Here is a 72,089-nt window from a genome sequence, read left to right as displayed (position 1 = left end):
AGACTCTTCACCATCTTTGTAGCTCTACATATGCACATATCCCATGCCCACCAGTGCCTTTCTTTCCTGGAAGCTGTATCATCTATCTCTGCTAAGCTGAGCACACAGCTCTGTCTCCACCCTACTATTACCCAGGCAGTAATCCCTGATGGCACTTTGTCTCCTGCATCTCACAGCCCATGTGACTCAGAGAATAGAGAAAATAAAGGACATGCCTCCCTATATATACTCATAACAACAGGATCTATAGCAGAAATAGCCACTAAAATAGGAAGACTTTCCCATTTGCAACCTACCAGAACAAAACAATGTTTAGCTCCCTTCACTAATGCACAGAATTGCAATAAACATATCTGCTAGAAAAATATCCTCTTCACTAGCCTTGCTTTCTGGAAGAAATAAGAACACTTTCACTGAAAAGGCTGCCAGGTCAAGAACAGTTATTTGTTTCTTGAAGTATCTGTCAAAACCAGAGTTCCTGCTGAGGTATACACAGCCAGTATTTCTGGAGAGAGAGATCAATTATTATTTAGGAGATTTCAGAAGTGGAGTATGTTGCAGTAAAAGGGGATGCTGAAGGATTAAATGGTATTGAATGATTGTACATATGTTATAATTTTGCAAGAAATAGAAAGTAGGTATGCTCACCAAAGAACATGTCTTGTAGACCTTCTAATTGACAAAGATATTTAGGAAAAACTATGAAGAGAGAAAATGAATGACTGCTCCACCTATGCATTGCTACCAAACTGAATTATTTAAATCAGAATCCTTCTTGATGCAGTGACTGCTGGTAGCAGCCGTTTGCTGCTCAGCTTGCTGAAGTTCTTTAGAGGGCTCAGAGGTTCAGAAGTGCCTCCAGACCTGGCACCTGGAGTAACACCACTGAGAGGCTGTGCAGCCACAGCGCAGCTTAGAGCCAGCAGCTAGAGATGCAGCAGTTGCTGCTGTGTCACCTGGCATTCAAAGCAAAGCATATTGCAGTCCTGCTCTGGATACTGTGTATGAACTAACATTACTGGTATACTAAAAGAAACATTTGATCTCAGAGTACAGCTTTGGTTTCCAAGTTTGCCATGACAGGCAAAATTAGGGATCTTTGATTTTTATTTTTCTTTCTAAGCAACGCTTTTTTCATATTGTCTCAGTACATTCCAGGTTTGGAAGGTCTGAGAGCTAAAAAGCTATCTTTAACCCTATTCTACATAAAATAAACAAGGGGCTTGCTTAAGAATGGGAAATTCATGGAAGAAATTGAAATTTACAGGATTCCAAAAGAGCTGACCTAGCACAGAGCCAATTTTTCTCCACCTCGATATCTTAACAGCCCTGAGAAAAAGGACTTGGGGGTAACAGTGGATGAGAGGCTGGATATGAGCCAGAAATGTTCCCACACAGCCCAGGATGCCAACTGTATCCTAGGCTGCATGAAAAGAAGAATGGCCAGCAGGTCAAGAGAGGTGATCCTGCCCTTCTATTCTATGCTGGTGAGACCTCACCTGGAGTACTCCATTGAGATATGAACCTTTTGGAGTGTGTCAAGAAGAGGGCCACCAATGATCCAAGGGATGAAACACCTCCCTGTGAGGACAGGCTGAGAGAGCCAGGTTGTTCAGCCTGGAGAAAAGGCACTGGGGAGACCTGATAGCAGACTTCCAGTATCTAAAGGGGAGCTATAAGAAAGAAGGAGACAGACACTTTAGCAGAGTCTGTTGTAACAGGACAGGGGGAAAGGGTTTAAAACTAAGAAATGGTAAATTTAGATAGATAGGATATAAAGAAGAAGTTTTTACAACAAAGATGGTGAGGTACTGGGACAGGTTGCACTATAGTGGTGGATGCCCCGTCCCTAGAGACACTCACGGTCAGGCTGGACCGGGCTCTGATCAACCTGATTGAGCCATGGGTGTCCCTGTTCATTGCAAGGGAGTTGGATATGATGACCTTAAATGGTCCCTTCCAACTGACATGATTCTATGAGTCTACAAACCCACATTTTTATGCAAGAAGAATTAAGTACATCAGTAAAAAATGGGGATGTCATAAGCTTTGTGAGCAGTTCTCATCACTGGGACACCAGAGCTCTGCTCTTGGCTTAGCTTTGAACTGCTTTTGAGCAGGGCTGGAAAGCTCTGGTTTCTTATCATGGGATGGTACATTTGTCCCAGACTGTTATTAATCTTGCGGTTCAAACAGTACAGCACATCTAGAAAAGCAATTTTTTGCATTCTACTTTTGATGTATGAAAATTTGGATGCTAGAGAGGAGAAATGAAGACCACAAGTGTGTATACAATTGTGGGCCAAAACCACCACCTCTTGTTCTCTGCTGTCTTATGGGTCAGCCCCTTGTTTGTCTTGGCACATGGCTGCTTGTAAATTCAATAATAAAGTATGGTACACAGAGGTCTATAATTCTGTTTTGTACTATTTTTCACCTTTCCCCTTGGTCACAATAATTTTCTTTGACTAACAGAGTAGGCAATGACTCATACCCTGCAAATGAATAATACACTGTGCTGTCAGCATTTTGGTATGTCTGACAGAGAAAAAAGTCATCTTTTCTTTACCCTTTGCAAGTAAAGGAGCCTAAATAGTTTTATATCCACACACATGTGGTATCTCCAGAGTAGGAGAAAAAGAAATATAAGCAGTTTGCTGCTTTCCCCCCAAGGCACTTTAATTTAATTTTCCTTATTTTTCAACTTCTCTTCAAGAATTCTCTCTTCTTATTTACTAGACTCCAGGATGCACCACATATATCTCTGTGAATGATTTGAGCCAGTAAGAGAAATTAAATTTAAACATGGAAAACCAACCTTTGGGTGATACCTACCAAATGTGTTTACCTGATGCCTCCTGTGTGTTGCAAAGGGATGTCTGATGGATTCTTCCTTTACAGGGACTGCTGCTAGTCACAACAGGAGGGTGCATATTATTTCTTATTAAGAATTTCACATAAAATCAGAGATTTAAGAAATCCCTTTATCACAAACCTTCACAGAGGTTAATAACCACCTAGCTGGTGGTTTGCTTTTGTTTATAGCTCAATTTGAAGTGTTTCCATTCAACATTTTTATTTTGCCAAATTCAAGAGTAAGAAACATTTCATCACAGTTTTTCCAGCCAATTCTATTCCCTAGTGATGTGTTTCTGCTCTTTCAGGAGCGATATTAGGTGAGCATCGAAATTCATTGCACAGGATGGCACCATTGATAAGCATGGTAATTTGTGTGAAGGAGGTGATCTGAGGATGCTTTGAGTTTGAAAACCCTAACTGCCTCATCCATTCTAGTGTTGTAGAACTAAATTATGGGCACACTCTCTATCATTTCTAAAAACAGCATCCCTAATGGGTTGATGTCCCAGACATTTCTGTCTGTAAGCATTGATGACATGGACAGTCAGAAGTAGTTTGTAACAGCAGAGGATTTGGGTCCTGTCCTCAGTCCATAAACCTTTGGTTATCTGCCACTTGTCAGTAGAGTTCAATTAATTTAGTCTGCTCTTAGTAAAGTGTCTATGGCTTTTTCTCATTTTTCACAGGTAGTTTGAGTGCCTAGTACAGAAGAAAAACACTCTGTCTTGTAACTTCATAGCTGCTCATTTTGGAAAAGACTGGGGAAAGTTAAGCTAACCATGGTGCCAGATTTGAGAGCTGTAGATTGGCTCAGATGTTATTTTTGCACGATGAGATCCATCTCATACCACTCTTAAAAGACATCTTCAAGCATGAAAATTTGCTGCAACAGTGTTTAGCCTGTAGCCAGAATAGGCTTACACTTTCACAGTCCTAATTTAATTTTGCACTAACATGCTTATCCTTTTCTTACTTTCTCAATAAATTCCTAGCTGCTTTAAGTATGCAAATTTCTCTTTACTGATGGACACAGGACAGAACTGCCATGGGGATTAATAACTTTTAACTATGGAGGTGGCCTGGGGAAAGTAAGAATCTGCCTGAATTTTTGCTCAAGTAATTTTACTCCAAATATTTAATCCTAATCTTACCTTTAGGACTCTGGTTCCTTTGATACCCATGTTTTACACTCAGTCTTGAACAATATCATGAATCACTTCTGCACTGCCATTTTACTTCCCCAACTCTGAATCCATTTGTACCCTTACGTCTCTCTGTCTGATCCATAACTCTCTCCTTTAAGTTTCCATGTAATTGACAGCCTTCTCTTTGATCTCAGGTATGTACCTCATTTTATTGGTGGTGGTGGTTTAGGATTTAAGAAAGATCTAAATCTGTTGGCTCAGCTCAGATGAGCTATTATGTTGACATCTGTCCTGAAATGTTTAACTGTACTTTGGGCATTTTTAGTGTTCCATAAATATTTACCTATGTGAGGAAATAAATTATTGAGCTTATTGATAGAATCACTGCTAAGGTTGCCAGTCAATGGATGGCATCACTTTAGATGACTGTATGACTATCCAGGAGAATTCTGTAGAAACATTATGTCACTGTTGTCAATTCCCTCATGATGTGTGCAATATATAAACTGCATCTCCCAAGTCCCCTGCCCTGCTCAATGAATGGCTGGACTACACTCAGGCAATTAGGCAGGACCATCTACTGAAAATAATTAGTACCTGTAAGATGCCTGCTGATGTATGGCAGATGGTGGTATTTTGTGAGAGAGGCTCAGACTACAATTATGTAGCTTTCAGTGCTCTCTTGCAAGACGAGAGTCTACTGGGGACTCTGATGTGGTGCAAATCATGCCAAACTTTCCACAACTGTCTGAAAAGTGGAACCCTAACTCTTCATGCAGTCAGTGAAGAGGGGTAGTGATTGACAGCTCTAAAAACAGATATCTGAAAGTATGAATAATTCTCGGTATGTATTTCTCACTTCCTGGGTGCACAAATTTAGCCTCTGAGATTATTCTTGGCCCCAGCTAACTTTTGAGAGTTATTAACAGAATGCATAATGTGCTACATAACGCTAAATCCTGTGAATAATCAGACTTCAGCATTTCAAACGTAATTCAAAATCAGCAGAGACAATTCCACATCAGAACAGTTCTACACCCATCTCCTTACCTTTCCTGGAGGGCTACAGAGATAAAAGAATTGCTACTCACATGTGGCAGATACCAGTTCCACAGAAAACTTTATGCTGAAGTACCCATGCCTCTAATCAGAAGAACTAAGTAGCATGCAGTAAATGAATAATAGCACCATGTACTGAATGATACAAAGTAAAAAAGGAATATTGATTATTTGCTATAAAGGAAGCCATGTGGTAAGGGTGTGCAGTGGTGATGGAGTTCATGAGCTAAGAAGACCGTGGACAGAGACATTCTGAAGGCTTGAAGGGATGCAGGCAGGAAAGAAGTCTGTAGATCAGGGAAGTGATTATCCCTCCTCACTCAACACTCATTACACTACACTTAGAGTACAGTGTCCATTTCTGGGCCCCCAAGACATTTATAAACTGTAATGAATTTGGTAGGTCAGCAGGAGAGTTGAGCACTTGCCCTATGAGAAGCTGCTAAGGGATCATGAGGAGGCTTCCAACAGGCCAGTGCCAGCCTGTGCACATAAGAGTGGAAGGACAAGAGCCAATGGGAATATGCTGAAACAGGAGAGGTTTAGATTGAATCTATGGAAAAAGTTTTCATAAAGAGGGGTAACAGGCAGTGGAACAGGTTACTCAGAGAGACTGTTCTTTGAGTTGAACCACAGAACTTCTAAGGTCCTGCCCAGTCTGAATTATCCTATTGTTTGTGACATTATGTCAAGGATGCCGGAGAACAAAGCAGCACTGAATAGCATGTATGTAAGTAAATAAAACAAATCTCACTGACATACCAAAATACTGAAGAGATCCTCAAATACTGAGCACCATTGATTCTTTTCTCTGATCAAGGTCTGGGTCCTACACAAAGATACAACTTATAATGAGTATTACTGAAAGAACAGAATTTTGGTTTCACAGGCAGTCTGAATTTCAATACTTACTGACTTTGAGGATCTTGACTTTTCAGCTTTAATGTCCCTTTAATATAATTCTCCTGTAGTACTCTATAAACAGCTACACAAGAGGTTTCACATTGAAAATATGTTTAGAAGCTTGTTTTGTTATTGTACAAAAGGTTGGTCTCCTTGACAGATTGTAATACCAATACAGCTTGCTTTCTTACCTCTTAATCATGCATGAAGCATAAACAGGGTGAAGGGTGTTTCATTTCAAAGTCTCTGAATGGAAAATGTTGCTGGCTGCTGACCTGGCCAAGTACATTAGGATGTTATGCAGCCTTGTTGGTTCAAGTGGCAGGCATATAAGTTCCAGGAGATAAATGTCCATGTTCTTGTATCCTCATGTTGGTCTCTGCCAGTTAGACCTGTGTCAGGCTGCTTTTTGATACTATCATCAACAGATCAATGAATCTGTATTCATACTCACATCAATCATATTTTCTACTATGAGCTAAGCCCCAAAATCTCTGTCTATCCAAAACTCTCACTAACTCTCATCCAAAGATCTCTGGACTGCAGTATTTGATAAAACTGTAACTGTTAAAAACAGGGATCATTGCATTAAAACATAAAATACTGTTCTGTCATTAAACAGATATGATCTTAAATACACCAGTAATCCCTATCTAAATAAATATATACCAGCATGTTATATACCTCATCTATTACTTCTCCTCAGTCTGGTAACACTGGTCATCCAGACCACCGTCCATGCATGGAAACAGCACAATGCACTCTTCCGACTATGGTAGATGTACAGCACAGGTGTGATTGTTGTAGTTGATAAAACTACTTTTTCATACAGAGGTTATTTGTTATTTTCAAATAGGGATTTTTTGTGTCTATATACACAAATATGTAGAATTTAAAAGAAGAAAATTTTAACTTTCAAAAGGGAAGTTTGAAGAAGAATATGCACCTTGTTTTCAAGTGCACAACACACTCTTGCCCTACAAGATAGGTCTGCTAAACTGGAACTACTGCATCTTTGCTGTCATTTCACGTACTGCTTATTCGTCTGCTATCAAAGAACAAGAACAACAACGACAGGAGCAAGGTTTGCAGAGTTGATTACTACAAATTATCTTCATCTTAGGTGGCAGAGTGTCCTACTTATAAAAAAAATAAGTGCACCACAAAACATTATTTGCATCATGTCCTTTCATCTATCTTCTTTCTTTATGGCACCAGAGATCCACCTATCACAATAAAATATCTTTCTTTCTTTTTTTTTAATAAGATTTCTAATAATGAATGCATTAGTCTTTAGCCATCATCTGCTACCAATAGTTTGGGGCATGAACATCATCAGGGAACCAACTTGTGCTTGGAGGACCTAAAGCAGCTGAGTGTGTTCGAGGTCACTTAAACATAGGATATTCTGTTTAAAATGATATCTAAAAATAGTATAAAGAAAGGCTTTGCTATTTATTTGTTTTTATTTCATTTCTAAGATTTCTGAAGTCATAGTGTCATGAAATTGTAGTAGGTTCATCTTATCCAATCACTGAGTTGAATACCTAAGACCTAGTAGTTCATGGCAGGAGACTCCCAACACTAGAGAGGGTTGGTGCACTAGTTATTCAGTATCAGTAATAACCATTCGCTCTCACTTTAGTCTACTACATTTTCAAATCTGATCAATGCTTCTGACAGCTGTAACCAGTGGTTAAAGAGGCTGTTGTGGTATGACCATACAGTTCACTGGTTTTAGACATACATGCATGTTGCAGCGACTACCATCTTAACTGTTAGAAAGAAGTGAAGACATTTCCAGTCCTTAAAATATAAGTCTTGTCAGCTTGATGACATCTAGGAGATGGAAAATGTACTAGTCATAAAATCCAGAAACTAGGAAGAGAAAGACTTAAAAATCCAATATACAACAGATAACATACGGTCACTTAATTAGTCTTGTTTAAAATGAGGAAATTTAATTGTATGGACAATTTATTATAAAAAAACACCAATGTGGTAGCTGAATTCCAAATTTCTAGAATTAAACATTTTAACTGATTTGTTCTGAACAAAAAACACACTATTTGTTTGGTTTTCTCACTTGTATAGTTGTTTTACTGCTTATCTCTATTGAATAGCGTATCTCAATACCTAAAGAGCCTACCTGTATGTAAAACTGAAAACTACAACTGAGTGTATAAGCAGCTTGGAATGCAAATATATGTATTTCTTCTAGTTCAAATGCCAACTGGAACCCAAAAAGAAGCCTTTTATACATGACAGGTGCACGCATTCAAATTTTACGCCTTAGTTCTCACTCTTTCAACAATTTGGCATCTCTTCTGTAGATACAACATATCCAAGCTATCAAATATCGCAGGGCACTGAAATGCCATCTCGTAGTTTCCAGTGCTGAAAATACTCTCTTGAGGTACATGTATATCCTGTAAAGAAGTTGTTTGCCTCTACATTACTTCAGCTGACACATCCAATTTAGTTGAAAGGTGGGACTATACAAAGCTATTTCTTCTGTTTATTCTTTTAATGATTTTTAAATTTACTAGGACTGTTAAGAAATTTACAGAACTCTAATATACATAGCACAGTCTTCTGTAATGAACAAGAATGCTTATATTAAAGTATTAGATCTAAAAGAGCTTTCTGAGCTTCACAGTGATCACTTATTCTACTGCTAGTTTATCTAGATATTTGTGTGTCATGAGGGATTCATGTCTCAGGAAAAAAGGAAAAACACTTCTGATGACAGCAGACAGTTTTTCTTCAGCAATGGGAAATCTTGGTTGAATCCCAGGCTGTGCAATACTCCCAGCACCATCCTAGAGCTCTTGGACAGGTCAGACTGCAGCAGGAATCATTTGAGTTGGAAAGGATCTTTAGAGGACATCTAGTCCAACCCCCCTGCAGTGAGCAGGGACACATCAGGTTGCCCAGAGCCCCATTCAGTCTGACCTTGAGTGTCTCCAGGGACAGGGCACCCACCACCTCTCTGGGCAACCTGTCTCAGTGCCTCACCACTCTTACAGTAAGAAAACTTCTTATATCCTATCTAAATCCCTCCTCCTTTAGTTTGAAGCCATTTCTCCCTATCTTATCACAACAGACCTTGTTGAAGTGTCTGTCCCTTTCTTTCCTGTAGCTCCCCCCTAGATACTGAAAGGCTGCTATCATGTCTACCCAAAATATCTCTCTGGCTCTCTCCCTGATTGTCTCTGGTTCATTGAATGGCAAAGATAGGGATGGAGTGGGGATGACCAATGAAAACAGGAGTGGAACTGTGTAACTGTGGAACTGTGTAAGGGATGCTCCATTTTGTAATCCCCACTAGACAAAGCTGTAGCAACATTTGTAGCCTACTAATTGTGTGGCTTATTTAGGTGAACTGGTGGAACATGAAAGCCTCATGTTTGCCTGTTTCACTTCACAGTTCTCTGAGACGGCATGCTGTGCAGAGCTGCATGCAGGTTTTTTATTCCTTAGGGTTATTGCTTCATGTTCTCTGCACGCTCAGGTGAATGGCTGTATTTCAGTGCATTAGTCACATTTTCTAACTCTGCTATTTTCTCTTTTTCAGACAGAAATGTGGACTATTAGATCAATCTAGATCATATTTATATCACACTAGAGTCTTGCTGTAGGTGTTAAATTCTGCTTGCTCCATCTAGCACAACTCACATACACTGCCCCAGAAGAAATGAGTCTTAAATATATTGTGGTTTTTTCATTACTAGTCAGAAAAAGGAAGGATTTTTATGATTGACAGAGTCAAATTCAGAAGTTCTGTGAAAATGTGTCAGACTCTAAACGTGATACCTGAATACATCTGGGCCAGAAATATGAAATTCACTCTTATTATTATACATCATGAATGGAACTTGCAGATTTCAGCTCCTTCACTATTTCAGGCCTTTTTTAAAAAACTTTAAAAGAAAAAAGGGAAAAAAAAAAAGTTAAGGTCTTCTTAAGCTAAGTAAAATGCAACTGAGTTTATTGGAGAATTTGCTGGGCAAAATCCACTGCTGCACAAGAGGTCAAGCCAGATTAATGCAATGGTTCTTTTTGGCTCCAAAATCAATAACTCTTAGGAATTATTGCAAAGCCTTGTTGTATTACTGCCAGTTCCTCAGAAGAAAAAAAAATCTATTTTCACTGTCCTTATACTCACCCTGGCCACTTTGAAATTATACTCTCATTGGCAGAATTAATGTAAGTGCATTTGCCAATTTAATTGAAGTAGCATTTTTTTTTCATGCTTAGAAAATACAGTTCTTTTAGTAACTGATCTTTTACAAGTAAAAAGTGTAATTATGTAGTCTTCTTTTCCTTATATTACACAACCCATTTAAGCTTCTGCTCTACAGATGTTTAAGTCTATACAGATGCTTGAGAGCAGACAGAGATCATATTTACTGCATACCTGCAGCTAGCAGGGACCAAAGTCACTAAATCTACAAAATGTGGTAAGATATCACACAGATTTTCTATCTGGTGTCCAGTGTTGCACAGATGCTATGCAATGAAATTGCAAAGTTACTTAGTCCTGCCTGTGAAGGCATAAATCAGCCAACTGAGAGTAATCCGCAGATGCAGATAGTCTTGCTTTCAGATTCAAGCTGTGTCTGCAGCTTGTCTGTGTGCCTCAGAGTTGTAGTTTCCTGCAATTTCAATTTGGAGGCCAGTCTTTCTTTTAAATATGTCAACTGTTTGAAGTGTAGATTTATAAAAGAAAGCAACCAAAGTAAAAGAAAATGCATGCTTTAAAATGCCCAGTTTTACCTGTGTTAAAAGTGAGTCCATGTACAATGAACTGTAAAAATAAGGCAAGCAATGACAAGGTCTCAGCTGATATTTTCGATGTGAAATAAAACCCAGCAGAATCTCATATGGCTGTCAGAAACAGCCCAAACATTATACACATGGCTGTTGCAGCTAAGAACCTGGAACCAAAGTATGCTGAAGTGCTAAATGGGCTTTTGACATAACTGGCCTCTTTCAGGGCAGAGAGAGTGATTTTTTTCATTCCACTGCATTTCTTTGGTTCCATTATTTAATTCAAACCTGGAAAGCCAGATAAGAATTGAAAATGCAGAGAGGCTGATGTTCCTCCTCAGATTTCTCAAAAACTGGGAGGAGAAGAGAAGGAGCCCTGCTCTGTCCCCTGAATACTTGGCCAAATTGTGACCGCAAAGAACTACTGCCCTCCAATTCACCAGTAAATATGATTTCCCTTATTTAAAAAGTCAGATAGTTTGAAATGTGAAAATCTATTTATTTTCCCACTGGGGAGGGAAAAAAATGTTCTAAGTACATTTCAGGTATTTTTTCTTCCTTCCTGTGACTTTTAATTGGGTTCAAGTTGTTCTCCATATAAAGCTTGGTTCAAGTCATAAATAAGAAAGGAACTAGCATCTGGTAAATAAAGAAATGAAGTGTTTTCACAGCTTGTAACATGATAGAAAATACTGGAGAGAAAGCATAAGAGTAAATACTAAGCAGCATTATTGTTTCAATTGGGAGGGATTCGGCTTGTGATCTGCAGAGTTTGTGCAGACTGCCAAGACAGCTCCTCTGGCTCACGGCCCATCACTCACTGCTGCCTTTCCTGGTGATTTCTCAAGAGAAACCTGCGAGACAGATGAAATAAGTGTTCTTTTGGCAGATGCCTCATTCAAGCTGCCCTCTCCTAAGGTTGCTGCCCCTGGGTGGGTGTGCGACTAGGTGTGTCACAGGGTAGGGACTGAATGGGCTTGGGAAAAGCTGGCAGCTGGAGGTGTATGCATTGTACAACATATGAAGTTCACGGTCCAACAGGACACAGGTCTCAGGAGCCCCAGGGAACCTTTAATCAACATACTAGCAGATAACTATGTGAGTGCTCATCTATTCCCTCATGTTTAGGTCAGCAAACCACACATTTCTAAGTAGAGTACAAAATAATGTAGAATAATTGATTTCCTTCAGGGTTTTTTTGTTTCTCTCTGTCTTTCTCTTTCTTTCTCTGTGTGAAAGGGTTCATTAGGAGGTTGTATTACTTTTAGCATATTTTAATGAAAATTTAGATTCTTGCAGCAGAGGTGCCAGCCATGAGGTAGAATGAGACATGTTGATTAAAAGGACTCAGGAAAAGGAAAAAAAGAATATTGCTTTTTCAGAGGTGCAAATTGCAAGTCAGATCACAGCAAAAAGCTGCTTGTCTGCACTGTTTATTTCATAAGCTCCAAGCATGAAAGTTCACTGTGTAAAACTGGCATATTACTTTGGACTTTGCAGCTTTTATTCATTTCAAGCTGTTTCTCCTCACTATTATAAAGGTTTTCTAGACAACGAGAGCATAGCAATAGTAAGACTACACTGAACACTCTTCTTATGCAACAGACAGTACAGTATTTCCATAGAAAAAGACAGTCTTCCAATGTTTAACAGATCCAAAATGGGCTTTACTCTGTACGAGGCTTTCGAGAATGTCTTGAAAAAACCTTTGCTTGGGGATGTGTTTTTTAGAAAATGTTTGATCTATAAGAACAAATATATAACACTGATTATATTGAAATGTATTTTCTCATATTTGTATGCGAGTTTCCCTTACAATGTATGCAAAGGGTCATTTTTGTAAGTTGGTAAAGCTTGTTAAAAATCGTGGTTTTATATTCTCAAATTTTCTTAGGCATACAAATTGTAGTATTTAATTAGGCTTTTTTGATGAAGGAAGATGAACATCTCACTGTTTGGTAGAAGAAGCTAGTTAATGGTAAGGCAGAATAGTGATTTACAACTGTAGACATTTTCTATTCCCTAATAACAAACTAGAGCCAAGCGAGAGAAATTGATGGAAAATATTAAGCATTCATTGAGTATTCATGACTAGATTTTTCTAAACTGTTGAACACATCTTATAGATTTTAAATATTTTGTAGAGAAAGTAGTTTAGTTATATGGTTCTGTCATTAAAACAATCCTCATAATATAATCAAGAAAAATAACACCTGATAACTTTGGAGCAACAAAATATGTGCAAATTCCTCACTGATTTCCTCAGTTGTTGTGAGAGGATTAGAAAGGGAGATTTCAGAGCCTGTGCCATTCTGCTTTTGGCTTCCTGGAGTGTTTGTCTGAAGTACTTATTTTCCTGATCTAACACCTCCATCTTGGAGAAAGAGGAAGCATGTCTCTTTGTTATTAGAAAATGTAACCTGTCCCAGCACCATCTAGGGCAGTGGTCTCCACAATGGGGTGTGTATACAGCTCAGGAGGTATGGAAGACAATCCACTGGGGTGAAGTAATAACATATTTCTTTTAAAAGTATGTGAATATTTCTAAATAAAATATTTTAAAATAGCATTTATTTCATCTGTCCCATCACTTTTATTATTTGTTTATATGTGATACTGTACATAATGTATTAGTTCAGCAGTAAGTGTAAGTAAATGTTTGTAATTTATTAACAAATCTACACATATTGAGGTACACGGTCAAACATTTGTTAATGTGTTGTGGTTTAACCTGTGAGGCAGCTAAGCACTACAGTCATTTGTTCACTCCCTTCCCTCACTGGGATGGAGGAGAGAACCAAAAATAAATAAATAAATAAATAAATAAATAAATAGAAAACAAGTAGAACTTGTGGGTTGAGATAACAGCAATTTTCTAAGACAGAAAGAAAAAGTATAATAATAGTGATGATAATAATATCATCTATATTTATGAAACAAGTGATGAAATAGCTTACCACCTGCTGGCCAATGCCCAGCCAGTCCCTGAACAGTGGCTGTCCCCCTTGACTAACTCTTCTCAGTTTTATAGTTTTTTTTCACATGATGTCATATGGTATGGAATATCCCTTTGGCCAGTTTAGGTCAGCTGTCCTAATTCTGCTCCCTCACATCTCCTTGTATGCAGTCGAAAACAGCAAAGATTTACCTCACAGTATTCCTTCCAGGTCAGGAAGTCTTCTTGGGACTTCCCCTGAAGTCTTCCCCTGACCAAAGAGTCATTGCTTTCCCTAGCACATACTAACTTTCACAACCCAACATTTGGAGCAGGGTCTGAACCATTTAGAGGAGGATATAACTGTATTGTTGATAGCTACAGAACTGCCTGTTCCAGGCTGGTAAATACAGAGTGCGGTGCTCCGCTTCAGCTGTTGAAGGGTTGTCAGCTTACAGTTGAATCACCAAAGTAGTGTGTATTCTGCCTCACTAATTGTACTGCTCCATATTAATATCCAAACTATTTGGTGAGTTTTGTGGACATGGCTGAGGTTTTATATTTCAGTGTAAATAGGTTTTGTATTTGTTTGTTTTCTTTAATTGAAAAGACATATTGTATTCCTTTGTTGAGTAGGGTATCGTTATCTGAAAAGGATGCAAAACAATATAAAACAGACAGAAAGAGATAAAGACATGATCCGAAATTTCAGCTGAGGGTATAAGAAGATGTGACTCCCAGAAATAATCTGACAGAAGCAGTACTGCTGTGTACAAATCCATAAGTATAAAACACAGAAAAGGACTTGGGAGCAGGGATAATGCCAACATGTAAAAAAAGGAAAAGTAAAGTGACTTGATACATCTAAGCAATTTCTGTATGTTTAGGAAGACAGATATTTAGGTTTTTTATTTCTAATTTCAGACAAATATGAATGTTTGTATTTCCTGCCTTATGTTTTTGCTCTGCTGTTATTTTGTTTTTCTTGATCATCATTCAGTAGCACTGTAAAAATTACACCACTCATCTGTCATTATTTTGACCTCATTTTATCTATAGTATCCTGAATTGTTTTTATGCCTAATTTAACACTTATTTAATTGGCATCTCTTAATATATAATTTCAACTGCTCATTGTAAACACAGAAAAGGTGTCAAGTGAGTCATGGATTGCATCAGCGGATGACTTGATGTTGCCATTTTTAAGAAAAAATACCAATTAAAAATAATATTTAAAAAAAAAATGAGCATCACAGAATCACAGAATTATAGGGGTTGGAAGGGACCTCACAGAGATCATTGAGTCCAACCCCCCTTCCAAAGCAGGTTCCTTTAGGAACCAGACCCAGACCCAGTTCACTCAGCCTTTCTTCATAGGGGAGATGCTCCAGGTCCTTCACCATCTTTGCGGCCCTCTGCTGGACTCTTTCCAAGAGATCCCTGTCTTTTTTTGTACTGGGGAGCCCAGAACTGGACACAGTACTCCAGATGAAGCCTCACCAGGGCAGAGTAGAGGGGGAGGATCACCTCCCTCAACCTGCTGGCCATGCTCTTTTTAATGCACCCCAGAAAAATAATCCATATTCAATACTTCAAAATTAGAGTATAAAACCTGAACTTAAATGAAGGGATTTGTGATCAGGTAAGTAACAAGCAATAGAAGGGGCTTCAGCATGGAAAATTTTGCCTGGCTATTTCTAACCAAATAATAGAATAACAAGGACAATCACTGTCCAAGGCATTTAGATCAACAAAGCCATCACTGGGCACGTATAACATCACTTGAATTAAACACAATGCTGCAAATGGAAAACCCTAAAGAGAAGCATTAGCAGATCTTTTTTCTTTGCCTCAGCAAAGTCCTTTAAAGTGACCAGTATTGCTTATCTGAGTACAAAATGGTAAGAATGCAGTTCTTACGAACTCATGGCTATACCAAAGCTGAGAACAGGTAAGAGGAATTACCACACTGCTCTGCAGCTCAGATCTGTAACAGATGATGGGATGAGGGTTTTACTCCAGAAGATGCAGGATAAAACCCTGCTTTCCAGAGCAGAGGGAACAATTTGTCATAAGTGGTGAGAGGCAATGCTAGGATGGATCATGGATAACTAACAAAACCCACCTGTTATGCAGATGGAGTTAAAGCAGGAGCAAACTTCTCATATGCCTCCATATGAGCACATGTGTCAGTTTCTAGTACTCACTGGGGAAGGAAAAGAGGGCAGCTGCAGGAGAACACTACCATCAATCTCATAATCCATCTGTTTTTGTAGGGTTTTATCTATTAGAAGATTAAGTTTACGATGGCTATAAAACCCCACCCAGAGCTAAAAGGCAGAGCATGTGTGTTAGGCTGGAAGTCATTTGTGGAAATGTACCTCTTATATACAAATGGTTACACAGAATTGAAATTATCTTTCCAGCTGCATCTGCTTTTTGCGGCAAGAATGTGCAATTTTTATAGATAGCAATAGTGTGACCTTGTTAGAAGAGAAAATGGGTATTGTGCAAGTAGGATATGTCATAAATAGTCATTACTTCCAGCACTTACAGAAAAAAAAACATCAATATTGAGAAGGATATGAACAACTTCAAAAATTAAACTTCGAGGATGAAGGCCTTGGAATGCCATAAATAACAGCTCTCCTAAAAGCTCTGTGATGGAATAATTCTCTCAAATGTGTCACCCAGTCATCTGGACATGCTGCTAAGTATCAAATACAGCAATTACAGATCTTTCTCTCTCAAATCAAGATCATTCCCTTTATGATTTCCCCTTAGCTATATCGCAACGTAATCATTTGGCTTATATTAAAATTTCTTGCTGAATATTGTTTTATCACACTGCAGTTCTTTACAGTCATGTGGTCAGATTTAATCTTCTTTGCAAAATAGTTCTAGCAGGATAAAAAAAAACAAACAACACTTTTTAAAACAAGCTTGCAAGATTGTTTTCATTTGTTTCTGAGATTTTCATTTGCTATATATTTAGTAAAAATAAGGTGTAATAATTTAACTTACCTGGGAGAGAAAGATACTTTAAATAAAAGACATAATATCATTTTGAATTCAGCACACTCCTGAAAACATAAACTAAAGAAAACACATTTCCTGAAGTTCCTTGAATTGTCAGTTCCTCTCATTCATAGGAAAAAAAAAAAAAAAGATCAATATGGAAGATAGCAACATCATAACTAAGAAGAAGCAAGAAAAGATTTTTACAAATAGTTGATTCTGCAGTCTGGATCAATTTTCCAATTGCAGATAGGAACAAGCAATAGCTTTCCCGTATATTTTATTTTCCATAGTTACATTTGTTTGTGAGCAAGCAATTCCTTTTGTTTATCTTCAAAGTCTTCATGAAAGTTGTATCTTGAGATCTTGCATCTGCTTTGTTGTGTCACCAACTGCTCCCCTTGCGAAAGGGAGTTCCAACATATCATAGCAGCCCATTGTCCAGTGGAATTAGCAGCTAATACTTTAACACTACCATTTGTGCTAAAGCAAAATCCGTATCGATATACTAAACATGACAAGTGCATTCTCACAAGCTGTGACCCACAATGCTCTTTATATTTTCATATACTTCTTTTGTATAATTTTGACCAATGCAGGGCCAGTCTGGGGTCAGAAAACAGTAATGGTCAGGGACTGTCCTGAGGACATCAAATGGTCCACAACAATGTAGTGGATGATAACTATTAGGGCACAAACTATGCAGTGACACTGCCTGTGAGGCTAGAAAACAGGTCCCAGAGCTTTTTATTTACTACCACATGCTGCTGAGTTATCATGACCTAGCTGTTTATCAGTATGTTCATTATTATTAATTAGCTAGAAAATTTCCGTCACTAGAAGTTATGTGAGACAGCAAGTATTGAAATGCAGGCTTAAAATTACGTTGCTGACAAAGATGTACTTTGACATGGCTTGGCTAGTTGAGATGCCCAAGTTTTTATGTAATGTACATATATGCACAAGAGTGTGAGAGAGTAATAATTACTTATAAAACACTGTTATTGTTTTGGGATGTGGTTTAAGAGAATATGAGATATTATTAAAACATTCTATTCTTCTATGATTCTATGGTTGTTGCTGCAACTTAGCTTGGTGACACTGCCATAGCCCACATCAGCTGTTCCTATCACAAACAATGTTTATTTCACTGGAGTCCTCCAGATGTACACCACAAAACACATGTATGCTGTTGACAGGATCCTCTCTCCTCCACTGAGGTGGAGGTGAGGAGAAGGAAACATGGCCTTCAGTCCCTTCTCTGGTGTAGCAAAGCTGCCGCTAGCCATCCACATTCCCTCCTCCCTGTTTCCGCAGAGGCTGCATGCCAAACGCCTGCAAATCGAGAAACATTTGTTCTGCACTATAAAAACCAGTGGCTAACAGCTGCACATGTTGTCTCCAGTGTTGTAAACCTGTCATCAGTGCTGTATTGTTTACATATGGCTACAAGGCCTTGTAGCCCAGCATCCCTGTGCAATGCAGCAGCGGTGGAGGCATTTGTGACAGCTGTGTCAGCTGGAAGCAGCACAGCCAGCTTATTTGTTTCAGCAGAAGCCTTGGTAACCCCCAAACCAAAGACACAAATCAGATTCTTTCATTTTTTTAATGAGCTCACTGTTAATAATAGATCCACTGCAGTGCAGATGCTGAAATGGAAATAACTAACATTTCCCTAACAAAGCACATAATTCTATAAGATATAATGGATTTCAGCTGAAATAGTTGTATCCAGCCAGGCAGCACTTAGAATTCATGACCAAGTGTCCAAAATGAAATCAAAATCTGGGAAACATGCAAAGGTGCTAATTTTCCACATCAGTGGAATTTATCAAGTTCCTACTGATTAATATGAAAAGGTATTTGGTTGCTCAATTGTTAGAGCCTTGTTTTCCTTGCACAGACATCTGAAAGACGTTGATTTAGATATTACAAGAATTTCTAGATTGGCACAGTGCTTTTAACAGAGTAACTCAATTTTTTTTCTGAATTGTAAGTGGCAGTTATCATATAGGTGAAGTTTCATTTTCCCTTAATGACAATATTCCTATGTAGATAAGCAGCTACAACTTATATATATAAATACATATTTATATGTACTTATGAAGGCTTTTCTTAGAATATTAGAAGTTAATTCATTGTTTCTTCCAACGTCTTCTGTTATATTAAAAATATTTATTGACTTTCCTTGTTCAAAAGGAGTCGTTTACCCAGGATTCTTTGCATAGTATGATTTGAAGTAGTTTGGCCAGAGATAAGAGAAAACTATGAAAATAAGCCTTCACTTCAGAACACGTGCCATCCCACAGAACTCATAGGATGTCCCCAGATCATTAAAATCGAGGTTAACTGCTTACCTCCACAGCATAGGTTACTCCATTTACTCATTAGGTGTAAAGGAGAGAAGCATAAGCACATGCTCTCCAAGTCTGCAAGTGCACATTTGTAGCTAAATAAAATCTCCAGTCCTTTCATGATGGAGCAGGCAGAGTCCTGACACAGGGTGGAATAATTTCAAACTGAGATTAGCTACTCTCACTAGTTTCTGCACTGGTGTGGCCTCTCTTTTTAGGCCTCTTTAGGGGACAACCTGTATAGAAACTATGCAACAGTCTGAAATCGTCAACAAAAGCTGGTGCTAGCAAAGAACAGATCAGTGTTTTGGTACCCACGTGGGTTTTAAGAGCTCTGTATGGTGATAATGCTTTGCAGACATAATTATTTTCTTTTGGTTTCTGGAACAGATTTGGTCAACAGGCACTGTCCTGCTCCATTGTGTGGTGTTGATAGCCTCTCTGAGCCTTTGGAGTAGTTAAGGCCTGATCGTGGAATGTGCTAAGCACCTTTATGAAATATGGATATTCCATACTTCTGATGTTTGCTGCTCCTTGCAGCTTCGGTCTCTTATACTTCAATTCTCCAACCATTAATAATGTTACCCTTTAACATTACTAACTCTTCAGTTAGTTAGTAATGGATACTTAACCACAATCACAATTGTTTTGTTTTGCTGGTTTCTGCCAATTTGATCTTTGAAAGTCATGTTTTATCACAGCCAAGAAAACTCTTAACAGAAAAAAAAGCAGACTGAAATGCTGTGATGCTGAGATCTTCACTGCATGGCATGACTGGAGAGTCTGCAGCCATAGTTTATTGTGTGATGTTACTTTATCTGAAAACGATGGGGTGTGAGTCAGTTGTTCTACTGTAAGGACACACTCAGGAAGATGACAAGTGTCTGCTGAGCACAGAAGTGGTGGGCATCCACCCCTCCACAACAGTGGACACCACACCAGTGAACGTTCATATCCGGTGGATAGAGTCTCATTCTTCTGATGCCCAAAATGCCAGGCAAAATGTCAGCCCTCATGGTCATCCTGACAGCACATTCCTCATTTCTAACCACAGCCACTTCTGGGGTTGCTTTCATTAGCACTCCCTGGACTGATGGGTGGTCACCACACTGCTAACAACTCTTTAGTCTTTATTCTACATAAAAGGATATCGATTCTTTTTTTACTAAAATGTTTTATTTACAAGTTTTGTCTTTGAACAAGGATTGAAAGCACCAGTCTGTACTATATTTTAATATTACATATTATAGATTATGCTAAGTTAGATAGATTTGAAAAATTACCTCTAAATGTCTTGTCATTATTAATCATTATCCAGAATTCTCCAGCCCCCCTAAGATGATCAAAGAAGTGGGCTGTGTTGCTAGACACTGGTAAAGGTTATGATATCCTCATTCAGTAACTTTAACTTTCTTAACATCAATGACAAAAGCAAGTAGTAAAAATCTAATGTTTTTAGAATATTTGTATGCATTGGTTTCCTTTACAGCTTCACATGTTATCTGATAGTATTTGGCATTTTAAAAGGCAGGACAACTTAATGAAGTAAGGGAAGTAACTAACAAAACAGAAAAATAGCATAATGTTTCAGTGTATTAATATGCATTAGCATTTCTTAGAACTAGCTTTACTAACCAGCTAACAAAAAAGGAATTAATCTTATTTATTGTTATATCATTTATGTCTAGGAATGTATACATTAGTCTTTATGTGATTAATATACATTAGTACCATAGCATCCTTTTTATATCCTTAGTAAGTATCTGTAGCTTGATGTGAGGCTATAACACTACTTAAAGCAGTTATAATCTATCATTTATTGGCTTAGTCTAAGTTTGGAGCTTTTTGGCAAGAAATACTGTGGCTTTATTATTTGGTCATACTGCAGCTGTTCCACACAGAAAGCCTAAAAATTCTCATGGACAGATTTTATTGTAAGAGCATGAAAGCAGTAGTAACAACAACAATAGCTGTGAAAAGAGATTTAGTTTAATTGAAATTTTGGGTACCCTCAAAGTAGCATTAGTCAGTCTTTTCCAGAAAGAACATATAGACAGAAACGTTTATAACTAGAGTTCAAATTTTGGCAGTGTTAGTAAAATTGAGATTCAGATAACTAGGAGGGCTTATTCAGGCATCTGTGTTTCTATTTAAAGCATAAGAACACAATGAGGTAATTACATGAATGGCCTTAATTGAACTCAGACTTCATGGTACTTTCAAACAGAAACCGAGCAATGGGGAAGGAAGGATAAAACTGAAGGTATTCTAATGCAGATGTGGATAAGCTGGTAAAGCAGGAGTAGCTGATTTTGACTTCTGCACATGTTTTGATAGTTTCAGATGGTGGAGATGAACGGTAAAGTTATCTTTAATTTCTTTAACTTAATTTAAATACATCATGGCAAAACTGGGACTTTCTAACACCTAAGTGCTGCTGGAGGTGAGCCAACGAGCAGAAACATGTTGAAATATCATAGCAATTCAATTGCCCTTGGTTGAGTGTTAAAGTGATACTGAAATCTTTAGTATCAGGAGATTAGATTACAATGGTAGTCACTAAAAGAAATCTTGACAATCATGTACCTTTTTGGTGAGGAACCAAAAGAAGGTGTACTGGTATTGAAGTACCATTATGTTGCTGTCACTCAGGTTCAAACTACAGCTGTGCGTGATCATTTCTTTTACAATAATGCAGCTCTTAAGCACAGTGGTACAAAGCTCTCTGTAAATCAGATTTCTGCCTTCTACATGTACAGTAGCATAAGAAACACATCTCTCCATCTTGGAACAGTTTGTTACAAGAGGAATCATAATGCGTATGGGAAAAGATATGTTGCCTTAATCATAGAATCATAGAATCACAAGGTTGGAAAGGACCTATAAGATCATCTAGTTCAACAGTCCTCCCTTTACCATACCTACAGAAAACCCCTAAACCATATCTCCTAGCTCCCTATCCAGACACTTCTTGAACACTGACAATGATGGCAACTCCACCACTTCCCTGGGTAGGATATTCCAGTGCCTGACCACTCTCTGAGAAAAATAGTTCCTTCGTATGTCCAGCCTAAACCTCTTCTGGTACAACTTGTGGTCATTTCCTCGGGTCCTGCTTGGGATACTTCTGTTTTTGTTGTACTTTTCGTTCTTTTGGTTGATGGTATATAAGATATATTCAAACCTATGGCTTGACAGAATTCCTGTGAGCAACTCGTGGTGAAGTTATTATGTTTTTTGTGTGTCCTGTGGAGAGAAAAAAAAAATAAAGAAAAAAGAGAAGAAAAAAGCATTGACAAAATGTCCTCAATGTACCATTAATTCAGTTTATTATAGCCATAAAATGTATTGACTAAGAGTAGTATTAAGTCTATGTTTTTCAACCCATTTTTCTTACTACAGAAATAATGCTTCATCAAAAGTACATTTTTTCTGCTTCATGCTTCATACTTCCTGCACAGTCATTCTTCTGCTAATATAAGTGAAGAAGTTGTGCTGAAAGCAAAGCCTTCACCCTCTAATTTTTTATACTGAAAAGGCAGTATGATTTAGGTGCTGTTTTTCATTAACTGGAAAAGGATTAAAAAATGTGGAAGTTGGTAGCAAAGGACAAAAGCACAGATTATTCATAAAGCAGTGAAGACTTGAGGTCCTTTAAATTATTTATTTTTAATTATTACAGTTAATAATAATTTAATGTAGCTAGAATAAATGAATTGATTATTATTGATTTTTGTGATGACTTCAGAGCAGAGAACTCTCACTCTGGCTTAACAAATTGACTGATAAACTGACTACATTGTTAAACATTAGCCTGGAAGTAAAAGATATGAAAGCACATGCTTTGTCCTCTGATCAAGCGAGCTGTCAATCAAAGCTGCAGAAACGTAGCTAAGGAGTTTGAGAACTGAGGAAACATAAGTTCAAGACCCAGGAGGGGAAACGTAAGTCCAGACAATATGCCAATTAATTGAATTAAACCAAAAAGATTTAAAAAGGATTTCCCTCAGGAGACAGCATGAAAGAAAAGACAATGGTTAATTCAATAAGGACAAAAGCATAAATGAGCTAACTATGAAGGGATCAGAATATTTTCAGATGATGGTGTCTGAAGAATCGAGGAACACAAGCTTGTAATTACTGTGAATTTATTATGCCCCAGTTGCACACTGTAATTTGGTCTCCTCTATCCTCTGAATAAATATGCTCATCCTTAAAATCCAGAGTGAAAGAAATAATCCCTTTCTACTTGCCATCAGACTATGAAACTGATCATGATCAGCAAAAATTCAAAGGCTAAAAAACAAAGGCAACTTCACTGAAGTTTTCTGCCCATCGTCTGTATCAGCATTCACAGGCTTCCAGCAATATAAGATGTATTTAGCAATGTTGTGTTTGAGAAGCCCATGAGCAATACAGGTCTTTATGCTTCCCTGCCCATGCACAAATCAGAGATAGATGGAAGAATACAGAAAGTCTCCTCTTCATGCTGGAAAAGCATGAGTGGAAAGCTGTGCACGCAGAGAGGAGTTGTTTTTCATGCCTATTGCTGAGGATTCTGAGACCTCTCCTAGGAGAGGAGCTCTTGCTTCCCTAAAAGAGGTGACTTTCAGAGGAGCTTCACAAACTCTCCAAGGGAACATACCTGCCATTAATAAATACTGAAGACTTACAAATGATATTTCCTCCAATGCATTGTGTAGGTATTTAATGTTAGAAAAGATAATAAAAGGAAAGTAGGAGAAAGTTTTAGTATCTCTGTGATTGCGGTTAAAAGGGTTTCAAATATTACAGCTTGACAGAACTGTATGCTCAGAAGTTTACATGAAGCACTACCCTCCCCAAGGTAGAAAACTGATACTCAAGTATAAAGAAGGTTCCACAAATACAACACCCCAGAGAGCAGCCATGCCTCCGAGCAAGCTACAGAGCTCTGAACCGATGGAGAGCTGACACCCAGCAGCCCCTGTAAAACAGAGGAATATATTGTAAGTAAGCTTGACTCACCCTCTCATATATTCTGAAAGGGAAAAATCTCACCTATATATATATATATATATATTTCTTCTGGCTTCCTAACCTGACTCACATCAGGCTGCTTCAAAGCAAATCAGAATGTTTAATTAATTAACTCAATCCTGTGACTACTTAACAGAAGTCTTGCTTCACTTAGGAAGGAACCAGTGCTAGCCAGATGGAGGCTAGAGCTAAGGAACCATGTTTTGGAAGGCAGGACTGTAGGGCTTGGTATGGCTTTCTACTGTGTAGATCTCCTGAAGCTTCATCTTCTTTAACAACAAAGACCACCACACCAGTGTTAGGCGTTTTGCAAGCCTATATTTTCTCCATTTTTGAGTACTTTTATCTTTTCTCAGTTTTGTAATACATACCTTTCTACCTTTTTTGCTGGTACATAGCTCTTCTGCATGTCTAGCTGGAAGGCAAAAAAAAAAAAGCAAGCTGCCTGAGATCATTTTGTTTCTCCAAAGTTAGGAAATACAGATATGTTGGCATAGCAAATCTAGATAAGTTTTTAATTGCCAGAAGTTGGATATCCCATGTTTCTGGGCTCAATATCCTATTATGACATTTGTTGGAATAGGGATGATTTTCCCAGCAGTAATTAACCTCTGCTATTCTGTACAGGGGGTGAGCAAAGAAGAGGTCACATAATCCTAAGAAAACCTATACTGTCATAGGTACTCCACCCTCACAGTAGATTTTTCTCCATTCTAACAGCTGTACTACTTCAACTTCCCCCTGTGGAAAAAAAAAAAAAAAAGTGAGAAGCAGTTACTTTGTGGTATGAACTAATCACTTACCAAATTAATTCCAATAAATCAAATCCCTACTGAGTCATATGTAGAGTCACGTAGGTGGATATTAGAAGAGCGGAGCAAGAAATATTGGCACTCATAAATTTAAAAAAGAGCAAATTGATATTTTTTAATTTGCTTAAACAAAAATTGTTCCCAGGGTGGAACACTGTGTACTGTGTTTTGCCTGGAGCAAATGTTTATGGCTGAGTTAAAAAAAAAAAAAATGGAAGTTTGTGACATCTCATAGCACTGCACATGCATTCAGAGACATATGGACACGCACACAAGCCAGTTTCTGTCCAATTGCTTTAAGTCAGATTAAATCACTGCTGTCTCAGCTATTAGTGGGTGTCTTGGGAGGCATCAGGTTTGAAAAGATCCTTCATCTGAAGCGATCTTGTGTCAGCTTGTTACGATGATGTGTGGTATGCTTTTGTTATGCCCTCTGTAGCACCTATCAGTACTTCAGGTAACAGCACAGGGAACCAGAACTTGAGTACTTATGTCCAGAGGAGATATTTTAATGGCAACTCTAAAAGCAGAAACAGTGCTTTGATTTATCAGGAGATGATTCAAGCAAGTGCTGTATCTTACATTAGATGTGTATCTCTATGGACTACTGAGAGGATGCAATAGTCAACAGTGTTGTTCTGCAGGAATATGAATGATATAAGCATCATCAATAATTCCTTATTTATTTTCACCATTTACATCACCTATTGAGAAGGTGAAGAGTTGTTGCTTTTATATATATATATATATTTCCTAATGTATTCTGTAGAGTAAATGATGATTACATGCAGCAGTGCCAGCTCATGGTTCTGCAAATTGCAAATGTTGCAGAAGAGTGGTTCATCAGTTGTCTTGGTCAGTACCGCAAAATTAATTTTCTTTTTATACTGAGAGAAATGCTCACTGTTTTGACACAACATTAGCTGTTTTGCCTGCAATGTATAATAATGGGTTTAGTCACTAAGGTATGATCTTAATAAGTAGGACAGGCAGAATAATAATTCAGAGATTGTGCTGACTGTGATCTCTACACAGATATTTTAACTGTCTCTGAGGCTGTTGTGTATGTAAAAAAAAAACAAAAATTATACTTTAAAGGTACATAAGGTGGAAACTGTCCTTCTCTAAAGCTGCCCCCTTCCAATAGGAGGAATCTGCTTTTATTCTCCCCAGAAACAGTTGTAAACTGGAGGACAAGAAATGAGTAAGAGCCTCGCTGTGAAGAAAGGCTCCTCAAAGTGTCTTGTGATTGCAGTGTGGACTGAATGCAAAGTCTCTTTGAGTGATGAACCTGTTACCAATGAGGACTCGAGAGGCCAAGTTAGGACACCGAAAGGTATTAATTTCCCTCTGTCTTTCTCATTCGCACTCATGCATACACATTTAGTTTCTGAGAAAATTCAGCAACATGCCCCTCTGGAGGTAAGTCTTTGGGAGTGGTGATCACACAATCTTTTCAAAATGTCTTTTCATAACAAAAAAAAAGACATTATTTACTATTGATAGTAAGGATAGCACAGGCAGCACTACACAGGACAGATCTAGGAAAATCCCTGGTGTGAATTCTTGTAGTTCATTGAAAAGGCACTGCATGAGTGATGAAGGGACAAGTCCTTCATTACAGATGCACTGGACTAGTATCTAAGGACATAAGTTCCACTTCATGAGCATTTTGAAAATGTGGCTTTTGTTCTGAAAGCAGAGAGTTTCAAAAAAATTTACAAAGGAAATGGTCTCTTTTGAAATGTATGAGTCATGCTAGACTGAATAAAAAGCTTCTACTTGCTCATTGCTTTGTAAACTGGACCCAAAAAATCCCCTCACCGTCTTGAACAGGCTAAGTAGCATGTGATATTTCCTCAAGGTACTACTTTGCATAACTCTTGCCTGGCTCATAATGCTGCGTTCTTGTTTACAAAAGATAGTGTTTGAATGTCTCCAAAATAGAATGGCTGGAGCCCAAGAAACCTGGCAAAAGGACTCTAACAAGGAGAGTGCCTAAGAATTCATGTCTCCTGATAGCATTTCTCTTTGATGGGAACAACCAGGAACATGAGGTAGAAGGCCAGTTTATGTACCCATCAATACTGACTTATTTGCTTTTCTGAGGGCAGGAGCCTTTTGCATTTTAGACTAAGTTGTTCAGTGTTACCAAGTAGCATGACTTTCCTCACTGACTGTTGAAGGCCTCCAGTTGTCATGTGTCTCAATTCTCTGCCAATTTGCCTTTGCCCTTCACCGTGAGAAAGAAATTGAGGTCCTGGAGTGTGTTCAAAGAAGTGCAAAAAAGCTGGTGAGGGGTCTGGAGCACAGGCCTTATGAGGAGCAGCAGAAGGAGCTGGGATTGTTCAGTCTGGAGAAGAGGAGTCTCAGGGGAGACGTTATTGCTCTCTATAACTACCTGAAGGGAGGTTGTGAGCTGGTGGTCAGCCTCTTCTCTCATGTAACTGGTGGTAAGGACTAGAGGGAATGGCTTCAAGCTGCGGCAGGGGAGGTTCAGTCTGGATGTTAGGAAATACTACTTCTCAGACTGAGTGGTCAGGCAGTGGAATGGGCTGCCCAGGGAGGTGGTGGAGTCACCAACCGTGGAGGTGTTCAAGGATTGTTTGGACGTTGTGTTGAGGGACATGGTTTAGTGAGAACTATTGGCCATCGGTAGATGGTTGGACTGGATGATCCTGTGGGTCTTTTCCAACCTTGGTGATCCTGTGATTCTATGAAAATAACTCTCAGTTAAAACTGAACCCTTGGTATGTTAAAAAGCAAACAAGTTCAACATATGAAGTATTCTGCAAGCATTGTCCCAACCACAAATTAATTCCGGTTCATATAGAATCCTCTAGAATAACAGCTGAATTTTAAATATTTTGTAAGCAGGATAGTGATCAGCACCTGCTTAGAGGCATAACAATTGCCAATGCAATCTTTTAATTCTTAAAATAATCATGCATGCTCATAGGTGCGTGTTCTTCTCTCCCTGATATCAAAGGCAGTGAGAAAATGCGAAGGGGTGAATTTTCTTTAGCCACTTATATTTTGAAGCTTTAGCCAAATGCCTGTCAATCATTCTGGGGTGAGGACAGGAAAGGTAAGCTGCCTGGCAGATGGGGGAGCAGATGGGGAGTAGTAAGCAAGGAAATACCCACCCCCACCCCCCTGGAATGCAGGCAGCAGACACAGCAGGATTGCTACTTTCTGAAGGGAGGGTGTTTTGTTGTGCTTTTCAGGGTTTGAGTTTTATAACAGATATGGATCTCATTACTTTCTGCACAGCCTATTCCTCATTAATTCGTAATGGGCTTCCAGTGATGCTCTAAACTGCACAGTAACTGAAGTTATTGCTTTTCGTTTTCATTACAGGTGACAAAAAAGAAAAAAAAAAAAAAAAAAAAAAAAAAAAAAAAGAAATAGGACTTGCTTAGAGTCAAAACTTTGAGAAAGATGACCTATTTGCCCTCTTTCCCCCCTGGTCTCATTTGTCTAGTCTCAATAAAATTGGCTCTTACCCATAAGTTTTACCCACTTAAAAAACTTTCTCTAATTCTCATTCTCTTGAGAGGGCACTGAGATTGCAGGACAGCTAACAAACCAAGACAAAATAGTGAACAATTTAACATACTAAACATCATAGTAAAATCTATCCACTGTGTTTGTTTCAGTAGATAGTCCAAGAGAATATTCCCTCTCATGTTTGATCCTGCAGTTTCTTCATGAAGCTTATTTATGCCTTGTGATCTAAAGTAGTGATTTCATCCCTTAGGCTTTTCATTGAATGGATGAATTTGTCATACAACTCAGTCTACCAGTGAAAACAGTATTTCCTGTGAATTTTCCTATTCACTTTCAAGGTGTATTTGTGCCTAACAGCTTTAAAGTGCTTTCTCAGCACTTGTGGTTAATAGAATTTGATCACAGCAATCTCTAAAAATCAAATCAAACACAGAAGAGAGTGTCAATGCAGCATACTTTAAAATGTGCATGTATACTCAGCAAGGTTTGGACAGGGAATTACTTTACAGATGGTGAGTAGGGGTGGGAGGTGGATCTCATTTGCTTTTCCAGTGTCTCTTCAGCTCCAGAGTATTCTGTAGCCAGATATATAAACCATAGAACACATGGCCAGAGAGAATCTCAAAAATCATCATTTCCATTTCCTCATTTCAAAGCCTAAACTGCTACTGCAGAAAGATGTTCAACTGCTCCATTCCTGAGATAGTCTAAGAGACACTGCAAACTACAATCCATTTCAGTCTGTGTTGTATTCCTTTAGACTCTCATTTTGTTAGTTACAAAGTATTTTCTGATGATACCAGTCTTTCTAGTTAAAAGACTGCAGTGAAATTGCTGAAAGTCAATCTTATTGAATCTTACCCCACAAACAGTGGACTCAGAGGATAGAATTTAGTTTCATCACTTGTAACACAGAAGTTCTCACTCTGTCTTCTCTTCTGTAGAACCGTCCTCAAATCTTTTTCAGTTTGTCATGTTTCTTAGTCTTCTGGTCTCTCTGTCTGTTCTCCCATGAACTGTTTTTACTGTGTCTGTCTCCTTTATAATTGTGACACAGGTAAATTAGCTGAAGACTTGCCAAAAACAGCTGTTATAATATGCAATGACATCTTGAACCTTTATCACATTCTCAAGTAACAGGCTTTATTTTCATCATTTACTGAGTGCTACTGATGCACTGCAAAACCAGTTAAAGCCCTTACAAAGACAAATATTCTGAGTAAGTTTCATATCATATTTTCCATATGAGGTAGTTACAATGCATCAAAAGCAACCACTTTTCACTACTTTTTCTATGGGATCTTTCTTCCTTTTGCCCATCAAAGACTACAGTCTTGAGCTGTCTAAATTCTGGTTAGCACAAATTTAGTTCTAAGTAAAGAAGAAAATCTAAGTTATTTCATTCCCTGCCAGAATTTTGTTATTATATATATTTGCAGATTTACAGCTATGGAATGTACCCAGTTTTATTTTAATGACATAGCAGAAACAGAACTGCTTTGAGCACTTCATAAGAAGCTGTTCATCAAAGCCAAAAATTCATTGAAGTTAGACCAATTCTGTCACAGTTTATTATTTTTTATTGTATATATACATATTTAAAAAAAACCAAAACCACCAAGAAACAACAACAACAAAAACACACAAATGCAAATTTCAGCAATGGCAAGATGTTGTATTTTTATGCTTTTGGAAAGGTGTACAGTGTCCTTCAACAGATAGGTGACACAAACAGGTAAGGAGACACAGTGTGCAGAAAAAAAAGTATCCAGAGTTACCGGTAAAAGTCCATTAGAAATGTGTTTCAATACTTCATGGAACTGAATTTAAAATATTAACAAAGCATGAATTTCTAAACATCTTTTCCTCCTTCATAGACTCCCGCTATGACTTAATTCTGCAATTAAAAAAAAAACAACAAAACAAAAGCAAAAACTTTTATACGATATTTATATTTTTCTGCCCCCAGCAAAAGGCTAGAATATAAAATGAAAGATGAACAGCAAAAATCAACTGTTCTTCAATGTCTGAGGATTCATGTTAAACACATGGCTTTCAACTTGTTGGTTTTTTTTTTTTTCCAGGCTGATTCATCTTAATCTCTATATGCCACATAATAAAAAATTGCATGTATGCACATATAGGTATTGCCTAGAAATCAGCAGTCATCTTTTCTTCATTCTACTTTTCTTCCCCAGTGTTAAATGTTTATCAAAGTAAGGCTAAGAATAACTTGATTTTATGCATTACTGCTACTCCACTAATAATACTAATGTTGATGCCTCTCAACATTTATTACCTTCTTACCACATTTTTCCATTTAATAGTTCACACAGGAAGAGTTCATATAAAGGCACAAGGACAAATAAATATTGTTAATTTAGTGCTCTCCTCAATAAGCTTTATGATAGAATTTTTGAATGACCTTTTCTGTTAAATGGAAATCATTCCAGCACAGCATCTTATTTATTATGCCCATAAATTCAGATACCAAAAACTTTTTTTGAGTAATTTTTGTTGTGATTAAAAACATATATATTTAGATATGAAAATTAACCTAGTGCTTCATTATACAATGCAGTATTATACTAGAGTATGCAGTAGTACCATGGACAATGACATGGACATGGTTTGTGCTGTACCTGCAGGATGGTTACAGGTCCAGATTCTGTGGTTGGACCTCTACTGTTCAATGCCTTTATCAAGGATCTGGAGGACTAGAGATGCACCATCACAAAGTCTGCAGATGATGCGTATGTTTGGTAGCAGAATTTTCTTCCATAATTTTCAAATAATTTTCCAAATAATTTTCAGAATGCCAAATGTTTATCAGCACTTTCAGAAATGTTAGTAAACATGAATGCAACTCAGACCATATTTAGATAGGTTTTCCTTCATCAACAAGATATCCTCAATTCCTTCTTGTATCATTATTCCCTCATTCCCGCTTTACGTGTACCCCAGAGATCATTTTTTATTCTTCCAAATAGTAAGCCACAATGAGGAACACATCCAGCTGAAAAACAATATGCAAGAGAGGAATAAAAGGGTCTTTAGGAGTTTTTCTATCCAAGCAAGGTTGCAATAAACATTTAGTCACTGGAGTTTTAGATTGTGTCTATAGGATGTGTTTAAAAATAGTTGCTACTTATGAAACGTTTAAGATAAGAAGGATAGTACTCAGGCAATTTGTCATTAATGATGTGGACTGACATGCTGTGGGAGCACAAAAAGACTAGCCCAAGAGTGGTAATGTAAATATCAGACTAACAGCTGAAACTGGCACTTTCAAACATAACTCATGCCCCAAATAATTTTATTCCCAGGAGGGTTAATAGATAAAGCTGACTCATCCTCAAACATGTTTGCTTTGCAGGAGAAGCTATGTATTATCTTGAGATGAATTTGGGAGTACATCTTAAGTTCATTGTATTTATAAATAACATTGAAAATACAGTGAGCGGTGAAGTATAAAGTTTGCTGATACTACACAGTTATTCAGTGCAATAGGGAGAGAAGAGATTAGAGGAGTGCCCACATTAGCCTTTCAGTTTTTGTCAAGAATGTGCTTTTGAAGCAAATTTTATGATCCTCAATTACTGGGCTGTACATGTGTTGTCAGGAAGACTCTGAGTGCACAATCTAGATTGCAGTTTAGGAGAAACTAAGCTGGAAGATGTGCTCTGACTACTAATTAGTTTTCCATACACATACCCAGGCTAGTCTCAAGTATTCTCCCAAACACATACCTCAAAATGCATATATATGGATGTTGGATTCACAGCATCATCTGGTACACTCTATAATTGTTTCATTCTGAGTTCTTATTGAGATGTACCACTTAGTAATGCACACACACTGTAAGAAGAGTTCTGGAGGAATATTACAAGTCTGAGCAGCACAACAGAATTGAAGTTCATTTCAGATAAATACAGATCAATGAGCTCGATGAAGATGGAGAGCCACTCCAGTGTAAAATGATGGACTCCCAGCAAGATCTTGGGGATATGTTAGATCCATGAAAAATCAATGATGTGGTCCTTGTACCTCAAAATAGATAATCAAAGACAAGTAACAATTTTTCTGTACAAAGAATGGCTGAGCAGCCTAGGAAAACAAACAAAAAAGATCCATAGCATTCTGACATGGCTGACACAGACAAGAAGGATAGGTGCTGTCTCTTCACTGTCTTTTCCAGTATAAGAGCTGTCAGTAAACAGATGGAACTACTAGGATTCCAGTTCGATACAAAAGGTTCTGATGCTTTACCTATCAGAAGTGCACAGATGGATGTTGTAGGCACAAAGTATTTTTTTCTTCTTTTGGTATTTGCTTGTGACTGCTGCTAGGACCAGATATCTGAACTAGTTGTACCTACAAGCTGACAAAAAAAAAAAAAAAAAGTAGAAAAATGTAGGTGAAAAAGAAAGGAAGTGTGGACCTAAGAAAACTTCCAAGTCACTGCATATTAGCCTTCATTTGTAAAATCTTCTGTCCTGTAATCATAATCTGTCTTCTTAGCAAGGTCAGAAACAAAATACAGCTGGAGTAAGAATCCCAATGACTTATTCCACATTTGTCATCTTGTTCCATTATTTTTTTTTTCCTCATCTTAAGCATTCCATGTTTTACTTAAAGTGTTTCATAACAATGTATTGTTGGTTGACTGCTGTGAGTCAGCAGTGGTAAAGGTAATTTTTAAGGCAGTAAACCTTTCAGAGGGATGTTTCCCAGCCTATATTCCAAGTTCAAGAAAGCCTGCTGTTAGTAGATGCTTAAATCACTATATAGGATTTTTCTCACCTTCACTGGAATGCTTTCAGTATATCTCAGTTTGAAAATGATTCACTCAGAGACTGAAAGGGTGATCTATTTCTTTCCAGTTTAGGTCCCTGAACACAGCTGTTGAATAATAGCCAGCTTCAAGAATAGCTGTCACTCTATCAGACTGAACTTGAAGCTGGAGGTGATCAGAAAACAAGAAAAATCTGTATAACTTTAAGTGAGACAGAATGACATTTAAAGACACTTACCCCAGAGCAAAGCCAAGTCCCTTCTTGAGCACTGTTCTGGTTATACTGTTAGGGACTGACTTGGGGGGGACAGTCAGGCAGGCAATGATAAAAGAATTAATATAATTGAAAGATGCAGCTTGCAGAAAGCAAAGAATTGAGCGCTTTAGTTGTCACTTAGCATGTGCTGGCTGGGAACACCAATTGTCTTCTTGATTCTGCACTGCATTGTTCTTTCTGCTGTTTTCTGCAGTTTTGACTATATGCTTCCTAGCCTTGGAATTAATGTACTAGCTGAGGCACGGCAGCTCTTAAAAGCAGAGCACCTCACACTACTGCTGCAGCATTCATAATTCTCCTGGCTCAAACCATCCTAATGGGAGACAACCAAGCTTAATAGAGTTACCCCAGGGAAGAATTAGGCCCATAAAGCCTACCAAGATCTCATGGTCCATCAAACATGGCCTTATAAACCCAAAAGATAAAAATCCACCTATATTTTATCTTCTCTTTTTAAGTCTCATAATATAAGTAGCTGTCATTTTCCAGCTGCCTATTCAGTTGATTTACACTACCTATATTGATGACTTTAGTCCTTTGTTCCTTTTGTATGAGGGAACTGGCCTGAGATGCTTATTGTCTACTCACTGCTTTAACGACTTCAACACCTTAAGGTATGTGCAAGGGCTTTGCAAGGAGTCTGGCATTTCATTCGCTCCCAGCTGAGTGTCCCTATCTCAGAAGCTTGAACAGCCATTATATGGCTACAGTCAGAAGGATTCAGGGAGGTCCTGAGTGGAGAAGTTGGGACTCTGGCAGCTGTGAACAAGACCAACAACAGAGTGAACACTGCAGTGATTGCAGGAGTATTGACTATGGGATCTGTATGATTCTGAGTGATTACTCACTGTGTTCAGTTTTAGGCATGTCAGTACAGAAAGGACACTGTGGTGCTGGAGCAGGTCCAAAGAAGGGCAACAAGGCTTGTGAAGGGCTTTGAGAATATGCCTGTGAGGGGAGACTGAAGAAACTGGGGCTGTTTAGTGTGGGGAAAAGGAGGCTCAGGGGAGACCTCACTGCTCTCTTCAAATACCTGAAAGGTGATTGCAGCAAGGGTGGGTCTGGTCTCTTTTCACTAGTGGCAGGTGACAGAACAAGGAGAAATGGCCTCAAGTTGCATCAGGGGAGGTTTAGGTTGGATATCAGGAAAAACTTCTCTGCAGAAAGGGTGGTTAAGCACTGGAATAGGATCCCCAGTGAGGTGGTTGAGCTACCATCCCTGAATGTGTTTAAAAAACGTTTGGATGTGCTGCTCAGGGACATGATTTAGAGGAGGGTTGTTAGTTATGGTAGTATGGTCAGGTTGTGGTTGGACTTGATGATCTTCAAGGTCTTTTCCAACCTGAGCAATTCTGTGATTCTGTAATGGGCTTATGTGGTAAGGTTTTAGTAGTGCGGGGCTGCACGAGTGCCCTCTCTAAGCAGAGAGAGCCCAGCAGCCCACAGTGGGGCAAGAGGGTTGGGGGACCTGCTGCATATGGGGCTCTGCATTGGAGCACTTCCTGAAGGGTGAGCCCTATGGTACGGAGCTGTGTTGGAGCAGTGCTATGGCCCATAGGGTGCTCATATGGAATCAGTTTGGGAAGAACTCCATGCTGAAGCAGGGGAAGGAAGTGACCCTGAAGAAGCAGCACTGTTCAAGCATTATGGGCTGACCACCATCCCCATTCTACTTTACTGTTTGGTGGGAAGAGACACAGGAGGGTAGATGAGGAAAGGGTGGTTCTAGTTTGCTTTGAGTTTTCACTGCTCTAGACCATTACTGGAGGCAATAAATTATATTAATTCCCCTATGCTGAGTTTGTTTTGCCCTTGACTGTAATTGGTGAGTGATCTACCTGTCTTTATCTCTACTCTCGAGACATTTTTCATCATGTTTTCTCTTCCTTTTGAGGATGAGGATTGAGAGAGTGGCATGGTGGAGCTTAGCTGCCTGTCAGTGTGAAACTACTACATATTCTAGACTAAGAATTTTATAACTGGTAAGAGATTTGTACCTGTTGAAATGAAAGCTAAAGAAAGCAAGCTCAGTCTTCATTGACTTTTAAGCAATAATTTTGAAAAATCCACTACTGACATTATTTTTTCTGCAGTGACTATGAATTCTGTGGGCATATTGTTGCTTGTATATGATCTTCTTAATTAAACTCTTCTTCAGTGCTTGTGGCATACTAAAATCCACAAAAATGTTCACATTATAAAGTGTATAAAATGCACGTGTGCATACGCACACCAAAATGGAAATTTGGAAGTTCTAGTATACAGAGTACTTGAATGGGGTATCTGTGATGCACTGAGAAGTACAGAGATGGCAACAGCTCTATATTGGCTCATTTCAACAGTGAGTAAATACCTAACTGTCACTGTAGAGAACTAGCTGGACCTTGACATTTTATTTAGTCCTGTAATGATAGACTTCAGTGAGAACCTGCACTTGTGTGGAAGCTAAAAGCTAAACTATGGGAACATATTTTATAGCAGGAGGTGACCTGGGGTCTGACTAATCATCTCCTTCTCTTTTCACATCTGCTCTGTAAATTCTAATAGTCAATAAATCACTTAACTGCTAGATATGACTTGAAACTGTACTACGTCCCCACATCAAGGGCACTGAAGCAGCCTGCTTTCTCAGTGCTCGGAGAAATCTGCAGAGAAATAAAGGCCCAATAAAAGCTGCAGTGGGCTCTGAGACCATGGTCATGGCTCAGCAATGGCCAGCATCTCCCATGGGATGGATCAGTCCTGGCCAGGTTGTCCTGAAGGGCATCTGTGCATGCCTCCCCACTGCCTCACAGGGACTGAGCTGTTCTCATCTGCACACACTGAGAACTGGCCCCAAAATAACCCTCCAAGCAGGATGCTTTTAAGACTCTGAAAATAGTATGATGTATTCTCACAGTCTTGAGGATGTAGTTTGCTTCAGCAGACACAAATTTGGATATTGTTAGTAGCACCCACATGAATTACTCTTCCTGTGTAGTGGGGCATACAAATGCAAAGATTGTCTGAATTCATGGCCTAACACTAAAACTTCTGCTCAGTTTTCTACTGGAAAATGGTGCTTAAGAAAAACATCTAAGTATGTAAAACCAGTCTTTTAGACAAGGTTGGTAACAACTCCAAATTGATATCTGGCTACGTAACTGTATGAATTTATGACAAGAATATGTGGTACCATTATGAGAAATGAATATTGATGTAGTATATAGAGACAAATTGAGCTCTAATGATTTCCTAATAAAGTAATTTGTTCATAGATCACAAGGGGATACAAGCAAGAAATTTTTAATGGTAAGGCCAAGGTAATTATTTTTCAGCATCTAATTACACCTATATAACTAATTTGGACTACATTTTCTGAACTAAATGATGATATAGAATGTCCCTCCGAGGTTCATATTTGTCATTAAAAGCCAGTTCCTGGACTTTGACAAGAGGGCAGGGCAGCTCCTGAGAGGTAATTTAATATAATTAGGGGGCTATTATGTTTACTATCAGCACATTGTTCTTGCTTTATATTAAATCCGACAACTGGAGAAGGTAGAAGAACATTCTTCCCAAAATTAGCCTTGTCAGCTCAGATCAAACTTTGCCTGCAGTTTATTCTCTTCCCATCTCTAAATTGGAGCTAATGAGAAGGAAGAAGACTGTGCAGAAGTCACAATAACATTGTGCACTTCATGTTGCGGGACATCTAAAGAGAGTTGTGTATAATGTTTATTGAGACAAATGAAAGGGCCAGTCTGGTGTATTTGAACATGTAGATTTGTATTTTCAGTACACCCTGAATGGTTCACAGAAAGCATACAGAGATTACAATTTTGTGCTGTGTTTCAGTAGATAGCCTACTGAACAACAGTCTATTTGTGTAAGTTTGCTTACCCTGAGGAATCCAACCTCTGTTTTATGATAAGAACAAGCTACTTAAGCACAGCTCTGTAATACTTAATGTGGGACTTTTTTTGCTGCCAGTTTATTTCACACATTCCTGTGGAGATATTTTTGGTCTGTGAAGAAGTATATAAGCCTTCTAGAGAAGGGAAAAGTTGTGCTCATGCAGTTTGAGCAATACTGAGCATGTCCACTTTCTTCTCCAACCTGGAACACCAGACAGACAACTTTAACAACTTTTATATTCTTCTTTACTTTGAGGGAAGAGAACACTGAAGGAGACAGCAGATATGATGCAGAGTGGGAGAGAACAGAATGTTTCTTTGGTGTGGAACTTTTCAAGGCAAGTTGAACAGCGGGAAATTGGGAATTCAAGATAGATTAATGGCATTCAGCAAAGAGATTTTCAACAAAAAAATCATGTAGTGTTTCACGACATTTTGGACACATAAAAGTTTCTGGAATCCAGGGCAGCAAATTCCCAGGGGCCAAGTAAGAACGATGACAAAGGAGATAAAAAGAGTGAGGTCTTGTGGAAATGTATTTAAATGAAAAGACTTCTTTAGTAAAACATCTGGTAGTTGTGTTCTTCCTTCAACTCTTTAGGGATCTATTCCCCACAAGGCTTGCTGGTCCTTTTTTTCTAAGCAGATCTCCTCTGTGTAAGAACAGATCCAGGCTCCTCCTGTGAAAGGAAGTACTCAGCGTTTTCCTTCAGGGATGAAGTTCTGCTCTTGACTATCTGTAAGTATTCTCCGTGCTGCTGCTTTTCCTCTGAGAATCACATTGCAGCTTCAGGCAAGGAGAATAACGGGGTTTTTCTTGTGCAGTTCAACCAGTCCTTTGGTGAGTGGGTGAACAGTCCTGTTTGGTTTGGCAGGGGGCTCTTTCACTTTCCACATTCTGCTGGAAGATGGTCCCACATTACACTTGGTTGCAGGTACAGAGCAGATCTTCCTCCCTATAGAGAAGAGTATCTTCTTCCCAGTATCTTACATCTCTTTCTGTTTCTTATCATGTTCTCACAATCACTGGCTCATGTCTTCATTCCAGGCTGCACAATAACTTTCAGGGTAGTTCCTGAGCTGCACCTTGTTCATGATGAAATTTATCTCCATCTTCCAAATCAGTCTTGCTTCCAAAAATTACCTTCATGAAGATTATCCAAAGAAATATGGTCAGCATTGTAAATCAAGAATCTGATTTCTAGTTTACCTAGATTTTTAAATGTCTTCTTTCTATTACCCAGATCAGCATAAGTATAGTGTATTAACAAAGAAGGATAATATGAGCTACATATTAAAATGAAAGGCTTTTGTACTCCCTATACAACTGGTTCAGCAATGCTGTATAAAGGACATTGTCACCCTGTGACACATTTTATCCTGTAATACTATTAAGAAGAGTATCAAAATACATTATTTGCTTTTCCAGTTGCAGTCACATAAATTAAACATGCCTTGAAGCAGCTTACATTCATACCTAGCAGCTGTGAAAAATGATCTAATTTTGATTGCAAATAGTATAACAATCTCCATTGTGTCATCACTCTATTTGCTGACGTCCTCCAGCCTCAACTTTTGTCAGCTACAAACACTAACAACCAGTTTCTTTTTACCACCTTGATTCTATCCACAAAATCAGAACATGGACAACTAATAGAAATTCTGCTTTGTTTTCCTATATTTTTAATGTAGTTTTGGATCTGCTCTTTTAAAAGGGATGTGGAACTGACAACCCTTACTATTAACATTTCCTTAAATGCATGAACAATGTCTCTCTTTCTGTCTTCAGTGACACACTTCACAGTCCTTATTTGCAGCGTGACTAGATACATAGTCATGTGATAACTCTGCTAGGGTTTTTTTTAAGTGAGGTGACCGTCTTAGCAAGTGAGCTAAAAGGAAGAATTCTTTCTTTTCCTCAGATTAATCAGACTGTCTGCTCAGATATCTGTTTTAATTGTTTTTGCATGGTGGGTTTTTTGTTTGTTTTCTTGTTTGTTTGTTTGTTTCCTGTGAATACCAGAAATAAACTTGCCTGTGGCTCAAAATCCTCCATTTGAGAAGGTTTAAATCTATGACATTTTATTGATATGAAATCTGAATAGCCATAGGAGGCATCTCAAAATTAAAAACAGACAAACAATCCCAGAATCTATGAGGAGTACTATATTTCAGTCATCGTTAAAATGTTGTGTCAGAGACTAGGATATATCTCCCTGTGGGAAGATCTGGATGATTTAGTTTTGCATCTGTTATCAGACTTCTTAAAATTATGGTTTATTTGCCACATAAAATAAGAATTTCCTATTTTAATTTTAATTTTGGAAGTGTCTTTGCTGGCTATTTTTGCTCAGTACACTCAGTACACCACAGACTCCTGCTACAAATCACTTTCAGTCTTTCATTCAGGACTCATTCAAGCAATTGCTCCTGCCCTGTCCTGTTCACATAATTGATGGTACCTGCAATGGCTCTTTTGTTTTATCGCATGGATTTAGTAGCAGACTGGAAGATGGCTTCTCCATGTGATGGCAACTTCCAAAGTATTGATATTTGTCTTTATTTCATGTCGGTCATTAGAACTTGGTAGTCAGTCTGCATAGTGGGTAACTTAAACATGAGGCTGCAAGCAAAACACGAGCCTGTAACCAGCCACTTAGTCCTGCAGGCTAAACCACCTTTGCCTCCAAACTAAAGCACCTTTCACTACTCATCTTCTCACAGGCTCACTCCTCCCCTCTGCTCACAAAGGCAGCAATGGGCTAGCAGCCACGGTTTTCACACTGCAGCTGCAGGTTGGCAGGGCTGACAACCATTGTGGGTAGAAATCCGTTAACTCTCCTTCTCTTGGGCCCTTTTCCCTGGCACTGACAAACCCTGGGAATGAGTGTACATTGGTGGCTCCCAGGTGTATCTTAAAAACAGACAAACCAAAAGGCTCAGACACTGCTGATAGCTCAACCGACGTAAATCAATGTGCACTGATTTACAGCAGCTAGGGATTTGGTTCAGGAAGGCAAGCAGTCATTGATGGCATTGTGGAGGTGAAACTGCAGACTGAGTGAGCCCCCACCACATTTATTTTGTACAATTCTCGGATGCAAACACTGTTCTCCTCAGAGAGAAGCATCCTGGTCAGCCAGATGCAAGTGCTGTCTGGAATTCATCAGTATCTGAGAGCTTACAGCCCCATACTTTAGTGCTGTAAATCAAAGGTGTGCACACTAATGTTGAAGAATATTGCACATGTCAATTCATTAGTCAATGGAGTGAGAATGATCAGCATATCAGTCATGAAGATATATGAAGTCTGCCTCTTAATGATGTTAGCTTGTAGGCAGATTGTGATGGAACTTTTGTGGCCTGATGACTGTGTTTAATATGTGTAATCCATACCTCAATAAATCTGTGGCTGGCAAGAGAGCACAGTCACTTTGTTCAGTTTATGAAAAGAATCACACCAAAGCACTGTGGGCAGCATTAACATTTAACAACATTCAGCCTGAATTTAGAAATTCTCTTTAGCAGAACTGAATTAAAAAATAATAATGATTACCCAATGAAAACAGTGTGGGTTTTGCTGCTTTTCAGGGCAGTACAAACACACATCGGATTTCATTCATGTTGTAGTTGTGTCAGTGGCCATGGGATTTGTGTGTTCCACTGTAGTGTGCAGCATTAATCAGTCTGGGGTTTGTCCCTGCTTAAGGTGCAACAGCTCAAAGTGCAGGCAGGGACTGACTTGCATCAAAAATATCATGCTGACACACTGCTGAACAGAAAAACAAACAAACAAAGAAAAATTGACATATAATACAAATTTAAAACATTGTTCAAGCTTGAAATGTACACTAGGAAAAAAAGAACTAATCAAAAGGAAAAGAGTTGGCAGCAAATTTACTTATTCATAACTAACTGTTCTTTAAAATTCTACAGACCCTGTCAAAGGCCAGATCAACAAATGCAATGAATGGACTCTGCCAAGGTAAATGAAAAGGCACCACCATGTACCAACAGAGGACATGGCTCTACTTAGCCCTCTCTTTCTGCTATGGTTTGCCATTGTAATGGGGAAAACTGTGGGAAGCTCACTTTTACCTTTGCTTCACTTCCCACATAATATACACACATATATAATAATAAATAATAATTAAAAAAAAAAGAAATGGAAATCTCATTCCAGCTTTTAGAGGACATCAGTTTTCAGGAACAGCTCCCTGATCAAGCAGCAGTAGCAGGTGGCAGCAGAGTATTCACCCACGCAAGCTATCTTCAGGGTCTGGAGAGCCAAGCTAATTACACTGCAGCTAGGACATCAGCAGCACATAGAGGAGTTAGACTGGATGCGAGAATGAATCGTGAGAGTTTTTCTATTCTCTGTATCATAAACGGTGAACCATGGCTCTGCTTTGCAATCAGACAGCAGTGAAATAGCTGGAATATCTGGGTCTTCAAATGAATGGTCCATTAAGATTGACAGAGGAGACCATACGCTTCAGAGAATATGTTGTAAATTTCTTGTAGTCTCAGAAAACTGCATGGCATTTGGTTCACATTTATAAGAATTTTCCACATACTTACAGATGAGAGGGTTGTTTTCTTTATAAACAAAGATGAAAGCAATCAGGCCACCAGAACGACTGGTGCCCTACTGAGTACTGGCTTAATCCTGCCTCAGGAGACACACTGATCCTGAGAGATTTTTGGATGAACTGCAGAAGATGTTGAAATATTACTGTGATTATGAGGTAAGCAGTCACTGAACTTCATAGCATACGCAAACTCCAGATAAAGGTACAGGGACTTAGCTGACAGCTCTGAAACAGGCTTAACAGCTTCTGAAGGCGTTAGCTGTGATTTTAAATACTGCCATGTGAGTGACATGGAACTGTACTTCACAGTCTGGATAAGAAACTCAGTAAGAAAACATGCTTATAGAACGGTGTGGGTTTTCTTTTTTAATTAATCTTATGTGTCCTGCATGACTTTGAAACGCAACTATTTTTCACATATGTATATGTTTATATATTATTAAATACAGAGAAAAACTTCTCAAATATTTAGCAGCATGTGTAGAAAGCTAATTCCCACCTAGAAAAAATGCCTGCTGCTTTCAATATTTTTGCCTGGCAGTTGCAGTCTATGACGCTTATCTTTCATTTCCTGCTCTAAGCTGCTGGCGGGATTATGTCCATCCAGCATTTGACACATTTCTCCTTACAAGTATCTACCTTTATTTAGGTGGCATTATTCCTTTAAACCACATGTATCTCAGTGTGAGGAATTAAGTTTGCAGCTAAATTTATGTCTGCTTTGTGTCACAGCAGTCTTGCTGATCCCTTACAGAGAAGGGTGCCTCCCCTTGATTTCATGTGCATTCTTCAAGGTGAGCTGGCTAGAAAGCAGCTGATCGAAGGCTGGAGGACTTCATGTAGCTGACATTCATTTGGAGCTGGACAAGGAGGTTTATTTCATTCTTACAAACCACTGAGGTATAGACAATGAAGAATCTCATACCTACGATTTTGCGAAGAGAAAGAAAGGCAGAAAGTTTAAACTAAAAGCTGTCTTCCTCTGCAACAGAGCAGGCACTTAGTTTCCATGTAGAAATGAAGGCATTGATTTCCTTAGGCTTATGTATCATTTTCTAAGCCTTTATCATGACACCGCTACTGTTTGAAGCATATATTTCTCTGTAAAATTCCCGCCATTTTGTATCACAAGAACACAGCCAATCTAAGTCAGAGCAAAGACTGATCTATACCACTATCCTGGTGTGACAGAGAACAATACTGGATAATAATAATTTTAAAAAGTTTTAGAGCATACAGTAATGCTTATTACTTCAATCTCCAGTGATTTGCAGCTCAGAGACTTCCTTGACCACTGCTTTATGCTTGTGTTAAATGCTTGTTGGTCAAGAGTTTTTTACCTCCCGATTTTATTTAGTGCTAGGCATGGCAGCACTGTGTTAAGCATCCTGACCATACTATGGCAATAAATTCCATAGCTCAATGCATCTTCTTTCTTTTGGATCTGACATGGGGTTGTTTCAATTATTTGCCTCTTTAATGCCTCCACACTCGCTTTTTTCAGAGGACTCCGGATTGATGTATCAGTGAAGCTTTTTGGCAAGGACGGTGAAGTACATCATGGAATGTCTCAGGGACACAGAAGGTTTAAGTACAGGGAAGATGAACCAATGGCTCTCATGATGCAGAGTATTCCCACGTAATGAGTATTGCAATTGAGGAACGAGGAGCTCGCACAGAATAACAGAGAGACCAAACCCCATGAATTCCATGTCTGCACCAAGTATTCTAGTGTAGTGAGTGCTCAGGAGAAGGGAATTTATCCAGGGATGTAGCAAATGGTGACAGCATTTGGAAGACTTCCAAGAGAAATGCAAGTACAGGATAATATATACTTATTTAAGATGTACTTTCAGTTCAGGTTTGGACAAACCCCTTTTTGCTGCAGGTGCATGGCTGGTGATCAGAAAGTTAATGCAGCAAAGTACCTCTTATTATCTTTGGCTCTCTTATTCTAACTGGCTGTCGTTCAGAGAATAGGAAGCTTAACACTGCATGGAGAATTGTCCTCTCCACCTGTCAGAGATTAATTTCACACATTCAGTCACTAGGGACTCTGTAGGAGACTCTGGTTATTTTTCTGTACAGTCTCAAATTAGAACTTACTGTCTGTAGTTGGTATTTGCTTCCAAATTAATGCTCATAGTTTGGGGGAACTAAAAGCCTTATTACTTTTCTACTGTTTTAATAATGCTTTGGAACTGAAGATATTTACATTTGTCACATTTGAATCAAACAATTTATAGATTTAATTTTTTCATATATGCTACTAATCTATTAACACAAATAATCTTCAGGCAATGTACAGAGGTTTTCTGTAACCCCTAAAGGAAAGAGAAAAACAAAAACAAACAACAACAAAAAAGCATAGATTTTTTATATATTCTCGCTAGTGATATAAGCATGGATTCCTTGTTCTTTTGACTGGCCAACCAAGACTAGGACAAAGGATTAGACCAATGATGCTTCTTCTTTTGCCCAAGTACAAGATGGACAGTACTTCATAACAACACTTCCTCTGACAAATCTTAGAGTGAGAAGAACATCTTTGTTGACCTTGGTACAACTGAGATCCTCAGGAAATCTCAGTTCTGAGAAAAGAGGAGGTCTCCAAGCTGCAGGTAAATAATATTTTTTCTGCTGCTTTCAACCCCTCCTGAAGTTTCCTGTGTTGATCTGAGGCTTTATCTTAATTTGTTTTCTAAAAGGATTTGTAAAAGAGCACAATATTTGGGAATAAGCGTAAGAAGACAAAGGTGGATGAGATCCAAAATGAAAAAAACAATGTTATGGAAAGAAATGGAAGAAGAATGGAAAGAAAGAACAAGAAGTAATTCGTTGTCTAATTGAGAGAATTAGACAGTATCTAAGTGAGAGAATGAGAGAATAAGAATTTGAACGGGGAAACTGGTGGGGAATCTCACATCCAAAAAATATGCGAGAAAGGGGAAATGGAAGTGATGAGGTATTATGGACCCAGTATACTGGAAGTGGATTTATTGGTGCAGTAGAAGGGACTTGAATGAATGAAGCACTGGAGAGGAATGAGAAGGGGAATAGGGCGGAAAAGGACAGAGAATGGTCTTTAAATAAGAGAAAGTTTGTCTTTGAAGTAATAGGAAAGAGAAGCAAAGAAACAAATACTGAGGAAAGGCTGCTGGAAAATGACATTGTCATTTTACCCAGAGCCTGAGCTTGATAAGATTGGGGATGATACTTAAAGCTTTGACCACATAAAAGCCAAAAGCCCATAAATGTTTTAAGGATCAGTGCCCTAAAAGAACGAGCTTAGGACAGTGTGCCACAGGCATTGCTCTAGAGAAAAGGGTAACTAATAATTCAAGTATCTATGCATAATGTGTGTAAAAAGCAGTGTTTTATCATGGGGAATTTCCATCCGAGTATCTGGTACCGCTAGTCTCATGCTGCCAGTAATAAAATGTCCTTGGAATTTTTAAATGTTATAGATGGCAGTTTCTTAAATCAAAAAGTGCTGTATCCAGCTCTGGGGACTTCTATATTAGACTATATCTTGAAATACAAAGATGGATTCATTAGTAGACCAAGTTTGATGGTAAGTTCAAAGCAAAGTGTTTTCTAACATGTTAACACTTGTTACAGGAAAATAGAGTAAATCTCATACTGGTAATTTAAACATTTGAATTTTCAGGTTTAAAAAAAAAAAAAGATGAAGTTACATTGAGGGTTGCAAATAGTTCATAAACATGTGAGTATTAACTGGGAAGATTCAAGAACATTCTAGAAAAAGCACAGTTTTCTAATTAAGGAAGGAAAATATGTAGCTGAAACATGGTAGGGAAAAGGGAAAAAGAAAAGAATACAATACTAAATTTCTCTTTTCTATTTACGTAGTATTGTGTATATATCAGAAATGGACTATTGTAGAGATTTTGTCATCTGGAAAGAAGATTTATTTTAAGGAAAAACTAATGGGGGAAATGTCTTTGGAGGACAGAGGGCTCTTTGCTCTCCAGCAAAAGCACAGCAAGATCTAGTCAATGGAAGTGGGAAGTGAAAACATTCTCGCAGTTATTGTGAGTCAATTTACCAATGTTTTCCTTGTGAATTCTACATTAACAGAAAGATTCAAAATTAAATATGGATCTTCTAAAAAAAAAAAAAAAAATCCACTCTGAATACAGAAAAAGGGGAGGAGATAAGCACAGAAAGAGCCAGTGCTAACTTTCTGAGTTTGCGTGGTTTGTAAGACTGTGAAGTTCATGACTGAATATAGAAAAGGAAACCTTAATAAATCCTGTTTTTATTATTGAGCCCCAAAATGCAATGAGGACAATTGATATTCAAGCCAGGCTGGATGAATCTCTGGGCAGCCTGGTCTAGTGGTTGGAGACCCTGCACATGGCAGGGGAGCTGAAACTAGATGATGATCTTTGAGGTCCTTTTCAACCCAGGCTATTCTGTGATTCTATGATGCAGGATGAAAGTTGTCAGAAAGAAATTTGTCAGTTTCTACACTTACGGCGCAGGAGTGGTATTTAAACGTGTTAAGTAGAGCTGATTGACCTCCTGAAAGTAACAGGAGAAGGAGACTGTGACCTGAGAGTTCAAGCATAGCCAGCAGAGCTATGTACATGCTGCAGCAGTGGTCCCTGGAGAAGAGGGATTATAGACAGAGAGACAGTGTGATTCTCTCTGCATTGGATTAGACTGTGCTAGAAATATGTTGTCGAGAATGGCCAGATGAAGGATGGATGTACAGTTTGAAAACATTACTTATAGGGCAACCTGTCTAAGGCTGATGGGAAACAGCTAGAATGTTAGTCAAAATCAAGTGAAAGTGAAGAACTATGACAAGGTGCAGGGGGTGTCAGCTCCCTTAGGGAACAGGTGCTGTGGATGTATTTCCCCTAGGTGGAGATTAAGAAGGACTTTGGTTTTGAGTTTGAGGCTATTACAAGTGACTGAGAAAAGAAGAGCTAAGAGATTGAGAGGGAGGAAGATTTGTGTCTCAGGCAGGCAATCTGTGACTGGATTTTTACAAATGACACCTGCTCTGAGCAAGAATGTTTCAGGAGGTCACGTTTCAGCCCAGTCCATTTTTTATTTTTTGTTTTTAAAGCATAAATTATTTCTATAAAGGGGACATGCTTATCTAATTTAATTTGGCTAATTAGAGGTCTGTGTCAAATACAGGAGTGAAGCATGTGTAGGTGGGTAGAAGGCGTAAGTGTGGAAAGAGGGAAAAGTCCTTGTAAGGAGCATCACTTTTCACTCAGAAGAAAATGACAGGAATCTGAGCAATACAGAATCTGAAAAACATAGTGTTACAGAAATTGTGCATGGCTGGGTGCTATGGTGCTCAGTATCGAAGCCCAGATAAACTGAGCCTTGGATTTTACTTGAATGTAAAACATGGGAGATAACCGATCTTTAGAGATACACATTTCTTTGTATTGTTCCAAGGTCTTTTAGAAACGGTCATTGGCAGTGCTTTTTAATCTGGAGACAGTGAAGTAAGGGAATGGAAAGGTGGGTCGTACAGAAACAGGAAGTGGGACTAAAAATAAAAGAGATTTGGGGGCATAAGTCACACCAAAAAACAAACAAAAAAGGTGAAATGAAACAAAGGAGACATAATATTGCAGACAGAGATACTGGAAGCCACAAGGTAATAATGCAGAAATTACTGGATTATCTGTGGACCTTGAAGAATCTGAATGGTGCTGGGGAACAATAAACCCCAAAGGAGAGCTGGTAAGATAGCAGGGCAGGGCAAGGTTTGTCTCTCCCAGTGGTTCCAAGCAGGGGATCTGTCCTTCATTTGAGAAGGGAGGGGCAGATGCTGGAACAAGTTGAGCGTCTCAAGTACATGACAGGAGTGATTTAAGTCAAGTTTCTATCACCACTGAAAATAACAATTGAACTAAATCCAAGATACTGACCTCTGCAAAGGTATTTACTGCATCCTGATGAAGACTGATAATGTAGCCATAAATACAGCAAGTAGCTGGAAATTCACGGCTGAGAAATATCAAGAACCCCTGAGGCTTTTCCTCTCTCACAGTGGGTAATGTATTTCAGTGAAATGTGAGAACAAAAAGATGATAACCCAGAAAGATTTATCTTCTTACTTGGGCCCTGTGTTGCATACCAAGCTTGGATTCACTTCAGTCAACATTCTTGTGATATAGTGTTTCTTTGTAAAATAAATTTACCAAAGAGATTCAAATGGAAAATTATGCAACTGATATATCTGACTTTATAAAGCAATGAAATAGTTATTTTTTTTCATAACAAATGTTATTTTGTGGCTGTCCTGGAGAATGAAATGTTAGGAAACTCTTTACCATTTGTATTAAATCATTCCAAAACTAAAACAGAAGAGGGTGCAGCCAATGTGAGCATTTTAATCTTGTGAGAAAACCTAATTTTTGTCACATTTGTCAAACAGGAAAGCTCAGTTATGGTGAAGTCCTGCTTCAAAAATAAAGGTGTCTTTAAAGCACAAGAGATTTCATCCAAGGAAAATACTGTTTGTGCCCACCATTATGAAGTAGAATACAAGAGAACTGTAAAAAGCCAGCCCCTCCCTTCTGCTTCTTGGAAGACTGAATAAGCAACCATGGTTTTTGGCTCACAGATCCTATCATACTGCAACCTTTCTGTACCCGTTTGCCAACCATTTCAGCACTGGGACTTTCCTTGAGAAAACAGTTATCTCAAACAAATTCTTAGCCTTCCCACCTCCCAGTCTCAGTCTGAATTATATTATTGCACTGAAAGGTGTTAATGGCCGTAGTCAAGTGGGACTTTGATCTGTGGATAATCAACAGACTTGAAGCAGACGGATGTGCTAATCACACCGGCTGCCACACCACACAGATGGGTGTGCTAATAACTCAGGCTGTGAGGAAGGATGCAGTAAGTTTTGTAGTTTTGATAACTGAGAATAATTGAAGCTTGTGTCTTATAGTTTGTGGGGCAAATAAGCTAATCTGTAAGCATGGAGGCTAAAAGATTTATGGGGCAAACTATGTGGAAGGTGATGAGGACAGATGAAGCTGCAATCCCTTCTGAAGAAACCGCATATTCTAAAATGCAGAAATACTGACTCAACAGTCTTGGAAGTTAACCATACATCCTTTTAATCCCCTAAGTAGCAGAACCTAGCATGGATTCCTCAAAGTGTCTTGAATTGCTACTATTGCTATTGAATGCACATTTAAAGCTGTCCGACTCCAAAATGGCAACTGTTCATTTACCTACTTAAATTACTTGTGACATGAATTATACATCTGGGGCAGCTTTCTGTCCTAAGAAATCAATGAAATATTGTGATTAAGGCATTTTATTAAAAGAGTAATGTAACTTATCCATTTCAGGGATAATGTTGCAATATACAAAATAAAACCATGCTTAATTTTTTAAATATTTTGTCTTATTAAACTTCTCAATAAGTAGATAAAGTTTATGTTACATAAACCTCATGCAGTATGCACCACTGCTGAATCAACACTTCAGTTGGGACTTAAGAAACTGGAATATTTAGGACAAAAATAAGCAAGTGCTTAGTGCAGTTAATATAAATGTAATGCTGACAGCACTCTTCTGATTTTGCCACTACTGAAACAGAACTTCTGAAAGGGACTGAAACAAATTTAAGGCAATGTGGAGAGATAGGATTGGGAAAGATATTCATACTTCGAAACTTCCTTGCCATTGGTGTTTCACTGGAAATTTTCTCTCCACAAACTTAGGCTAATATCTCTTTCTTGTGAAAGACAGAAGGATGTGAGTGTTGCTGAGTGTGTGCATCTCAGTGCCGTGAGGACCAGATAAGCTCCTCAAGACAAGTAAACAAATTGTTTTGTGAAGTATGAACACATGAGCATTATCATCCTCGGAAGCTGCATTAGATTTTCAAACATTTCACTTTGTTAGCTATATCAGTGCTTGGCAGTCTGAAAAACTGTTAAAGAGAATCTCTACATTAGGAAGGGGGAACAAAGAGATTGGCAACGTTTTAAATATGAGCGTATTCCCTTTGATTAGAAAGCCTGGCTAGTTCTAAGGGAAGAACAAAGCTTAGTATGCCTGCTGTATGGAACACATTTGAATGTATAAAATTGATTGAATTTGTAAAAATCCTATTATATATAATAACCCACTATATAAATTTGTAATATATTTTAAACAAACAATTTTACTTGGTTGATTTCTGTGCAAAACAACTCCACTTTTTATATGGAAAATGTATGCACAAAGAAAATACAAAGGAAGATTGAACAATTCAGAAATGAAGGGTTTATTGCAGATTTTATCCTTGGATAGCTTTATCTCAAATGGCATCATATGTTTTCTACTCATTTTCATTCTATGCTTATCCAGAATGAGATGACCTGGGCTCTGCCTTTCACTGACAGCTCCAGTCCTGCAACACAGACAGACTGCTGGTCTTGGGTAACAAGTATTTAGACTGGGACCAGCCATGGTGGCTCTTGAGAGCACAGTATGAAACACAGTTCTAGTCAGCATTTTGAAGTGCAAGGAGGAAGATGAAGATGGGGGGAAAGGGAGACTTGAGTTGTGAAGGTGAACCCAGGATGAAGATTTAGGTTAGATGTTAGGTGGAAATTGTTTTCTCAGAGGTGGTGAGGCACTGGCACAGCTGCCCATAGAAGCTGTGGTGTCCCATCCCTGGAGATGCTCAAGGTCAGGTTGGATGGGGCCATGGGCAGCTGAGCTGCTGGATGGCAGCCCTGTCCGTGGCCTGGAGTTAGAACTGTATAGATTTCAAAGTCCCTTCCAATCCAAGTCATTCTGGGGTTCTATGAAGCTGGGTGTGATGAGCCCTGTAGAGGTGCAGATAGCACCTTTGATCTACCCTTTACATTTCTAATTGTTCTTCAGACTTTCAGTAGTCATTAAATGAGACCATCATTAGCACAGTCCATGATACCCAGCTCTTGTACAGCAGATGAGGCTCAGCCATTTGTGTGCCCTTTTGAATGCTTTCAAAATCTGGGGGCAAATCTCCAACTTCCTGGCCACAGAAAGATAGCAACAAACACGTGAGAAATGGTTTTAGAGAGTCTCTCACCCATGCCTGGCTGCTGTCCTTGATTTATTCACCAAGGGACAGATGCTGTGCTGCCTGTTGCCAGTCTGCATTTCACCCTGTGCCTCATCCAGAGTCTGGCAGTAGGTGCTAGGAAGAGAATGCCTCAATTCTTTCCAGAGGCTGTCATAAAAACTGAAAGGTACCTTCTTGTGCACCACTGAACATTGCTTGTGTTTACCTTACTCATGCCAGCACTCCTTGCTGTTCTCAGCAGCCACAGACTTGCTGAGAGGGGGGAAAAACCTGTGCAGAAGCTGAACTTGTATCACATCACAGGAGTGTATTATATAAAACTCAGTACAAATAACTTGTTAAAATGTACCCAACAGGTAGGAAAAAAATACATATCCCAGATCATTTATTCAGACTTATTTTGTGATTGAGAACATTTTTTATAAAAACCTCTGGCAGCATTTGGATTTGATTACAGTAGAGCTAAAATTTCATCCCCGTTGATGGCTCTTCCCTGCTTCATACATTCTGCCTGAGGCCAATAAGAAAGCACAAAATCAGATATTTGAGCTGGCTGCCACCCCTCTTGCTGCTTCCCATGTGGATACCTATTCCAGGCAGTCGCCTTGCACTGTGCTTGCTTTGCAACCACCTTCAAACGCGCACGGAGTAGGGTTTGCTGGGCTCCCGACTTTCAACAGGCTGCGTTAGGAGGATGCGAGTGACACCTAGTGTTTTAAACAAGGCATATGAAAACGCCATAAAATCGGTCGGGTTTCATTTTCAGAGGTGGTGGTGCAAGGGGCAGCGCGTTCAGGCGTGGCGTCTTCCAGCCCTGAGAACGCGGGGAGAGGGGCGAGACGGGCAGCGAGGTGCCCAGGGTCCTCTGTTCTATTTAACCTACTCTTTGCTAGCTAAGGTACTGAATTGCTACTGGTGTGTGTATTTCTTCCAGTACTTGGAGGGAGCATATAAACAGGAAGGGGACAACTGTTTACAAGGGTGGATAATGGTTTTAAACTGAGATAGGGGAGGTTTAGGTGGTGCTGCACTGGAACAGCTTGCCTAAGGAGACTGTGGATGTCCCATCCCTGGAGGCATTCAAGGCCAGGTTGGATGTAGCTTTGGGCAGCCTGGTCTGGTGGCTGGCAACCTTGTCCACAGTAGGAGGGTTGAAACCATTTGATCTTTGAGGTCCTTTTCAACCCAAGCCATTCTATGGTTCTATGATTCTATGATTCAGACAGGTCAAAGATTTGGCACATGTGTATCTAAACTAGTTGCAATGGGGCTGGTGTGGGAGGTGATACACTATAGCCTAATTTGAACAAGGAAGAACAGGCAATCTCTGAAAGCAGGATTACAATAAATAAATCCTAAAATCAGATTCTCACATATCAAGCTCAAAGCTGGTGACACACTGCCCAGGTTCAAAGGAAAGGAGAAGAATATTCCAAGGTTGCTGGGTATCGCACAGCAACAACATTACAAGCTGATGAATTCAGTGTTCCTACAAGTAACCCTGATAGTTAAGCAGCTTTTTTTTTCTTTTTCTTTTTTTTTTTTTTTTTAATTTAATGTTTGGTTTATTAAAATTCCTACTTCTAAAAATAGGGATAAAGTGGATTGTGAGATCATAAACTGTTTAAAAGCAGATGTATGCTTAACCTTGAACAACTGTTAAAGAAGTTAGCATATGAATAACTAATCATCACTGCAAGTATCTCAAGACATGATTAATATAAAAATACCACAGTTTTGCTGGAAATAGAATATTTTCTTGAACTAAATGCAGATGTAAGACATTTTTATCTCTTTTGATATTTCCTATATTCTAGTAAAAAGTGGTAATAAAATTAGATCAAGTGAAAAAGTTACTGTAACAGGAGTGAAATGGGCAAGCTCACAGACTGGTTCATTACAAAGAATTCAGACCAAAGTTTAAGGCTGCTGTGACTCCTACAGACTTGCACACATCCATACATGATTAGATTACCTCGAGGCTTCAGAGATGTAACGTATTCTTGAATCAGAGGCGAGCTATAGATCTGGTGTCTTAGATTAGATGAGCCTAATATCTTTAGTGCTTTGAAAGTCGTATAAAGTCACTAGAGACCTCTTGAATTACCTTTTGGAATAAATTCAGCATCTGTGTTGTCTGATAAAAGAGTGACACAGATGTCTGAAGTTTCTGAAAGCAGGGAGCATCAGCGGAGGTCGTTTGACGAAGATTGTGGGACACAATGGGAAATGACTGAGGTGATTTGAAAAGGTCCACCTGAGAAAAACCTTGTTTTAGGGACATCACTTGCCCTACTGTGTTCCTGAAGGAATGTGATGCTGCTCTATTACTGTAATATTTTATTTTAGATTGCCACTGGGAAACTGTTTATCATGAGTTAAAGCAAGTTTAGTGGAAGAGTACTTGAAAATGAAAGGCCATAAGTTAATTATATTCCATCAATACTACTCACTCGGAGAAGAAAACAAGCTACTACAGGAATTAACATACTGTATGGATAAATAATTAAGGCAACTGTGCCTGTTCTGAATGGATGAAGGCCCTTGGTGTGACTGTCATGGACACTGAATTTCAGTAACAGCATAAGGAAGACCAAAACACTTCCATAAATAGTCCTCACAGAATAAAGTGATATTTTAAAAGCCTTGTTTTTTTGTATGACTCTTAATTACCAGATATAATGTGTGGATAAGGGTAGGCACTTCTGAGTGAATGAAGGAACAGGTAGAAAATCTGCACCTATCAGCCATCATGGGTTCTTGTTTACTATGCACTTTGTTTGAATTGTTAGGAACAGGAAGGAAAAATTGCCAACAGGTCTATAGTCATTATATTTCTGTAGGGTTCCTTCATTTTGATTACTGCTGCTACTCTGATCATTTTCCTGGTAGCTGTAAAAAAAAAACAAAAACGGCAGTTTTCTACAATTTAAGCAACAGTATGACACCTCTAAATTGGTATCATGCTCACAAGTTTTTGTTAAAGTGATGATGACACCTATTGACTTCTAACTAGCAATGTTTTTATGCTTGCTATAAATAATTACTCTCATCAGCCATATTCTTGACCATATATAATCAGATAAAGTTGCAGCAAACTCCAGGTCTTCACACATAGCAGCACTGATTTATTGCCTCACCTTTTTCATCTGATTTAAGAACAATAAAGGAAGAGTTATCTTTATAGGCTTTGATATTTTCATTTTTTTCTTTATTTTCTGAGAATCTTTAGAGTCTGACTCTGGTGACTTTGGGAATGGAACAGAACAGTTTTCTGGTAAACAGAGTAATACATTCCTTTAAGAGTTAGGTAGTTGAGAGAGCTTAAACTGAGCAGGCTGTTTTGGGTAACTTATTCTCTCCATTAGCTATGCTGAGGTATTGGTGCTCATCTGACCAGGTTTGGGAAGAAAATTAAACTGATGTTTCCCCTTCACCAGATCAAATGGACACCTATGCCAGTGCAGTGAGAGAATGAAGATGCAGCTGGGGAGGGGCTGGGAAGAGAAGGGAAGGAAAGGCTACTGTGAAACCATAGCCACAAAGAAGCTTCAGACAAGCCTCCTAAAACTTTGGGGCAGAATGTAGAACTGGGATGGCATAATGCAGGCACTATTCTGACATTCTGCCATATGAAAAAGAGCTTGTATCCACCCCTAGGTGTAATCTGCTGCTTGAATGTGAGGGCTGGGAAACAAAGCAAAGTAAAATGAAGTCAGTATATTAACTGCACTTGTAAAGTCATTCACTATCCACTGTATGGAGGCTGTATGAAGGCACAGACTTCACAAAGCTCTTTCTTGGTTTGTGAAATGGTCTGTGACATAGCTTCTGTATTTCTCCAGAAAGATGATGACAAAAAAGATTCTTAAGAATTAAAAATATGTGGGGGACTTTAAGGTAGAACAGGTAAGAAATCCATTTCTAACGTATGCTTATCCTGACAGCATCACTTTGATTTGCACTTAATTGGCTGCTGAATGGCTGTTTCCATGACAGCATAGCAAATGTACAGTAAGGGCAGTTATAAACACTGATAAATAACAGATCATTAAACTTCATGGAGAGCTCTTCGCTACTCTGTACCTTCTTTTTACATTTGTCAGATAGAGAGAACACATAAACCACAATCCATGGCACCAAGATAAAAGCTATCTGACTTCCAAGGACCCTGTGTGCTACAAGACAACAGTTGCTGCATTTACAGTAGGTCAAGTATCAGCTTTAAACTATGTCATATTACTTTTCCTAACAGTTAACTTGCTAACTACTGTGAATTAATGCATAATACTGAAGGTTTTACGATATGTCTTACCAATCCTTGACAAAAATGTCCTAATCTACTAAGCAACAGTGCTTTTGAGATGGAAGTGCTTTCTCCTGACATACTAAGATTTTTCTAGCCATGTTGTCTGGTAAAGAGAAATTCTTACAGAAATCAAGTGTTTCCTGTAGTTCTCTGCTCTGGGATTCACCATGATCTCTATTTGGTAAAGTGTTGATCACTCATTCTACTGAAAGCCAACAAAGTAGGTGCTCTGTCAGTGGGAGATGAAAGTGAAGGTGATGGCTGCCATATGCAAGCTAGCCCTGGTGCCCTGAATAGTGTTTAACCAAGATCCACTCTATTTCAGCCTTGAAACATGCAGAAGTATGAGAAGCAAACCAGTTTAACTGCCATTGCTCAGAGTAAGAGCAGTTGAAGCGCTTATTTTTCAAAGGAAGCCTGATAGTGCTAGATGTTTCCTAGTGCAAAATTCAAAAACTTTTGTTTTGCAAGGACTCAGATTAGCATTGCAGAAAAAGATCAAATCTTTTTCCTCTCAAAACCAATGACAGTTTTGCCAAGAACTAAAGGGAAAGCAGAGTTTTCTTAATGCTCTGTTGCTTTTTATGGTAATTCCCTGTTTTAATGAAACCAGAAGAGGCAGCGTTGAATAAAATATTAAAATAAGAATAATTTTCTGCTTCTTTAGACAATCTGGAATGCAGGCTGAAACAGGAAGGACATTTGCCTGCTCTCAGGTTTTGTGTTAAAATTTTCTGATCTTTGCCATATGCCAACCATGAATGATATGTTTAAATTTTCTAAGAAGTACATGCTTTCTGCTGTATCCTATCCAAGGCAGCCACATCTTTGCTACCACTGTTAGTGTAAGAAAATAATGGATCTCAAGTGAGTCCCATGAGTTTTCTATTGATCAGATTTTAAGCATATATTTTAATGTACATTTGTTTTGGTGGCAGGCTCAGCTCAAGAAGCCTTCACATATTTGCACCTGTGATTAGTCCCCATCCCTGCTTCTCCCACCTATTCTCCAAAGCACAAATCATAATACTTTGTAAGACTGCATGTTTAATCAAGCTAGAGATGTGAACATAGCATTTTTTTGCTTTCTTTTTTTAAACACACATTCATTATCATCTCATCAATTACTAGCAATTGCAAATCTCAGAAATTTCAGTAAATGTCTAATCATCCTTTGAATAACCTGTTTCCCTCAAAGGCAACTTAAGTCATACTGAAGATACCAGTGCACTTAAACACTATTAATTTTCTGGAGTTCGTTTATATTGTGTAACCAAGTAGCTTCAGAGGAATTTGTTCATAATTATCCCTCTTTTCTCAGGGAGAAAGGTTTTTAGCAATAATGCTCCATACGAAAGTCCACTTTGTTAACTTCTGCAGAGTATATGTCTCCCAGAGAAGACCAAAGATCATTTCTGTTCTCTCCTGAACATCATGGTAGTTATAAATTAACAAGACTTTTTTATTTTTTATTTTATTTTAGTTTTTCCTGCAGCTGAAATCCAACTGATAACTTTCATGCTCTGGTGCTGGAACTTCTTCAGTAGTTCACTGTGCTGGCACTCAGGGTAATACTGTGTAATAGAGATGTGTGGCGTTTCTCAGTCATCCCCATTATACAGACAGAGTGGTACACCAACATGGTGAGCCATCTGTGCTAATGCTGATGATGTTACTAAATCATTCATAACATTTCACAATTTTTATTAGATCATTTAAATTCTTATTTTGGCATAGTGCATTGATTTCTTCCTCTAGAAATATTAACTCAGTATGCAAATGTGTTTTCCTTGTTTTCTAATAAATTCATGACTGCACTGAACATCCTTACAAGTGCTAAGGCTCATGTAATTATGCCCTCAGATCTTGACAGTAGAAATAGAGAGCTCTGGTTCCTGCCAGATTCATTGATCAGTTCGTAGCACACATAGATTTGATGCATCAATTTTGTTTGTTTGTTCTGTACATACAATATACACTGCCACCCAGAGTTCTGCTCTGTTCGTCTTGCTGCCTACTTTCCCATCAAGGAAAATTTGTTTGTTTGTTTGTTTGTCTTTCTTACATTTTACATTACTAGTAGGAATATTATCCTAAAATCCTACTTTGGCAGAAAACAACACAGAGGTTTCAGTGTTCACCATCTTGGCATGCACATAGCATGCGAGATGACCTATTTATCCTAAGTGAGAGCTAAGATCGCTGATAAGTGTGCATCACACTAGCCACTGTGTCCTAGAGACCTCACAGCTTGATTGAGAGTGCAGCCCAGCACAGGGAGTTAGATAAACAGGGAAAGAAAAAGAAAATGATACAATTAACATTATTTCGCTGGAAGCTTTCATTGACTACCTGCTTACACATTTGAGAATTGCCATGGAGACACTGGTGACCCCTGCATCGTTAAGGTTGTGTTATGATTTTCATTGAAAACAGAACAGAAATCCTTTTCCATATAGTTCAGACTGTCCCAACACTGTGCAGTTAAGCACCATGGGATAATCAGAATTTTCTTGTTTGTTTTTAAAGACTGAATAACCTTGCGGATGAAACAGAAAAGCATATATGCGTCTGTAACTCCCTTACGGAAGCATAAAATATTCAGCATCTGGGCCTGATGTTGGCTAGATAATGAAAGAAGATCTCTCACTTTACTGTCACAGACAGTTTGCTGGAAAAAAAAATAAAAATGAACTGTAGGTGTTTTGTATGATTGCACCTTTCATGAAAGAACTGTATATGACCTGTAAGTGCATAAGCCCTTGTTGTGCATTGGTGCAGTCCCCTCCAGCCTTTTGAAGTGACTGTAAACAGACATTAAAAATAAATGTGAAGTGAGAGTGAAGATTCCTCTCTGTGTTGATTTTACACCTGCTTTCCAAAGCATACGTGCAATAAAAGGGACCTTAAGATGCACTAAGTTGCATTTTTGACAGATGTTTGGCCACATTCAAGGCACAGGTTAACAACCATCTACCCAGGAGAACATATTTGTTTTATGTTTATTGTGAGGGGGCTTCTGCAAGGTTCAAGATCTGTCTGCAGCTCCAAGCTGTGTGTGAAGTACTCTGGTACAAGTACAGCTTACAGACCTGTACATAAAAGGGCTGCAGCATTCAGCTGTGTTTAAGAGAATAATGTCTATCACTTCAAGTAGGTAATGCTTTACAACTCAGGCATCCAGGGTCCTATCCCTCTGCACCTCAGCGCTGCAGGGAAAAGTGGTGCAAATGCAGTGTTTCTGAACAGCTTTGAATATTTCCATGTAAATGCCACCGTGGGTCATTGTCGTTATTCCAGGAGGAAAAAAAAAAAAACAACACACACAAAAGAAACAGCACACACAGAAAAAAAGAAATAAATAGATGAGAAAAAGTAACATTTTCTCCTTTAAGCTCAGATCCCGTGTAGCTTCCTGACAGCTAGCAGGCCTCAGACCCCAGAGAATCAAATATTCCCACCTCCAGCTGCCAGCAGAGACATTTCTGACCATTCTATCTCTGCACTTTTCCCTCTTGTTTTCTACACTATCTTCCCAACTGTCAAAACTGTAGCCATTTCACAGAGGCTAGTTTCAGGCTGAGCCTGTTTTCTGGGCAGAAGAACGGAAAGAGAGAAGGGATGTCAGAAAGGCACGAGGACAATGAGACCTTTAGTGAGATGTGACACTGCTAATTTGTGTGTGATGGCTCTCCGGGCCATGAGCTGAACAAAGCCAGCTAGTAGTGTCTGCCCTGACATCACCTCTTCAGTGGGAGCAGAGGTGTAGCTCTGGGTGTTGCTGCTTGCTGAGAAGATTCTGGCTCTTACATGGAAATACTTTCTTGTCTTCCTGATTGGAAATCCCAAGCTGGGGATCCTTTGAATGCTGGGGTACTTTCTGCTTGTAAACACCTCAGCTCTCAGAGACCCCTGTTGTGCATGCTTGGAGAGAAAAGCTTTTCTTCTTCATCTCGCATAAACGAACAAACTTGAGAGTGCATGATACAGATGAGAAGACAACACTGCTTGAAAAGCATTGCTCTTTTGACCCATTTTTATCCTCGTTTCAGCAAGCAGTGCAAATTCTTCACTTTGGTTTTGTCCACTAGCATCAACAGTGCCTCATGATGTTAATTAATACTGCAGGAGGCTAAACCTCAGGCTGACTGCCTCGCATGTGGGAATTAGTTGCGTGGGTTTGCAGAGAAACATCTGCCCGTGAATAGATTTAAAGAAATAATAATTAAATTAAACAAAAGAGAAGCTCTAAGCTGAATCTGTGGCTAAATGATTAATATTGCTTCATGTTTAAGATTTTTTTTTTCTCCCAGCTTATTTTGTTTAATGATTTTCAGCTATGAATATTACATGTCCTTCTGCAGTTAATTATTTATGTTGATGAAACATGGCACTCTCTGTAACCGCCTTGGATTCTGAATGGAAAGGAGCACGGTTTCTAGATGGTTCCTTCTGAATAGTGATGGCTCATAGAGGGGTCTTTCATTAGAGATGTGGTCATACTCACAGAAGGCTTGGGGTTCAGTGGAAGAAACTCTTGTGAGAGCAAAGCTTTCACCACTGGCCTCTGGTTGTGTATGCCAGGCTGCCTGCTCTGTGCTTCAAAAAGCCTTCCCTCAGAAACCCTCCCCTTCCTGGTGGGAAAACCTTTCACATGAAAGATTAATTAGTCATCAGGGTTTCTATTTCAAAATTTTTGGTGCTTCAGGAGCAGTTTGCATCTTGCCCTGGATTTTAAACTGAGATTGGAGTCTGGCTAAGCAAAACGTTGACATTTTGAGCTTTCATTTTAAATGGGCATGAAAGTGCTCATCAAATATTGAAATCCTCCCCAAGCTGGAATTATCTTTTTCCATCCAGCTCTGATAGTTGATGTTTACGGATCTCTTTGCAGCCAGATATCTCTCATTCTGTGAGCTGATCTGGGCAAGAGCTTTGGCTGAAAAAGTCTGCAAATATTATCTCTGCTACTGTGTCATTTTAGTCAAAAAATCATAAAATCATAGAATTGTTATGACCTTTAAAGGTCATCTGGTCCAACTCCCTGCAGTGAGCAGGGACACCTACAGCTACTTTTGATGCAGCCCAGGATGTCCACCACCTCTCCAGGCATTGTGGGCTGCCAGGGCATATTGCTGGCTCATGTCCATCTTGCCCTCTACTAGTGTCCCCAGTTTCCCAGATGTATGGCTGTCCTGCACCATAAGACCCTTGATTTACCAAAACCCTAGCACCACTTTTAGACAAGTCAAGCCTTAAAAATTTGACCTTTATTCTAAATTGAATAGCCTGAATGACAAGAAAGCCTATGAAATATAATCCTCAGAGAAACTAAGCTTGTTTGACTATCCTTGCTACGAAGTACCGTGATATACCAATCCTACTTAGGAACTCAGGTATTACATGGTTTACAGACTCTAGCTATTAACAGTACTCTAGCTGTTAGCAGAACACATGTACTGCAATTAAATAAAATAACATTATTCTCTAGGGACATCAAAACATAATTACAAGGAATGAGAGAAATGTGGTTTTTACTGAACTCAAAATTGGGATATAACATTAACGTTTGGTGGGACTTCTTTAAATTAAATGGCCTGTACATCAGCTGTGATTCATACCTCTTTATTTTTTCCTAGTGGTAAATTTGTCAAGTCTCTTTAACTGCCTCAGAACCTGGGTGCTGCAAAACTCATATCACTGTTGTTAGCCACAACAGCTTGGGTAGCTCCAGAATCTTACCTTGCAAACACAGAATGCTGGAAATCACTTGGCCATGGGGGACTCTGTGCCTGGCCAGAATGTCATCTATATCCTGACTCCCATGGCTCTTCTTCTCCTGTCCTGGCGAGGCAACCTCATGGCATACTTGTCTTTCTCCTCACTACCCTCATCTCAACTATATGACAAATGGCTTTTCGGGTATCTGCTCCCTAAATAAGACATTCAGTGCTATATAATGTAAGTATAGCATATTGTCAAGAGCATCTTGGATGTCTGTTTAGGGTGTGAGTCAGATATAGAGAAGCAAGAGAAGGAGATTCAGCTGCATTTCAGACTTGAAGACTTGATGCTCTACTGGTTGGCCCTAACAATCATTCAGGTTTGGAATCCCAAGAGTCAGCCCTGTAAAACAAACTCCAGAAACTATGCTATTCAACATGCATCAACTATTCATAAGGAAGTTTGCTGATATTCTTGACAAAGCAATTTTTTATCCCCCCTGCACAGAAATTGACATTGTTAAATAATTGAAAAGAAAGCAGCAAGTCATGACAGTGGATCGTGCTCAGATGAAATTTTCAAAAGCATCTAAGAGTATTTTCAAGTAGCACTTTATAATTCCTTACTTTTTTAATGGGACTGTTTATGCTATGTGAAAGTTTGTGCTAACATAAGCTGTACTGCTTTTTTTACACTGATCCAGGCAATCCTGAACTAACTCCAGAAGCAGCTAGTGCCATGTAAACATATTCTCTGTAGATTTTGTACATTTCCCCTAAGTCTCTTTTGCCTTGAAATCTTCCTCATTTTAGGATTGTCTATGTTTAAAAAAATATATTTTCAGACTTCTAACAATGACATCTTAAATAAAATAACTTCCTGTAATTCTGATAGCAGCTACCATCCTTATTTCCATAGCTTTCATCATTCAACTCTGATCCTCTTTCTTTCTTGCTTGTCATTATTTTTCTTTGCTTTTATTCTTTCTGATCACTATTGTTATCCAATTTCCTTCCTTCTTTCATCTTTCCTCAACTCCCACTGCATTTGTGTTCTGTCATTTTGTAATTTTGTTTTTACTCCCCATGTAGCTTTCTATCAAATACACAACTTTGTAACTGACTTTACCTTCATCTTTCTACCTTTTTTCCCCTTTTCTTAGTCATGCTCTGGGGATCCAACAAAGGCTGGAAATGCAGGCAGTCGAAGACACTTCTCACACAAAATCCACAGAGCACAACCACTCAGTCTGCTTCCCCAGTGAATGGCAGAACAGCCTTTGGCTTCGTTTGTTATTCATATCAGCCTGAAGGCTCTGGAGGACAGCAAGTATAGAGATACTATGTAGTATGCAGTGCCTAGAACACTGAGGCTCTGATCCTAATTGGGGTAGAAGCTATTGGAGCAGTAATAATAATCTCAGGGATCTGGGTCTGGCCCCACCATCAGGCTTTGGCTCACTCAAGTGGTGCAAGAAGAGCTCAGAGGAGCACCTCTGCTACATTAGCTAATCAAGCATTTATTTATTTATTAATTTACTTAGACTGCTACCAAAAATGCAGAGAGAGAGAGAAAAAAAAAAAAAAAAGAAAGAGATGATAGAAACCATCCGTGACTCCAGGAATCTTTAATTAGTAGCAAAAGAATGATCAGTAGTCAGTGTCTCCACAACTATTTGAATAAAAACAGAACTAGGAAAAAAAGATTTCTGAACAGAAATAATTTCATCCCAATAATTAGTCAAAGGTAAGGACCAGTGTATGACTTCATTCTATGTTAGAAGGGAAGGAAGATGATAGAAGTTACCAGATGTTTGATCAGTTTCTCCCAAGTAGTTTTTGAGCTTTGCTGTATCTGTCTTCATTAATTTTGGTGCTTCAGACTACTTGGATGCATCTGATATGCAGCCATTTCTGAGGGCAAGGATTGTACTCATGCCTGAAATCTTACAAAACAGAATAAATCTTCTGAATGTGTGAGAAAATTCCCTTTTCTTCCTATTCTAGCTTCCGGAAGGAATGGCCTTCAAGATTCAGTGATATGCTCTTGAACAGATAGTAATTAATATTTAATATGTCTTATTTGGGATTGAAGAAAATGGAAAATGGGTCATTAGCTTCAACTGTATGTCAAAATAATTCTACGATACTGAGTTACTTGGCTGAAATTCTTGAATATAGCTGTATTTACTTTAGTTGTCAAATATGGCCATACTGAATGATTTCTTATGTGGTTGCAAGAGAAAGTGATTGTGTCTTTCTCTTGAGAAAAACTTGTCCTGACAGAGGTGTCAGGGACAATCTACTTCACTCAGCTCAGGGTGCAGCTCCTTGTCCCTGAAGCTGTTTGTTCAGCAGACAGACAACTCCAAGATGTTTCTTGCGAAACTTGAACTCACATTCTATGAGATAGGGAACAGACACATCTTAGAATTCTCCAATTTGGGACAAAATCCTTCTCACCTTTTCCTGAGTTATTCTTCATGATCACATAATCAAAAGGTAGGTCACATAGGTAAGGTGAGTGAGCCCAAGATTTAGAAATGGAAGGCCAATGCTGGATCTCTCAAGTTTCCTATTCAAATACACTGGTGCACAGTCTCCTGTGTGTCTGTAACCACCGGATGCAATTCTTGGTCCTTTTCAGTCTTACTCTTTCTGCAACTCCATCTCTTTCTAATGAAAGAGACATGATTGCTTTTGGACAAGTCAGATTTCAATAGGTTCACTCTCAGTTTGCTGAATTGATACTACATGGTGTGTAGAAACTTTTCTGTGTATGAAAACTCAACCATGTGAACCTTCACCAGCACATTTTCAGGTGTTATACAAGAATAAAATGCCTTTAGAGATAACTATAAATGCATATGGTTGTATGGGTTCGTAAATGCATCACCCAAATCCAGGTATTCATTTAATAATAATTTATTCATTTAATGCCAGAGCTGAGCAGAGAAATCCTCAGAACTTACTGTTTGATCCTGACCCAGCAGTGGTTTTGATGTATTTGAAAAGTTTCAGGGTGTCAAGCACAAGAATCGATCTACTGAGGAAGCCAGTCAGTCTCTCCCTGCAGTCAGCGAAGAGGGAGGAGATCTCTCCAAGATCAGTCATCCTTATCCCCAACACGGCTACCTGAAATAGCCTTGCAGGTGAGAACTATTGTCCTCTGTACAAAAAGGACTTAGACAAGGCAGGTGCACAGCCCTGTACTGCAGCTCAGACGAGTGATTGTACAGCAGTATCAAGGAGGTACAGCCAGTGCAGCACAGCTGAGAGCTAAGCACATGTACAGCATGGCCCTGGTGGGTTTCTGCATGGGTTGAGAGCTCCTTTCTCAGTGAGGGCAGGTTGCAGGCTCAGCAAGGATGTGGTGGCTGGGACATGAAACAGATGCTCGCCTGTTGTTTGACCCAGAGAACACGCTTCAATTACAGTGCTTATTATGGGGAACTAACATTTCCCTTGCCAGCCTGGTAAATCTGCTTTCACTCAGAGTGTGCACTTGATGAAACTATTTGTCCTGTAATGAATACCAATTTAAAGTTCTCATTCTAACTTTTGCACACCCTAATGTGTGGCTTTTTACTGTGTCTAGGCTAAAAGCATCTCTTTGCAGCAGCAAAGACCAAAGTGTTCTCATCCTGGAAGTGGGGTTCTTGGCCCCCCTGGTAATGAAACCAAAATTGACATTATTTGTTTTGTGATCATGCCTCTAGGCCTCAATCAAAAAAGACACAAGAGAACAGATGGATGCAAGTACGCGGGGGAAACAGAAGACAAAACATTTATTGATTTAGTAAGCATCAGCCACAGTGCACCAGCTGCTCAGGTATTAAATATTTTGTAGGCAGCATTGTATAGATATAAAAATCATAATAATTGTTGTTATAAATTAGCATATATGAAAGAAAGAAAGATTTTTTCTTGCTGTTGTACCATGAGACTGGAAAATGTGGCCATTAAATGCAAGCACCTCTGTAAGTATAATCAGCTATTCTTCAGCTGCAAACATTACATTATCCTACACTGAGTTGAAGTTGATGGTTGTGTTCTCATTTAGAAGCTGATAAATATCATATTTGAATTTTGTGACAAGTGTGTCTGCAGTACATAACTTGTTTAATTTGCAACATTGGCTAATTCTACATCTGTTCAGATATCTAAAATGTTCTGAAAACACCCCTCCCAAAAATGTCCAGAAGCATTTTAAAGAGGCACTGATGGTGAAATAAACAAAGAGGAAAATATGATGATGAATTTTGTTCTAGAAGGATATTCTGAGTATAAACTTATGAAAATGTAGAGATCATAACCATAAATCTTAAGATTTCAATAAATATATTTAAGAACTGTTTTTGAAGCCTGGTTTAAATGGGAAAAAAAAAAACCTAAACTCCAAACTTATAGCTCACATACCTTTAGAATGGCTTGCTTGTTTTACTCGGTGAGTGGAACTATTGGACCTTTTCCAGTGAAACTTCTTTCAAATTGGAAAAGGAAAAATGGATTTTTTTTCAGGGCAGTATCCCTGAAAGATTAAACTTTTTTCAGGATGATTTTCTTGGATTTGTAATGATATTATTTCTACAGCTGAGGGGGAAGAATCCATCAGTTAACCTAACTTTCCCATTTCTGTTGGTGTCAGAAGTTCCATGTTACACATTGTGGGTGGTCCGTCAGGCACGACTATGGTGTGTTATTCCCATGTCCAAAAGTTAAACTGAAAGATTTTTCTCAAGAGCACATTCCTTTATATGGAAAGACAGGGAGATTTGGTTAGGGCCAGATTCATTTAGATCTAAATAAATATTTTTGCTTGGTGCTTTTGCAAAATTTGCTGCCCAGTTATTTTGTTCAAAATTTAAAGGCTCCATTGTTTTTATTGTCTTTATAGTCTGGTTTTTAGAGACCCAAAATATTAATGGCATTTTTTCCCCTTCCTTTTCAAGGACATTACAAAAGCAATTTTACGGGAAGAACATGAAACAAGTAAAAACACATGGAAAGGGGAGCTTATGTATACAGTACATTGTCATCTTAGCCAACTTACATAAAGTTTATTCATAATTCCAACTTTTTTTCTTTTTTTTTTTTTTTTCATTTTTTCATAAGATGGAGAAGAATGACAACAATACTGACTGAGCCAATGGACTTGATTACATATGTGTTAAATAACCTGCAACAGATTCCCAACTAATGTAACTAACCACCAACTGTAATGAAGGCATATCAGATAAGGAGGCAGCCCTCTTGTTTTTGCAAACCCTAGGGAAACATGACATGAAATTTAGAACAGCTTATATGGATTTTTACCCTCATCAATAAACAATAACTACCTTTCAGCTATTCATTTTGTGTTTTGACAGCTGACAAAATCTGTAACGTACAGTTTCCAGGTATAGAAGTTATATGAGATCCAGATGTACGCTTTCTATGTAAACCAAATTGCTACATGCTCTTTAATATTCCTATTAGCTCATTTTTCTTCTGCAAATGGCTTTATTTCTAGGACAAATGGAACTAGTGAGAACCTTGGCTTGTTCCCAATTGAAGGAATGTTTGCACAGTGAATATGCAATTTATGAAGCATTTGTAAGTACTTGTGAGTGAGCATAAATTCTAATAAATCCTTTTTCCAGTAGAACTTTCTTTAAACTTCTGGTCTTACAGATGGACTTAATGTGCATTTCAAAAAATCTAGAAGTTGAACTGCCTGAAGATATTCCTCATATAGCTTGTCTTCTCTCTTTCAGGCTGAATTCTAAACTAAATTACCCAGCATGCTGGCAGCTCCCTCCTTTGAATTACTGCTCACCTCATTGCTGAAATTAGCTTGGAAAGACCTTTATATGGACAATCATATTCCATACTAGTGCAATATAAAAAGTATATAGATTAGACTCTAATTTCATCCTATGATTTTTTTTGTGTGTGTGTAACTGGAGTAATTGTTTTCAATTTCTCCCTATGGATTAAGCTATCTCTACAGCATGCTGGATAGAATTACATCCTTGTATACTAAGTAGGGCTCATAGTCTGGTATCTTCTCACAAAAAGCACCTTTTGAACTCTGATCATCTCCTAGGCTCTGGACAGCCTAAGGTGTCACGCTCATTGAGATTGTCAGACTCAACTCCTAAGACTTCCTGGCCATGGTGGACATCGTCTAGATGCCACAGCCTTCAGCAATGCTATTCAGTTTGGCTTACCACAGGGGGTCACTAGAAATCAGTGAGAAATACTTCCTTCTTCTCCACTCTAGGAACTATGAAATGCTCACAGCCACTGTGCCATTCCCTATTATTTTCAAGACTTCACAGAGGGAAAAGCAGATGTGATTATTTTCCTTTATAACCAGACAGCTTTTACCACTAAAATGTACAAGTGGTTTCCTAAAATTTTGTAGAAGTTTGCTCTTGATCAAAGCTAGTTTGATTTCAAAAGCTTGTGTTCATTTATTTTTCTAGTATAACTTTGTATTATTTTTCATTTCATTTGTTAAAGTAAGTTTCAAATGTGACACAGACCCTTAAGTTTTATGATGAGGAAGCAGAACTTTTGTTTCTTCCAAACTACACTGCATGTAATAATTTTTCTTAAATAAAAATTAATACAATGAAAATTGTGTTCTAATAACCACTGTGCAACCAAGGAAGTAGTTATGAGCAGCTGCATATCTTTTCTCTTACATAACCCATTTCAGTTTTATTCATGACTGCCCCATAAAGTCTATGCCCCATAAAGTCTATTCACCATGCTTGCACTGTGCTCTTTCACATTCCTTTCATTCCAAAAGATACCAGGGAAAAGTTAGAATAAAGAGGTCACAGTCTTGAAGTTTGACTCTCTACTGCTTCTGGGACAAAGCAGTGTGCCTAAGGGAGCCTTCTCAACATAAATTACAAGAAATTAAAGACTTGCATACACCACAGTAGGAACTAACATCTCATAAACATTACCAAATGCTATCTGATCATTTTCCTTTAGGCAGATATGAGATCAAGCTGATATCAGTTAATCTTATACTGCAGCTGTATGTTGGGTAGTGTTCATGAAGACCTTGAAATTCCTCCTTCTAGCTGCATCCATTCATCCTGAACAGCTGAGATGTAATGCTAATGAAATAATGCTGGGAAAATAGATTAGGAAATATTCAGGCTTTAATTTATGGAGACTATTATAACAGATGGGTCAAAATACTGGTTAACCAATAAATTAAAAAAAAAAAAAAAAAAATCCAATAGTTGAAACTGTCAGGGAATGATGGTTTTGTAGGTTGAGTCATTTGCTGGAAGTATTATTGCTTTTGGCTTCGGTTTTGTGCTAGATAGTGTAAGTGATAGAAAATAAAACTCTCTCTATGTATGTATATATGTTTGTTTATTTATTTACTTATTTATTTTTGCCTCCAGCAACTCAGAATTTGGCCAGTCCTGTTGCTGCTTGAGAGAAAACTTCCCCTGATATCACTGCAGCGTGACTTCTCTGTGCTTTGTACTGAGTTAGAGTATAATGAATGTATATTCTGCATGGTATGCAAAAGGACCTTGCACACAGACTAAAAAGGTTAATTTTTCATGTATATTGCAAAAGTCAAAGCAATATTACCCTTAAAAATTCAGGCAATGGAGTTCCCTAAACCTCTCAGTGTTCATATGTACAGCAAGAGGCTCTGAAACATTTTTATTTTGCAACACTCGTAATTCATTACAACTATAATATGCATACTCAAAAAATAATGTTGAAAGTTTGCTGGTGATCAGTGCACAGCAGCAGTGCCACACCAGCATTTGTGTGAACCCGGAATGCTTGTTTCCTTATTCTTCTGACATGTAGTCAAAACCTGAAGAATGTTAAATCATTTATTTATGTATTTTAAGATGATAGTTAACTTGTCAAACTTAAAACCAGAATGTTTCAGTCACCAGAGCTCATTTCCTCTGCCACACTGTGTGTCAATCCTACTTTGTCACCAGGACCTGATCAAAGCCATGGGGATCAGAAAGCTTTGTGAGGAACAGTTGTGTCTGGAGGCCAGAGGAAAGGTTGGACCCTAGGTGTGTTAAGTCCTGTAAATGAGCATTGCAAGTGATAGCTCATCTACTATGAACCGAATAAACAAGATGGACAAAAACTAATGATAATATCCTCATGCAGACACATACAGCTGAGGTACAGTAGTGACTAAATGACTTCCCACAAGACACAACAGAGCTTGAAACCAAATTTCAATATTCTCAACCTACCTTCTGTCTCCTAATCACCCTGCCTTGCAGAAGAATCACTGACTTATTCCTATGGTGGTGATCACATGTGACACATTGACATTTGGGGCCTGACAGGCCAACCTTGCTGAGGACTGGTATTGCACTGGTGTGCTGAGAGGGAAGGTGGGTTGGGGCTCTGACAGACTGGTTGCTGATAAAAGAGCTTGGTTTGGAAGCTTCATGGTAGCTGTGAGGTGAGGAGAAAAGGGAAAGTTTATAACTGGGGGGAGGGGAGGGTGAAACTCAATTGAAAAATATAAATTTATTGCATATTTAAAAGCTGGGTATGCAAGCTGAACTTTCCCTGGGGCTAATTGCTGTAATGGCATGTTAAATAAAACCTTTCTAAACTTGGCTGTACCACAGGAACACTGTTTAATAATGAAGTGCTCATGGACAAATTCTCCCAAGTACTAGGCAGAAACAGGCTTTTATTTAACATGAATTGCAGTATATGTTCTTTCCTAACTAGGTATTATGGCCATCACAAATCAGATCGTTTCTTTTCCTGTTACTCTCAGAGTTGCCTTCTCCTTATGCTGTCCTGGTTAGCAATGAATAAAAAACCTGTTTCTCCTCTTTGCTTTTTTTTTTTTGTATAGTTCTCTGATAGATACAGAAATGTTCTTTGTCCTTCCCAAGCAGCTGGTAACTGAGGCCGTTCCTTTTTCAATATGTATGTGCTCAAGAAAAGGCAAAGCTGCTGGAAAACTGAAGATATGAAACAGTAGTACCCGCTGACAAGACTCTGGAACAAATGTACTTCAGCTGATGAGCCTGTACCTCAAATAAGTCTAAATGATGACATTCCATATTGAGCAAAAGAAGGGGACAAAAACAGCAACAAAAGAGTACAAGATCTTTCTAAAATTAAAACATTTAAGCCTGAAAAGTTTCTTCCAGTCTATGTATATAGAAACAGCTAGATATAGCCATGGATTTCCTGGTTTACTTGTGATACAGGCAAGGGACTCTGAGAAGTAGTTCAAGGATTTAATTGGAAAATATTTCAGAATATTATCTAGTTGTTTGACAGTTTCTGCCCCCAGTTAGGCTGTAAACAGTGCCAGTATCTATTCTTCTTTTGCAGTACTTGGAGCATTCCTGCTTCTCATTCCATTAACTGGGATGACTCATAGATGACTGAAAGACTAGTAGTAAAATTCTGAAATCTTTCTAAATGTTTCCCTTTTGAAGGAAAAGAATGATGGATTTAATGAGAAAACACTTTCAGTTGCAGATGCACTCCAATAAAAGGAGTTTTGTTGTATCTGATTCATCCCTATTCCCCATCTCTTCAGTGTTTTTTGTGCTAGAGTAGGGCAACAAAGTGTAGAGCAAGGAGATCTGCTTTTGAAATGCAACCTCACAGCTACACATGATGTTATCACACTGGTGCAACCTTGTACCTTTCAGTGTTCAGTGACATTTATTAGAATAAGTATTTTATTTATTTATTATTTATTTTATTATTTATTTGTATAAGGCAAAATTGGGAATGTATATATCCACTATGTGAAAAGGTGTCTTAGATATTGGTACATTTTTCAAGAAGCATACACAACACTTTATTTTCATAAAACATTTATTTTGAGTGTGTTCAGTACAGAAATAAAAGTATATGATTCATCTAAGCCTTAGAATAATGAGTTTACGTATTAGGGAATTTATTTGGTAGAAATCAATATCTTTTCATTTCATCTGGGAAAGAATAATATTAGACACTTGTTGGTTCTTGGCATTCATAACACTCTGCTTGTAAAGGGAAACAAAGAATTTTACAGCTACTTCCAAGGCAATGTATTATTAGATCTTAATACTTAACTGCATTTCCTCATAAACACTGATTTGTTGTTGTTATTGCTATGAGTGCATCCAGGTGGTCTTATAGATAAAAGAAATGAAAAAATAAAAGAAATTAAAAAATTATGCTTTGTTTATTTGTGTCTGCCTAGGTCCTGGACTCAGATGCAAGTCATTTGTTTTTTTCTTCAGAAGTGGAAAACTCAACTCTCTTATGAACTCCTCAGGTGTTAACAACCACAAAGAGTGATAGAGCATGAGTCTTTTTCTAACCAAGAGGTTTCGCTGAGAGTGATACTTCAGGTCTTTCATATTCCTCTATGGCATGGGAGACATCCCATTTTAGATTGCCATGCACATCCCAGAAAAGTGTCATAACTACCAAGCTTTATTTGGAGTGGGGTGGGGGACAAGAAAGGAGAAGAAAGCAGAGAAGCTGGTGTAAAATACTGTCCAGCTCTAAATATTCTCCTCAAACTGCCTCACACTGTAGCCCAGTAGTTAAAACACTCTTCTCTGAGTTGAGCTGATGAGAATTAAGGTCTTAAGACTTTCTGTTCCTCCTGCCAGCAGGGGCTATAGCCAGTGCATAATTGGTTCTATATGCATTCTGACTAGAAATTCTTTCCACTTTGAAACTGCAGATACTCTATTGTTGAGAGCCTTTTTTCACAAAATGATTTTTATATCTGAAAAATGGTTCCTCCTAAACATTCCTAGCCAGCTCCACTCTATATTTGCTAAAGACATGACTTCAATTTTTTGCATCATTACTGTTTGGTTTTTTTCTTTTTTCTTTTTTTCTTTTTTTATCCCGTTGACCTTTTATTCTGTCTCTTCCAATGCCAGAATTACAAAGGCCATGAGATGTGAGTGTAACAGTGTCCTACCTAGGTCATATCTATAGAACATCAGGTCCCTTGTTTCCCAGTATCAGACATACACAGATTTTTTGCTGTCT

At 38.5% G+C, this 72,089-nt stretch overlaps 1 long non-coding RNA gene across 1 annotated transcript; it reads left to right on the top strand.

Annotated features, from left to right (window-relative positions):
• The first annotated feature begins 23,951 nt into the window (after positions 1-23,951).
• On the top strand, positions 23,952-69,901 carry LOC116652954. Its single transcript, XR_004306207.1, has 6 exons — positions 23,952-24,034; positions 26,051-26,213; positions 64,071-64,207; positions 64,775-64,887; positions 66,568-66,650; positions 68,471-69,901. It is a non-coding gene; the product is annotated as an uncharacterized LOC116652954 (long non-coding RNA).
• Positions 69,902-72,089: the final 2,188 nt, after the last annotated feature.

The sequence above is a fragment of the Coturnix japonica genome, chromosome 2, assembly GCF_001577835.2.
Source record: "Coturnix japonica isolate 7356 chromosome 2, Coturnix japonica 2.1, whole genome shotgun sequence".
In the NCBI taxonomy this organism is placed as follows: domain Eukaryota; kingdom Metazoa; phylum Chordata; class Aves; order Galliformes; family Phasianidae; genus Coturnix; species Coturnix japonica.
Note: the sequence above shows the minus strand (reverse complement) of the source record. Positions and strands in the feature narration are given on the sequence as shown.